Raw genomic sequence first — 68,124 nt, forward strand, 5'->3', positions numbered from 1 at the left:
ATGTGCGGTGCTGAGCGCTTGTCACACATTCCGTTGAGATTACTTGGTCTGAGGAACAGAGTCCCCTGCATGGACCAGAGCCTGCTGCGGCTTCCCAAGGCCTCCAACACCTCAGCCATCATTTGCTGCCTTGGGCCCACCATCGCCCTCTGCACAAGGGTCCCTCAGAGTCTGGAGGGGCTTGGCGCCTGCCCCAGCCCCCAGCAAATGGCAGAAGAGTCTCGAGACTCCCCCGACCCTTGTGCCTTGGGACAGCGACGAGGCCATTATAGCTCAGGCCCCACTCAGCTCTTGGGCTTGGGGGTCACGGGACGCTGGTACAGCCGGATGATACCCTCGTCGTGTAGCCGCTTCCAGACTTTTTTCTCCAGTGCAAAGTCATGGTTGATGTAAAAGACAGTTTTCTTCCACGTCTTGTCATAGTAGTGATCAGAGAAGCGCTCGTGGCCCTCAGTGATGAAGCCGTAGGCGCTCACCTGTGTGAAAACGGAGTTGTTGCTGCTTCCCAGGCTTCTTCTCATGGACTCAGAATGCTGTGTGTGTGTGGGGGCTTGGGGGTATGGGCCTTTATCATGGTTCCACCCCTGGGGTCTGGGCGCAGCCCCCCTAGATGTACTTGCACACATGTATGCACCCACACCGGCTCCCCACGCCCCAGATGCATGCCCTGCCCAGCCATCGGCCCGTGCTGAAGAGGCCCAGAACCACCCGGAGCTGTTCCTCCAGGTGTTCCTGCTCCGGGCGCAGAGCCTCACCTGGTCGCAGAGCTGGAGGGCGGTGAGCAGCAGGAGGGCGCCCGTGGTGGGGCGGTATATCCTCCAGCGGGCAGTGCTCAGGGTGTTGGACCTCAGGAACCTGCGAAGCCCCAGGGCCCCACTGTCAGGAAGCTGCGAGGCCGAGAGGGGCCTGGCCCCGCCGCTGCCCACGCTCACTGCTCACCTGTTCTTCATGTAGCGGAGCAAGTCCGGGTGCGGCAGCAGGTACCTGTCCAGCTGCAGGTCTTTTGGGAAAACGTCCCGGGGATTGCGGCTGTGGGCAGGAGTGGATCAGTCAGGAGCGGCCTCCCCTCATCCGGCGGGTGCCCATCCCCTCCGCTCCAGGTGATGCCAAGGCCGGCCCGCCCTATCCGCCCTTCACCACGGCTCACGGAGCTCGGCGGTGGTGGTGGGGGTGGGTACCTGAACCAGAAAAGACTCTTTTTCTTCAGGGGCTCATTCAGGAGAAATGCTTCCAGCCAGTCGAAGTCCCGGGAACCTTCCAGGAAGTGCAGGTAGCGGACGTCCTGAGGACGAGGACAGTGATGCCTCGGGAGAACTGCCCCAGGCCCCTGGGCTGGGCCGCCTGGCCCTGGCTCTGCGCGGCCCCTTGCTCTCCTCGGGCCTCCTCTGCCTCACCTCCCCGCTCTGACCTCTCTGCGCACAGAGCCTGCGTTACACGCGGCCTGCGGCCCGGCGCTCCTCACCTGGCCTGTGCAGGTGGCCGCCCGCCCTCGCTGCTCACCTTCCCCATAGGCACGTGCTTGAAACCCCGGCTGCCCAGGATGAGCAGCGACTGGGTCAGGGAGAAGGCGGTAAAGCCGTAGAAGGACGTCCGCGTGCCCACATCCTGCTCGTAGTCCTTGATGACGGCCCCGCTCAGCCTGCGCAGAGACAGCAGCGGACGGGAGGGTGAGCGCAGGGGCGCTGCGTGGAGGCCGGTGGGGAGGAGGGGACGGTCATATATGACGGTCCTCTGGAGACCCCGGGCACCCCCTCTTCCCAGACGGGGCAGGGACTGCCCCCTGCAGAGCGCTCTAGGGTGGGGGGGCCGCCCCTGCAGGGCCGAGGCGGCGTGGGGCCCACTCACCGGAACACGTAGTCGTGGCTGTCGATCTCCTGGCCCTTGCGCGAGTTGTTGAGGATCCCCCCGTTGCCCACCACGGCACAGGTGGCGCAGCGGGAGCCCCCGGGGCGCAGGCCGGCCAGGAGCAGCTGCTGCTGCGGCACCCGGGGGAAATGCGCCACCACGTCCCGCACCACTGGAACAGAGCGGGGCCCTCAGGAGTCGGCCGCATGCCCCAGGCCCGGGGCCCAGGGAAGCGGCGCCAGAGGCAACCATCTGGTGGCTCTGCCTCCATGCCCGGCCTGACACCCCGCGCTGGGCCACGACTCACCGGAGTAGTTGAGCTCCATGAAGCCAAAGGGCGGTGCGAAGTGCTCCAGGCGGTCCCATTCGCTCTGGTTGAAGCGACTCGAATCCAAAAAGAGGGTGAGGTTGGGCAGGAAGAGGCTCCGGAGCCAGGGGGACCGGGCGGCCTTCACCTTCACCGAGTCAGGGCAGGTCTGCAGGCGGGAGGACAGGTCAGGCAGGGTGAGGCGGGGAAGGGGCTCGGGCGGGCCTCAGAGAGGGGCCTGGCGGCTGGGAAGGCGCCACCTCTGCCACCCCACACAGTGGGCACAGTTAGCACCTGGCAGAGGCTGCTTGCCCTGGAGCAAGGCAGGGGCTGGGCTCGGGCTTTGGGGGGGTGTCCAGGGCAGGGAGGCGCAGTGGGCTGCGACAAGCTCACCGTCTGGAGGCTCCCATTGTCCACGCTGTACTCGTCCTCGAAGTCCCACTCGGGCTGAGACTTGAAGTTGGTGGCCTGCAGTCTCTGGGCCTGCTGCGTGGTGGGGCCCTGGGGCCGGGCGGAGCGCGGGGGCGTCTGGGCCGTCTTCCTGGGCGGAACAGCTGCTGTGCTCACACCTTTCGGTCCCCTCTGTGTTGACCTTGCTCTGGGGGTGGTGGGCACCTGCCGTCCTGGAGTGGGCGTCCCTGCTCGGGTGGTCGCTTTGCCCTGAGGCTTTGCTGACACTGTCCTTGTGGCCGTTGGCCTCTCAGTGAGGCGTCCCCTGCCTTTGGTTGTCCTCGAGTCCAGGCTTGTCCTGTGAGAGACTGTCCCCTGATCTTGACTTCTCGGTGACAGCCTGCTGCCCACGGTCTCCGTCCTCTGCTGACTCCTCGGTGACACCGTCCTCGCTGTGCTGGGTGCCCGGCTCTGCTCCTTGGTGGCCGCCCGGCCGCCCTCTGCCCTCCTGCTCTCTGCAGTGGTGTGGGCTGTGGCCGTAGTAGGCTGTGTGTCCAGCGAGCTGTTTCCTGGTGGAGATGCTCCACGGGCAGGTGTGTCCCTTCCTGTCGTGGCTGCCTGTGGAGTAGACGTCTGCGGGGGCTCGACATGGTGAGGCCTAGGAACAGATCATTTTGGATGGAAGCTGAACATGGTAGAAACTTCAGAAGCATAACTTGTATTTACTCTTTAAAATATTTTATCATTAGTTATTGTTTGTCACTACTAGCGTTCATCCTCGTGCCTCAGGGGGCCTGCAGACCAGTCTCCAGAGCTGGGAGGAGCAGGCCGTGCACTGCCAGTGGGTCTGGAGACTTACCTCTGGCCAGTGAAGAGGCAAAGGGCCCGGGGTGCCAGGACTGGCCGCTGTGGCTGTTCTGGTGAATTCTAAGAATGAGTTTGTGTGATCCCAGTGCTGTCACCTAACAGCTGTGTGGTTCGACTGACCTTTTTATTTTTTCAAATGCAGCGCAGGCATCAAAGATGACCTATTCACAAGGAAACGGGGAGCTGCGTTCCTGTCAGGGCTGTGGCTGCCAAATCTTGATTTTGTAATAACCACCTTAAAGATTTACTGCAAACACTCCCCTGCATTAAATGCCACTTAAAAACAAACTTTCGCCTTTCAGCACTGCTGGGAGAATGTACATCCTCTGCAAATATTTGTCGAGAGATCTAGGATATTTGCACGTCTCATGTTAGGTGCAGAAGGTCACGGATGAGAGGCTCGCTTCCCAGCCTGGGGCAAGAGGCACTCCCGGACGGGCCAGGTGGGCAGTCACCACACTAACACGCGAGGCCGGAGGTGCGAGCTCAGTGGGCACGAAGGAAGGGGCTCCGTCCCCACCCCCACCAACATGGCAGTGAGGAGGGCTTCCCCCGGAGCTTCCCTCCAGAGAGGGTGGGAAGTGAGGAGGATTCAGCTGCGAATCCTGGGGACTAGAGGTTGCTGGAATTGTGGAGTCGACCCCAGATTGGTAGGGTGGGAGTGTGTAGAAGAGGGGGGGTCAGTGGAGGGGGCCAGGAGCCCGTCCCACACAGCAGGGCAGGGCAGGTTTTATTTGCATTCTCTGTCAGATCAATGAGCTTAGACAGTATCTTCCTGTCCAGGCGGAGCTGCTGCATTTCAAGCAGGAGGTGGGGAGGGATTGGGGAGAGCAGGCAGGCCGACTCCGTGGGGGATGCGTTTCCCAGCAGTGGGAGAAGACAGGGCCGGGTGGCTAGTCAAGGCTTTTGGCTGAGGGATATTTATTTTCTTCCTAATTTCACTCTTACATGTGGCCATCAGAAGGATCAGTTTCAGCAAATTAATATCAGGTGTGTCCGCTGCTGTGCTTGTCTTTCTAGCTGGACTTCAAGGTGGGGTCTCTGTTTATATAGGTGTTTTTTTCGGGGGTGGGCTTCTGGGAATTTTGGGAAAAAGAATCTTCCTCTCTAGGGACCTCGCCGTCACTCAGGTGGGTTGCCAGGTGTCCTCTACTCCTGTGTTACCTGGCGTCCTGCCTCATCTCGGTTGCTCTTGTTCCAAGTTCCCTTGGTTTCTACCGTCTTCTGCAAAGCCATCTGGGTCAGGCTTACTGAGGCCACGTGAGGAGGAGAAAGAGCTCAGTGAGGATGAGGTGCTTCTGCAGATTAGCTGTTGGCCTCCCTGACCCTCAGTTTTTCTTCTCTGGAAAGTGGCCCGCCGCGTTGTGCAGCAGCGGACACGCGTCTGCAGCGCCGGCGCGGAACACACTCAGCTCTCCCTCCTCTGAGGGGCCCCTTCTCGGTCCCTCTTGATTTATGTGGGCAAGGTGGAGATCTGCTCGGCCTGGCCTCGGCCTCTCGTTGCTGCTTTGATTTCAACCCAGTCATTGTTATTCATTCTTTTACGCAGCAAATATTTACAAGCACCTCTTCTGGACACCCTGTTCGTTACTGGGTGCTCAGCCATGAACCTAACCAGATACGACGCTCCCCTGCCGTGGGGCCCAAGACATATCATCCCACACATAAATGCCAGCTTCTAACTAGGAGATGTGCTGGGAGCCGGAGGCCAGAGGAGTTCCCCACCCCCAGCTCAACTCTTAGATTATAAACTTCAAGAAGGAAGAAACTACTTTCTGCAGCCCGGACCACTGAGCTTATCACGGTGCCACTTTTCGTGGGGCTCGAGAACATTCTGGCCATAAGGAAATGGATTTAAACAAAAGTGGCGTTGAGGGCCTTCCCGGGGGCGCAGCGGTTGAGCGCTGGGTTGCGAAGCTGCCCAAAGCCTCTGAAGCGCCGGTTCAATCCCCGGCTGCTCCCCGGCCACCGGAGGAGGGTCCCACATGGCGCGCAGACCTCTCCTGCCGCCCGCTGCTCCCCTCAGCAGTGTACTTCGGTCCTTCTGCCTGCTCTGCTCCCCGCTCTGGCTCTGGTGAATTCTCTCACCCTCCTGCGCTCCTGACTGTACCCAGTGCATGTATAAACAAACAAACAAATAAATAAATCTTAAAAAAAAAAAAAAGTGGCGTTGAATTTGGGATAGGTTTGTATGGAGAACATCCCACGGAGCAAATGTTTATTGTGGGCCTTCCCTTGCATGGTGCCCTGTGTCCCAGGACTACAGTTCTGAACAAGGCACAGGCCGCGGGCCACAGAAGTCATTGTTGTTAAAGGCAGGGGACAAAGGAGACCTTTCATCCCTGCCTCCCGAGCTGGGGTTTCATCATCCTGGGACTCACCACGTTTCCTGCCTTGCTTCCGGTGTCTGGGAGGAGCCTCTGTGCTGACCTTGACACTGAGCAAGGACTCAGATTCTCTGAGGGTTCTAGCAAAAGGCTGGCCGTGGGGTCCTTGCTTCATGGGGTCCTTCCCTCTTGGAACACACACATTTTGAACTGGCCTTAGGTAGCAAACGCCTCTGCCTTTGTTGTATGACTCAGTAGAGTAAATTGAATGTGAGAGGTTTAGGGCCGGAAAGGAGTGATTGGGTCCTGGGCTGCAAGAACACCTCTCAATGCAGAGTGGAAAACCCGAGTTAGTCCAGAACGTCCTCCTGGCTGAGCTGTGTGTCACCTTTGTTTAGTAGAAACGCTGAGTGCCGCGTGGGGGTGAGACTCGCTTTTCTTCTCTTTAATCTGAGGATTGAGCTTAAACTCCAGGCGTGTGCGTGCACACCCCTGGGGAAAGCAAAACTTAAGTGTTTACTGTTTAGGAAGCAGCTCTCGCCACCCAGCTGTAACTCTTAGATTCCTCTCCACCTCAAGAGGCCTGTGGCATTTTCCCTGCCAAACTGCCAGGACCGTAACACTGCCAGGACTAGGGAGATGTTGAGACGGAGTGGTCTTTCACATCACCCACCTCAAACCTCAGCGTGGGCCTGGCCCCCGCTGTCTGGGCCAAGTCAGCTCTGATGTGATCCGGCCCCACAGCCTGCCTAGGGCGCGAGCGGTGCCCTGCCCTGCCCGCTGCTCCGCGCCACACATCCGCCGCTCGGGGTGACCGGAAGTCACAGCCCAGGTGGTGACAAAGTGGCATGAGTAAGTTTCAGGTCCATTCCCTATAATTAGCTACACCTGTGGCCGCTGGGGACATGCGTGCGTACACAGGCCTCTGCTTAAGCTCCCGCCAGTGAGCGAACTCTCAGATGCGTGCCAGCCTCCGTGCCCTGCCTGCGTCTCATCCAGGTGCCGTGACCCACACCCGGGGCAGACTGGGTGGGGGCGGGAGTACTTTTATCTATTAAGGGCCTCTGATTCAGAGGTACAGACAATCAATCCTGGGTCCCAGCCAAGCAAAAAGCAATTTAATGTCATCATTCTAATCTATTTGGGAGGTAAAATATAAAAGGCAGCACTTTAGAAACTAAATTGGCAGGAAGCCTATCGCTTTACTCAATAAATGAAACAAGTGAAAATTATCTGGCGTCCTCTTCTCTGTAAAATCTTAAATACACGTTACTAAGGGAAACCTGGAAACAGAAAAGGGGCAGAAGGTCCAAAGTCCTTTACTCCAGCTTCGGGCCTCTGTCGGCGGGAGAGCTCTGTTCGCTGGAATTCAGCACAAGAAATAACACGGGGAGCCGTGAGTGGACAGCATGCTGGGAGGGTTGTTCCAACTGAAATGTGGCAATGAACCCCTAATCAAAGGTCAATACAAGCAGGAGGAGCGGAAGACTCTTATCAAGGAGACGTGAAGAGCTCAAAAGCTCCCTTTGATTCCCTCAATAGCTCTGGCCTCCACTGCCCTGTGGTAAGGACTCTGGAAGCATGTCTAGGCGAGGTGTGCCTCCCGGGGGAGTGCTGGTCACGCATGGGGAGCAGCCGCGGGAGTGGGGGAGCAAGCTGGGCCAGTCTCCCGAAAGGTGACAGGAGGGACAGCATTCTGGGGTATTGTGGGTGTCACGATCTGTGACTTGACCTCTTTTGAACTCCACGGCTGTTGTAAGGGTCAGGACTGGTCACGGTGCAGGTTTTCTGATCCCGGCTTCTGCTTCTTTGCTTCTCTCATCGGCTTCTTTCTCAGCTTCTGCTGGCGTCCCCGTGACGCCACCCTTAAAAGCCCAGTCTTAGCTTAGCTGAATCCCATCTACTTATGCCCACACCCTATTCCAGGTGCCCGCCATCAGGCATGCATTCAGGACCGCAAGGATCCATCATCTATCCTGGTGGCGGGAGGGCAGAAAAGCCTGACATTTTCTTTACCCTACAGCTGTCTTCAAGAGTTCAACTTGAATCCAAGAAGAAACTTCTTGGCACTTGGCAAATGGGCAACAAAGCAAACTGGGTGGCAAGTAGTTGTGTCTCGCCCCTTAATTGGCCGGCCACGCCATCCCGGGCATGTCCCAGAACACTTTGGACCCTGAAGTGTAAATGCTGTATCAGGCTTTTCTGCTCTCCTGCCATTAGCATCTGTGACCGGCACCTGTAGTCTTGCCCGCGCGCCTGTAATGATGGGCACGTGGGCCGGAGTGCGTGTAAGTGCGGACACCTGTGCCCAGGGACGAGGTCCATAAGGGCGGCGTCACTCAGGTGGGAGGACGGAGAGAAGGCAGCGGAGGACCGAGAGAGCTGCCTGCCCTGGCTCAGCCTTACAGGCCTGGAAAAATCTGACGGCTCCAAAATGATCTTTCCATCGTGAGAACTGATGAACCTACCTGGCCTGGGCTGGTTGCAAAACAGGCCCCCGTTTTCTCATCCATTAATGGGAATCTCAATACATGTCTCACAAAACTTGTGAGGATTGTCAAGCCGGTATATAAAAGTGTAGGTTGAGTGAAAAATTATCAGGGTTTTCCGTCCTCCTGCCATTAGCATTAATGAGAGATCCCTGTGGTCCTACATGCATGCCTGATGGCGGCACCTGGAGCAGGGTGTGGGCATGCATAGGTGGGCACACCTGGGCAGAGACTGGGCTTATAAGGGTAGCGTCACGGGGATGCCAGTAGAGCAAAAGAATGAGAGCAGCAGAACAAGAACAGAGCCAGCAAATGAGAAGCAGAGACCATGAGAGAAGGCCAGAGAGCCCAGAAAGAATGAAGATTCACTGGGGGCCGGGAGGCCTGCCAGACTCCCGCCCCCCCACCCTGCCCTGCACCCCTGCCGGCCATCGTATATCTGGGTGCTGCACTACAAATGGTGTAAAAAGTTCCATAAAAGCCTGAAAAGCCACCGAGGGCTCCGGGACTCTGGATCATAGAGATCCTGCTCTGGGCCTTTCTGCCACTACAAAGAGGCACTTTGAAAAATATATGTTCTACAAACACGGGCTGGCCGCGTCAGTCAGGCTTGGTGACACAGTCTCAGCCCCCTGTGGGCTCCTGTGCTCAGAGGGCAGGGACATCCGAACCCCTTTGCTGTGTCTAATGCCCCAACACCTCCCCCTGTACGGTATTTGGGGACGTTGTCTCACTATTACCCCCCTTACCGTGGAAGCACCTGCCCCTCGCCGCCCACCACGGGCCCCAAGCTGGGAACTGCTGCTCTGCGAGGCCTGCCCCAGCTCCTAGCCCTGGAGCAAGGAGACTCGGTGAAATGCATAAAACGTTTTGAAGAAGGACTTTTCTACTTCTCGCCACCACTGTCCCCTCCCTGGGAAGGTTTACTCTGGGCGGGAGAGGAGGTAGAAGAGGGAGAGAAGGGGTCGCTGGGTCCCGAGGAACCCTGCTTCCTGGTAGAGCCCTGAGGCGCTAAAAAAAAAAGACCCTGCTTTCCGGTGATGACCTCCCCACGAGAACATGCCTCTCTCAAAGGATCTCCTTCATCCCTCTCCAGAAGAGGAGAAGAGGAAACACAAGAAGAAGCACCTGGTGCAGAGCCCCAATTCCTATTTCATGGATGTGAAATGCCCAGGATGCTATAAAATCACCACCGTCTTTAGCCACGCACAAACGGTAGTATTGTGTGTTGGCTGCTCCACTGTCCTCTGCCAGCCTACAGGAGGAAAAGCAAGGCTTACAGAAGGATGCTCCTTCAGACGGAAGCAGCACTAAAAGCACCCTGAATCAAGGTGAATGAGAAACCATCCTAATAAACAAGTTTTGGATAAAAAAAAAAAAAAAAAAAAAAGACCCTGAAGGGAAAAGGCTGCAGCAGAACCCAGGAAGAGAGGAAAGTTCTGGCAGCCAGGCGCCATGAAAGAGCCCTGGGGCGGGGGCGGGGCAGGTGCCTCGGGTGGCAGTTGGACAGCGAAGCATCAGGGGCCTCCTGCTAGGCCTTGGCACAGCTTCAGGGCCCTGAGCCTCTGCTGCCTTTCTGGGAATGGGGCAGGGGAGTAGCAATGGCTGAGATTAAGTTTGGCGGGTGAGGGCACAGAGTCATGACTCAGGAGCTTGTAAAAATAGTCGCATTTCTTACACTAAAAGAAAGAAACCGCACGTCTGGTTTATAGCTCACGCTACGTGATCCCCTCCAACACCAAAACAAGCCATAGAATCTTCCAAATTTATCCCAGACTAGAAAAGCTAAGCAGGCGGAGGCACAGAGCTGGGCTGGAGCGACACGCCGGGGCGTCACTGGGAGACTCGGCCAAAGCTTCCCCAGCTCGGCGCGCCTGGGTTGTCTTCAGATGAGCGGGACAGTCCAACAACAGGCTGGAAATCACAGAACTGTCTTTTCACTGCCCCCCTCTGCTCCCCTCCCTTCTCTCCATCCCCAAGTCCAGCCGATCTGACTTATGCTTGTCCTTCCATCTGATCTCACTGCCCCCAGCGCCTCCCTGCCCAGGGCCTCCTCGACTCCGTCCTGGACCATCGTGATGGCGCCTGTCCTGCCCCTTAAAACCACCCTCCCAACACCTACCCTCTAACCTATGAACAGAACACTCTGCATAAAGCACACATTTATTTTACTTCATAAAATAAAGTTCAAGGCCACAACTTCAGTCTTTCAGTTACAGTTGCACCGTGTCCGGGTTCGAATTGCAGCGCGTCAAGGCCGTCCCTGCCCATGAGAAACACACGGTCTGAAGGTTTATGTGGGTTGGTGACGTCACGGTGACGTGACGGGGAGGCAGAGGCCAGGGCGTTGTCAGCCTGTGTCTTGACGGGGAGCAGGGACTCTGGAGCCTGCCTGCATGTGAACGTCAGGGACCAGGTGACACCGGACAAGTGACTACCCTCATCTGGGGAAGGGCTGATGGCGCTGGCGATAATGCGGACGGCACCATCACCCTGGAGCCTTGACGGGCGCCGAGTAACCGCGACTCGCCGAGGCCATCCCTGGGCACGGCGGGCCTGTCAGCTGGCTGACTTCATCCCCAGCCAGATCCTTGATCCTGCGGCTCCCCTGCCTGCACCACTGGTTCCCCACTTGCATCCTCTGCAGCGGAGCCGCTGGCTGACATGTCGCCGGCCTTCAGGCCTCACTGCAATGCTGCGTCTCCACAGCCTCGCCCTGTCGCCCTGGCCCATGCCCCCCGCTGGGGGGACCCTCAGTTTGCTCCGCTGCCCCCACCCCATTGGGGTCCTCACGGCTGTTTCCCACTAGCTCAAGTCTGTCGCTCCAGCTCGGCCCCCTGGGTGGTGGGTGTCCCTGAGTCAGCACCGGGGAGGGTTGGGTGGCCACGGGCTGCCTCCCGACTGGGCGGCTCTGGGCTTAACTTTGAAAGTCTCGTATGCGTCATTCTTGTCAAAGGGCAAAGACACTCATCCTCAGCGAGATGGTGATGACCCGGAGCCATCCGCGGACGCTCGCGGGGCAGAGCCCAGGCTCGGCCATCTGAGACCTCGCAGCTGCGCAGACACCGCTGGCGTAAGCACCCCACAAAGCGGGAGCCCATGGCGGAGGGGGCGCCCATGGGGAGTGGGGGACACTTTACAGCTCCTTTCACTTCTGCCTTTGCGTCTCTCCCCCTCTGCCCGGGCGGCGCTGGGAAGGGAGCTGGGCCTTTCCAGGTGTCTAGTTGCCAAGGCCTCTCTCTCCACCTCTTTCAAAACATCTCCTTTATCGCCCCTTCCTGTCACCATGTCACCGTCTCTGGCCATCCTCTGGCCTTGGTCCCTCCCTCCACGCAGGACGGTCTGCTGGGGAGTCCCCAGCACCCCGCGGGTCAGCCTGGCCACTCTCCTCCTCCCAGGCCACCGGGTTCACTGTTGACGGGCTCATTTTCATACACCACCTCCTCGGAGGCCGCCCGCCTCGGCGCCCGCCGGGCCCGCCCTTCCTAGGCCCGCTGCCCCCTGAGGCCCTTGAGAGGCAAGTGGTCCCACAGCCCAGATGCCGTCCTCCTGCGCTGCCCGCCCTGCTCGCTGCCCCTTCGCCCGCTCCCCCAGCCGGCCCAGGCTCCATCTCCCCCCCAGCTCTGGGCAGCACAGATCCCATCCCCCAGGCCTCGCTCTCCTGCCTCCGCCTCTCAGTCTGCCTGGCCCTCCACACCTCAGGAAGAGTCTCTACCATCAGTCATTTTCAACGATTAAAACTCAGTCTAAACAACTAGCTACGGGGAGATTTAAAACAACAACAAGATTCAGTTTAAGGCAGTTCAGAGGTGCAGATGACCGATGGGATTCAAGCTCTTTGCTCTTCTCCACGGCCCCTGACCCCCTCATCCTGCCCAGGGCCACGGCCCTGCCTAGGGGCAGGGCAGCATGGGGTGGGAGCATGGGGGTGGGAGCACAGGGTGCTGAGGAGGCAGGCGGAGGAGCGGGCGGCAGCCAGCATCAGGCCGGACTCTGCCCCTTTCCCTCCTTTTCAAGGAGGGCACCGCCCACCTCCAGAAGCAGCTAACCCAGAAACAGGCACCGGTGCATCTACCTGCCCCGCCTGCCAGGCTCAGAGGCAGTGTCCAGGAAGGACCGAGGCTCCCCAGCCCCTGCGAGCCCCCTGGCCAGGGGCCTGCTGTCCGCTGAGGTGCCGCCCACAGTCCTCCCTTGTCTTCTTATTCAAGCTGCACTGAGCTGGGTTTTTGTCTCTTGCCGTGAATACAAACCCACCTGCAAGCGTCGTACAAAAATACATTTCAGATGAACCAGTTAAGCTTGAAGAACAAAAGCATAAAACCAGTCGAAAATGCAGAGGACAATCCAGCTAATTTGGGGGGCGACAGACTTTCCTCAAAATCGCACAAAGTCTGGCGGCCACAAGGGAAAGGATCGAAGGACTTTACCTACAAACTACCTGAGGATGACAGACGACACCGAGGACAACACAATGGAAGCAACACACAGAAACAGGAGGCCAGAAGGAGCACCTGAAGTATTGCAGCATAAGTGATTAAAAAGGGTTCGTGTCCCTGATGTCAAGGGAGCTCCCACAGGAAAGAAAAATAATTTTGAAAAAGAGCAAGAGCACGGCCAGGCCATCCGCAGAAAGACACAAATGGTTCATAAACAGGCGGATCCTCACACTCGCCCGGGACCCAGGGCCGGGACTGGTCAGCGGAGTCGGCTATAAAAACACGAATCCTACCCAGTTGTGCCACCCATGGGGCTGGGGGGGGCTCACACCTCTCACAGTTGTGCTGTCTGAGGACCTGGTGGCACCTCTAGACAGCTAATGCGAATGTGTCCTTGTCGGGCAATTCTGCTTCCAGAAATCTCCCTAAGGAAATACTTCAGTGCCCGAAGGTAAGTGAAAAACGAAAGTGACCTATTATGTTGATAAGCTTCAATTGATAAAATACGTCCACCCATCCATCCTATAGAATGTTCTAGAGCTGTGAGAGAGAAGGAGGTAGATTTGTATGGACCAAGGTGGAATGATCTGGAGTTGCTTTACAAATCAGCCCGAGGAGCTGTGTGCGTGTGCCCACGCCCTCCCGCCCCCTCCCTCCCTCCTCTCTGTCCTGAGGGCATGTGTGACGTGGCGTGGCGTGGCGTGGCGTGGCCTGGTGTGGCATGGCGTGGGTAAACAGCACAGGCTATGGAACCAAAATGCCTGGGTTTGAACCCTGACCCTACCACCCAAAAGCAAAATGCATTTGGGTGACCCACTTTAGCAGCCTGTGTCTTGGTTTACTCAGAATCCTAAGATTTAGTGACCTGATAACCAGAAAGCCCTTAGCGTGGTGCCTGACGGTCTGCACTGGTGGGTGCCGCGGACGGGCGGGAGGTGCGGCCTTGGCCACAACAGCCCTCTTCCCCACGGCTCCACTCCCCCGGTCTCGGTCACCCGCAGTCAACCGAGTCTGAAAATACCACGCGCGGTAAGATGCTCTGAGTCCACAGTCTCGACTTGATTACGCTGCTTTGTTACAATTCATGACGTTCTATCTCATTACTAGTGATTGTTCAGCTCTTCCTTTGCCTCATCTATAAATGAATTTTTTTCCTAGGTATGAACAGGGAGAAACATCGACTCTAGAGTCTGGTACTATCTGCGGTTTCGGGGGTCCGTGGCGGGCCGTGGCGTGTATCCCCTGCGGGGGAGGGGGCGACAGTGATGAGATGTACGGGAATGTTCTGAGAGTGGTTACCTCTGAGGGCCAGGCAGAGTTAGGGGCTAACTTTCTTTTTTGGGGGGAACTGACTTCTTGTTTCACCTTTCTGTATTTAAAGAAACTTTATAATAGGGGCCTTCCTGGTGGCGCCGGGGTTAAAGACAGCGCTATCAAGCTATTGGCAGCCACTGCAGCACAAGTTCGATCCCCGGCTGGCCAGGGAGCTACCCACATAGCGCAGCAGACCTCTCCTGTCTCCCCGCTGCTCCCCTCCGCAGTGGATTTCAGTAGATCCGCCTGTTCTGTTCCCCACTCTCTGGTGAATCCTCTCACCCCCAGACCCCTGGCCTGTAACCCATTTCTTGTATGCGTAAATAAACAATAAATCTTAAAAAAAAAACTTTATAAGATCATGCATTACTTTCAAATTTTAAGAATAGCGAAACACAATCATTTAAACAACAAGTCTGGAAGGAAACGAGCTTCTGACTGCTGGAGGTATGGGTATCAGCAAAATGGCTCAGAAGACCCTTTTGAAGGGGCAGCCTGGGCCCTGAAACTGAAGCTGCCTCCCTAAGCGAGGTCTGGGGTCCCCCACAGGCTTCTCAGGGAGGGTGTGATTTTGCAATGAATGAAACACAAGCACTTCTGCAGAGAATGGCTTGCAAGAACTAACCCAAGCTGCCCTTACTGCGAACCCTGGGTCCCAGAGGGGAGCCTGTCTTGGTTTCTAACTGTGCCCCCTGGAGGCCCAGCCCCGAAGTCCTCACACTCCTGCCTCCATTTCCTCACACCCTCACGGTGCCGGGGACCTCAGCACCACTGACTCCCTGCCCCTTGTCTTCCTGCCCATCCTCTTCCCAGGTTCTTGACAACATTCCTAGCCCACCATTGGGGTGCCGCGGCGTGTCAGGATCCCCCAGTTCCCCGGGGAGGGGGCTTCCCCAGTTTACTCTCATCATGAGGAGGGGCTTAAAGGACTCCTACCTGGATGGCTTTGTGTTGGGCTCCTTAATGTAGGAGGACAGGGCGAAGAGGATGAAGAGCAGCACGGCCAGGAGCAGGAGCCGCTGGCCCAGGCGACCGAGTCTCCACAGACAGGCCCTCATGGTGCTGGGTCAGGCCCGGAGGACGCGCCTTCATGCCCCGGCTGAGGTGCAGGAAGCTGGATCCGAGCGCCTCTGGTCCGGCCACTGGGCCTCCTGGCCGAGTGCACACCCTTTGTCTGAGCAGCCACTGGTTACACGGAGGCTACCGGCTGCCAGCGAAAGGAGGAGCCACCTTCGCTGCCGTGGGAAGGCTCATAGGTTGGCGTGGCTTGAAGGAAGAGAAACTCCTGTTGTTCAAACAAGCTCACCTTGCTTTTCTGTGCCTCTGAAGCTAAGATCTGAGTGTGGAAGTTTACGAGAAACACACACACATGATATAGAGCTTCACCTTCCTCAGAGTCCCAGCCCTGGGGGACCCGTGCACAGCGGGGGGTGGGGGTGGGGTGGGGGGCAGGGGTGGGGGCGGGGGGTGGGGACGAGCCTTGCGCGGCCTCTGTGCTCAATGGGAGTTTTATAAGAAAGACCTGGAACCCCGATTAGGTGGGACTCCCTGGCAGTGTATGGATACCGCTGTGCAGCCATGGACTGAACCCCAAGAGCATCTCACTTCCGGGGTATCTGGAGCCGAGGCTGTGCGTGTGGCTGCTGGTGGAGTCCCCGGGAGCTCTGAAGCTGCCCGAGGCCCTGCATCTTTTATTTTCACGTGCTTCTGGCGATGATTAAATTTACTTTTATCCCTAGTATCTCTGGGGTGGGTATTTTTCCAGCCATGATTATTGTTCAAGTTTCCCAGGTGATTCCAGCTGTGATCAAGCTGAGAACAGGCACCGGGGTTGCCACGAAAGTGCCGAGTTCTGATACACCGAGCGCCGCGCAGAACCTGGCTGCAGGGTGTATGCCCTGGGAGCTTCTAGAGAGCTGTGATGTGCTGCCTGCCTACTGGGGCCTCAGACAGGCTGCTCGGCCTCCCTGATTCACCTGTGAGTGGGCAGAGCGGAGAACTCTACCACACGGGCTGTGACAGAGACGCTATGGGCAGCATCTTGGGCGTAGCGGCCCCAACATGCACTGGCCCTCGGGTCGGGCCCTCTCATCTGAAGCCCTGGCTGTGACAGCAGTGACCGCATGTCTGCAGGCAGCGATGGTGGGCACCGTGGGCTGCTCTGTGGGCGCAAAGGCCGTCCTCACAGCCGCACCAGGAGCCGGCACTAGTGTCAACCCTGTCCCCCCTCCCCCCAGCTGGACAACCGGCAGCTGGCCCAGGATCCGGGCTGAGCTACTGGGGGCCAGGCCCAGCGGGCCAGAAGACGTGCGTACCTGTTGCCTGGCGGAAGCCCTGAGAGACCACGGCCTCGATACAGGAGCTCGGGGCCAGCACCAGCGTGGGGGAGGCACAGCTCCGAGAAACATCAGCCTCAGTGCTCACGCTTCCGAAGCTCGGGCCGTCCTCCTTAGTGACCCTGAGGGCTGTTGGTTTTAAAATCGCCGCTCATGCTACATTGCACCTGCGGGTGTTCTCAAGCCGTTGAGTGGGGTAAGGAGGCTCCTCGGAGAGGGGCACTTGAGGACTCTGGTGTGGGGCTCATGGCACAGAGCATGTGCGTCTCTGCAGGCACAGCCTCCGATCCCACACCCCGTGTCCTTGGCCTTCGTCCAGGGCGTGTGCCAGTAACTGCCTAAACCACCTTCCCAGGGAGGTGAAAATCTGAAAAAGGTAGGAGCTGATTTCTGAGCAGCCGAGAGTAATGCAGAAGGCGCTGGGCTTCCTTGGCCCACCCCACACTGCAAGGCCTGGCGTGGAGCGAGGCCAAACCCCTCTGGGCACCGATTCAGCCTCTTCTCGGAGCACGCCGGGCTGCAGCGCTTCTACACCCACCCCATACACCTGCGAGCAGACCTGTGTCAAGTCATAACCCTGCCTTACCTGACCCTTTGCCCCACATTACCCTGCGCCCTGGTATCTGCGTTGCCAGGCAAAAGAGGTGTGTGCAGGAGGCGCCTCGGCCCGCAGCACTGATTTCACTAAGTGGATGTCCCTTTCAGCTCACCCTGGGTTTTGAGGAAACTGCGGGCCCTCCGTGTTCTCTCTCGATGAGTCCGGAGTTCATGGAATGCCCGGGGCAGCCGAGCTCACCGCCCCGCCCCGCCCCCTGCCCCGCTGTGCCTCTCACAACCCCCCTCTCCCCGTGGGGATGGCTGGCTTGGGAGCCCCGAGGCCAGCCTGTAGGGGTGCAGGGACACAGAGTTCCAGTTTCCTGGTTCGCAGCTGGCTGCCCGAGTCCTGCTGTCCTTCTGCCCCGGCAGGAGGTGAGATCCGGAGAAAGATAGGTGTGAGTGGAGACGGCCTTTCGGGACTTTTCCCAGTACCCCAGTCCTCGCGCCTGGTAAGCTCTACTTTGCGCTCCTGCTTTGAGCTTGAACTTTTGACTTTAGTCTTCCTCGTCCACCAGCCGGCAGGGTGCGTGCAGATAGTAGCCGTGAGAAGATAATTTTCAGCAAAGGGTCAAATCAAGCCTCTTATATGGCCAAGAAACGTGAACATGTCTTCCAGATTTTATTCTGCCCATGATGCAGAATGGAACGCGGCCGGTGCCAGAGGCGAGCGCGGGCACAGACAGTGCGGTGACAGGGCGAGGGCGGCCCCTCCCCAGGAAGGGGAAACCACAGACAGGCTAGAATTTGCATCTCTCGGAAAACTGAGCCATACAGAGTTTCCCTCTAGACGACACGCGCTCTCCCGCTGCAGCAGAGTGTTCGGGAGTGAGTGTGCCCGGGAGTCCCTCCAGGACTGGGTGCTGGGAAAGGATCAGCGGTGACTGAGGGAGCGCTGGGTTGAAGAGCAAGAGGCCCGACTTCTGAATAGCTTGTCGGAGAGGGTGGGCAACAGCACCACTGCCTCCACCCGGCTTGTCTTCTGATTCTATGTTCTCTGAACTGTTTTTTTGAACAGCCTGGTTGAGATGCAGTTTGTGTGCTGTGTAGTCTCCCCACTCAAGTGTGAAGTCATGGGACTTTAGCATATTACAGAGTCGCGCGACTATCGCCACAATCTAATTTTATAACATTTTCTTCCTGTCTAACAGAAACCTTATGCCCAGTGTTAGCCATGTCCTCTCTGAGCGACCTTCCTTCCCCCCAGCCGGAGGCCACCACTGACCCACATCCTCTCTCTAGATTTGCCTGTTCTGGACATGTCAATGCAGCCACATGGTATGTGGTCATTGGTCTCTATCGCTTAGCTTTCAAGATGTCGCAGTTGTCAGCGGTTCGTTCCTTGTTCGTGGCTGAATACTATTCCATTGCACGGAATAGTATTTTTTGTTTGTTTGTTTTTCACTCATTGACTCATTGACTCATTTTGTTTTTTCACTCATTGACTCACAGACATTTGGGTTGCTTCCACTTTTGGGCTATTATGAATAATGCTGCTGCGAACATTCACACATAAGTTTTTGTGGGATAGATGTTCATGTTTCTCTAGGAGAAATAATTACTGGAGGATAATTACTGGGTGCTAATGTCAACTCTAAGCCTTTGAGGAACTGCCAAACTCTTTTCCAAAGTGGTGGCACCTTCTTTCCTTTCCCAGCAGCCATGCCTGAGAACATCACTTTCCCCATGGTTGCCCAAAATTCACATTCTTTTATTGTAACCATTCTAGTGTGTGTGAATTGGTATGTCAGGCCTTTGATTTGTGCTTCCCCGATGACCCGTGATGTTCGAATCTCCATATATTTATTAGTCATTCCCATGTGGTCTCTGGAGAAATGACTAGTTAAGTCCTTTGGCCATATTTTAATTAGTTTATTTATCTTATTATTAAGTTATATATCTTATTATTGAGTTTATATATCCTGGTGAGACACGCAAATATTTTCTCCGGGTTTGTGGGTGTCGTTCCCCTCCGTGTTGTCCTCTGCAGCATAAAGTTCTGAATTGTGGTGGAGTCAGTTTATCAACCTCATCACCCACTTGTGCTTTTGCCATTGCCTCTGAGAATTGTTGCCTTCGCTGAGGTTGAAGTTTTACTCCGGAGTTTTCTCCTAAGGCTTTCATAGTTTTAACTCCTGCACTTCGATTTATGACTCTCTTTGAGTTCGTTTTTGTTTATGGCATGAGAAAGGGCTTCAAATTTGTGATGTTGCCTCACAAGTGTTGTACAGGTGCCCCTTGTAGAAAAGAGCATCTTTTCCATTGACTTGTCTTGGCCCTTGTGTCAAACAGCAACAGGCCATAAATCTTAGGGTTGACTTCTCAGTCTTATTCCATTGGTGTATCTGCCTGTCCTACGCCAGGACACGTTGTCTTGTTTCCTGCGACTTTGCAGGAAGTTGGGAAGTGTGAGTACTCCAGCTCTGTTCTTCTAGTTCAGATTGTGCTGGATATTTTGGGTTCTTTTTTTGTTTTTTTTAACTATTTCCTTTATATTTGTGAATATATTTCCTTACATTTCCATATGAGCAGTTTAGAGTGTGCTCAGGCCTGTTTTGTCCAGTGTATCTTAAATGTTGTATTCTTTCTAATGTTACCATAAGTGGAATTGCTTTCTGAGTTTCGTTTTGGGAATGATCGCTGTAAGTGGAAAGAAATACAATTGATTTTTCTATTTTGACCTTGTATCCTGCCACCCAGTTGAGGTCTAATAGTTTTTTTAGTGAATTCCTTGGGATTTCCCAGATACTAGGTCATGTCCTCTGAGGACAGAGATAGCTGTACTTCTTCACTTCTGATCTGGGTGACTTTTCTATCTCTCTTTCTTTTTCTTGTGTAAGTCCTTTAGCGAGAACCTCCAGGACCATCTTGGACACAGTGTGAGAACAGACACCCTTGTCGTAGCCCCAGTCTTAGCCTTTCACTTAGTGGAATGTCAGCTGCAATCTTCACAGATGCTGTTACCAGGGTGACGGGGGCTGTTCTATTCCTATTTGTTAAGTGTTTTCATCATGACAGTTTTTCTTTTAAACCATAAAGGTGTTTTACCATTTTTCCAATATTGGACTAGTCAAGTGATTTTTCTGTATCTATTGAGATGATCATATATATTTTTTATCCTTTGTATTCTAGTCATATGGCATTTTACATTAATTTTTACATGCTAAACATCTTTGCATACCTGGGATAATTCCATGTTGCTGGATTATCTTCCTAGTATTTTGTTGAAGATCTTTGTTCTAATATTCTTTTTTTAAGAAAATGATTCATTTTTATTTATTTATGCATACAAGAGCTGGGGTGTAGGCCAGAGTTGTGGCGGGTGAGAGGATTCACCAGAAACAGAGTGGGGAACAGAACAGGCAGATCTACTGAAATCCACTGCTGAGGGGAGCAGTGGGCAAGACAGGAAAGGTCTGCTGCACCATGTGGGTAGCTCCCTGGCCGGGGATCGAACTCAGGCCTTAGTGATCAAAGCGGTGAGACTTAACCCCGCAGCCACTAAGGAGACCCTTTCCCTTAGTTTTTATCGAAGCCTATTTTGTCTGATGTTACGAGAGCCACTCTAGCTCTTGCATGGCTGCTATCTGCAAGGTAGAACCTTTCCCTCTGTCACTTTCAACCTGCTTGGATCTTGAGCGTAATGTGTGACTCCTGTAGACAGCATATAGTAGGACATAAAGTTTTTTCTTTTTTCCTGGGACTAGTGTGTCTATACACACACACACACACACACACACACTAGTATATATATATATATATATATATATATACTAGTGTGTGTATATATATATATATATATCTTAAGACCTTAGGTTGTAACAAGGCTGTTTTTTCTCTAGTCGTATAATCTCTGTCTTTTGATTGAATAATTTAACCCATTCACGTTTATTTTATTTTTAAAATTAATTCTTTTATTGAGGTAACTTGGTTCACAACACTGTATATGATTTAGGGGAAGAGACTCAGTTGTTATTTGATGTTTTGATTAAAAAAAAAGTAAGGACATAACAATATCTACCTCCCAAGTATGTAGTGAGGTTTTATGTAATGATGTCTATGGGGTGATGTTGACTTTTTTCTTTACCAGGGTGTGGGTGGGGTGGGGGAGAGAGTAAAATTATGTTGAACAGTTGCAAATGTTCCACTCTATGTACTGTATCTGGGTTTTAAAACATCAAAATACTCAGACTGAAATAGAGATTCAGGTGCCAGTGGAAGCAACTGATCTCCAGCAGTCTCCTTCCTGTTCTAATAAATAGGAGTAAAGAGGACGCTGAGCCTTAGAACCCATGTGAGTTACCCACTCAGCAGTTACCCAGCTGCAGCTATCTCACTGCAACGTTGCAGCCAGGCAGGCAACGCAGCTTTGCATCCCAGGAGCCCTCAGCTCTTTGTTCCCCAAGCAGCTTGAGCGCTTCCCCAGTGGGCTCCCTGCCCACCAACCCCCTCTATGGACCTGCTCCAGAAAGCCAGAGAGCCTTCTCCTGGGCCCATGCACATATCTGTGAGGCCCGCTTCATATTCCAAACGTAAAGGCAGCCCCGCCGATTCCTCTCCCAGGGAGACTGAGAACAGACATTTTTACAGGTTTGGAAAGTGGGGCAGCCTTCAAAATGACTGATCCCACTGCCAGTGACTCCTCTGTACGAGGACTTTTCCAGATTAGCAGACAAGGCCCTTTTGGTGGGCCTGCTTCTGTGGGTTCACAGAAACTGAGTTACTGTGGGTTGCAAAGAATTAGCAGGTCATTGGAAAAGACATCCCTTCACCCAGACTGCGGCTTGCACGCTTGGGTTCTTGGTCGATGAGCTTTGGTGAAGGATCATTTTGGCTACTGGAAAAACAGCTTATTTTAAATTTCTGGTTGCCAGATCCACCACATGTGAGGTCTGTGGATGGCCCTTGTCTGCAGAATGACGAGGAGGGGGGGCTTTGGGGGGTGGGGGGAAGCAGCGGGGTGGGGCAGGAAGGAATGTGGTTTGGGGCTCAGGGCGCCTTCCTACCAGAAGTGAGGGAGGGAGCCCAGAGAGTGGTTTTGACACGCAGCCTGTGCTCACAGCTCGCTCCTTCCCTTCCTGGTTTCTCAGAAATGCCCCCTGCCCAGCAGCGGCCGCCCCACGCACCCCTCTCCACTCCTCTGGAGGTTTACTTGGAGTCCAGCCATGTGGAGGAAAGTGTCCTAATGCTCTGTAAAGACGCATCAGCTTCTGAGATGTAGCCGTGCTCACCTTCCCAGAACCCTCGAGAGTGAGTGCAGCCTCGCCTCAAAAACATAGTTCTAAGGCTTCTTTATTGTGTTTGAGTTTTACACTGAAAAATTTAAAAAATGGTGTGTTTAAAATTAGTCATTGTGCATGCCTAGGATTTGCAGTTAGTGCTGTCAGAAAATGGAAGGGTTTCATTCTGCCTCGAGGAACAGTTTCTTAATTTAGCCCCTCTGGCTGTTTCCTCAAGTCCAAGTACCAAGAGAAAAGCAACTATCACCAAGATAAAGCATCTCCCCCAGCCCTGCTGAGCCTGCCAGAGGGCCCTGCTGCTGCCCCCCCCCCCACCGGGCCTCCCAGTGGGCCCCCTGGCCCTTGGTTTACTAAGGGGGCACAGAGGAGAACCCTGTGTCTCCCAGCTCCTAGACCCCACCCCACCCTCCCTCTCAAAAGGGAAACTTCCTGAAAGATAGGTGTAAGGGACAGGAATGGACACGGTGCAGGTTTTCTGATCCAGCAGACCAGACCGGGTAAAGGAGGAGTCCTGGAGTCCTCAGTGGCTTTTGCAGGCTTTTATTGGGGTTTACCAGGCACAAGGCAGGCAGGGGTGCTGGGGGGCCGGGAGGCTGGCAGGTCTCCCAGCCTCCAGCAAGTCCTCACTCTATCTGGACTCTCTGGTGTTCTCTGGTGCCCTTGTTCTCGTGGTTCTTCTGCTTCTCTGTTTCTCTCTGCTCTGCTCCTCTGCTTCTTTCTTGGCTTCTGCTGGCGTCCCTGCGATGCCGCCCCTAAAAGGCCCAGGCTCAGCCCAGGTGAATCCCATCTACGCATGCCCACACCCTACTCCAGGTGCCCGCCACCAGGCATGGGTTCAGGACCGCAGAGTTCCATCATCTATCCTGATGGCGGGAGGGCAGAAAAGCCTGATACTTTTTACCTTACCCTACAATAGGCAAGACCTGACTTTCTCACCTCTGGGGGCTCAGCACCCACATCGGGAATCTCAAGTTGCTGTGTTAAATACAGCCTTTGGGTACTTGGAGGCCCCAAGCTAATGTGGTGGGTAGTAAGGGGGGGAGGGGAGATCAGTTTCATTCAAAACACCTGTTGAAGTTAGGCCTAACAAGGTGGGGCCAGCTTGACGGCAGATTTTGCTTGCGCTACATCCAGCACCCCACCCTCACCCCCGACTGTTTCGAGGACCTCCAGCCGGTTTTCAGGTTTCAACACTAGAGGCAGGGAAGGAAATGGCACAGCAGCCTGCCTTTGTATAGAACATTCTATGCATTCAAAAATGGCCTCTTGGCCTCTGACTTCCAGCCTGGCAGAGAATGGCATGTGGCCGTCCCCTTCACTCCCTGCCCAGAGCAGGAGCAGCTTAGGGAGAAACGAGACTCAGTGCCCTTGCCCATAGGTACTGGTTGGCAGGGAGAGAGCTCTGCCACAGGCCGGTGCTGGGGTTGAGGCTGAAGGGTCATGCAGCCTGAGGCCAGCTCATTTTCCTAGTTCCTCAGTGTAGGGTAAGGAAAAATGTCAGGCTTTTCTGCCCTCCCGCCATCAGGATAGATGATGGATCCTCGCGGTCCTGAATGCATGCCTGATGGCGGGCACCTGGAGCAGGGTGTGGGCCCAGGTAGATGGGATTCACCTGGGCTGAGACTGGGCTTTTAAGGGCGGTGTCATGGGGATGGCAGTAGCAGCAGAAGCCGAAAGAGAAGAAGCCCGAAGCAGAAGCAGAGAACGCCAGAGAGCCCAGATAGAGTGAAGATTTGCTGGGGCCTGGGAGGCCTGCCAGCCTCCCAGCCCCCCAGCACCCCTGCCTGCCATGTGCCTGGTGAACCCAATAAAAAACCTGCAAAAACCACTGAGGACTCTGACTCCTCCTTTACCTGGTCTGCTGGATCCTAGAAAACCTGCCCTGTGTCCTTCCTGTCCTACACTCAGAATTAGTGTGATCCTTTAGAGGGTGGTGGGCCTGGTGGTAAAGTGCACCCCACACCTGCACAGTCTCTGCCCCTCCCCCTCCCTCAACACAACCAGGCCATAAACACGGGCTGCGGTGCCCAACCCTCCCCCTGCAGGCAACTGCCACCCAAGGGCGGGCAGGGGGACAAGGATCTACTCCCTGCCCTCGCCTCCCGTGCCCTAGAGTCCCCAGTCTGAGGAAGAGGGGAGCTGAGACTTCTGGGAAGGCCTGGAAGCTGAGGGCCTGCGGAGGATGCCCTGGGCCGGCTCTGGCTGCCGGGTGTTCCTGGTCGGATGCTTGTTTGCATAAAGCCCAGTCACTGCACCTGGGGTGGGGAGGCGCTCTAGGGAGGTGCTCCCCGGCTTGGGGGCGGATGCGGGGGGAGGAAGGTGTCTTGGGAAGTCCCTCAAGGACGCGGGGTGTTGAATTTGCTGTGGTTTTGTTTTAAGTCTGTCTTGACGTGTGAAGCTGGCATGTCTTTGCATGTCTGGAAATTCATGTTGCCCCGTCAGATGGATGTCACCTTTCGCATTTAACCATGTGCTCGATACAGTGGGATTTACAACTTGCCAGTTTTCTTTTCAGTTTTCATGTTTCCCAATTCTTCGTTTCTCTGTTCCTCCTTGAAGACAGCCTTGCATGTTAAGCGGATATTTTCTGACACACCATTTTAATTCCTTCAATGCTTCTAAACTGTTTTATGCGTACTATTCTCCTAGTGGTTGCCACAGGGCTTAAAATTACTCCAGAGCTCACTATACACATCCTAACTCATCACCACCGATGGCCTGAAGATACGCACTAACTTCGTCCCAGTGAGAAAGAAAAACTCCTCCAAGAAGTCCCTCTCCTTCCTCTTTTTGTGATATTCTTTCACGTTTATGTCTGCATGTGTTACACACTCAACAATACATGGTTATAACGATTGCTTTATATAGCCTTATGGATTTTATTTATTTTTTTCTACTACAAATTAATTAAAGTCCTACACACTTTAAAGAAGCAGTTTCTGTTGTCCAAGTGTGTTTCCCTGTGTCAGTCACACCCTCCTTTTTCTTTGCATGTCTTGAAATTCATGTCGCAAACCAGACACTTCCAATAATGTATTAGAGCAACACCAACTGCTGAATTCTCCCTGCCCGCGGGGCCTTGCTTGCTGTTGTGACTGTTGTCAGCTGGGGTATTTCTTTCTTTCTTCCTTTTGTCATGTTAACAGAGAAAATGGTTTCAGTAGAAGCTGGGAAGTGGGTGGGAGGGGAAACATTGGTTATAACCCTGGTGTCCACAGCGCTGGGGGTAGTAAGGCTCCTGTCTTCACTGCGGAAATCCATCGATCGGGGCCATTGTCACCTGACTCACCTCTAAACTGTTACCTTGCAGCCTGTCATTTCTGTTTCTGTTACCTCGCAGCCCTCCACCCTTGCTCCGCTGGAGGGTAAGAATCAGCAGCTTCAGGTGGTCCTGATAATCCTGCTCGGCGCTGGCTACCTGCTGGGAAACGTTATTATAGCTTCAAAATTCGCAACAGCTTCAGAAGGGTCATCCAGAAGTTCCCAGGGCTTGGAGGTGGCTGTGCCAGTTAATGTTTAGCTGTCCAGGTCTCGCTCAGGCACCGGGTCAGCGGCCAGCTGTTGGGCCGGCTTTATTTGCTTAATTCCTAACTCAGTTCTAGGAAGCCGGTTTCCTTTGTGTGCGCCTCCTGGCTTGTCTGCTCCCTTTTCTCTTTTTAACTTTTTTCTTTTACCTTTTAACCTGGTCAGCACAAGCCCCTTATTGCTCAAAGGCAATGCTCGAGCCCTTAGCCAGCTAGATTTTAACTCTACTACTCGGTATGTGTGTGACGGGGAGGCTACAGCTTTGCCCCATATTCGTCCGGGGGCCATTGGGTTCGAATGCCCCCTTCTGAGGGTGTTCGCAGGCTTCCAGCCCACCAGGGGTGAGTGCTTTTATATTTAAGTCTGACTCCTTAGGCATCGACTGGGTCAGAGAGGTCAGAGAAGTCCTGCTCAGGTCCCCCGAGCCAGTGAGGCTTCCGCCCTTAGCTGTGGGCTCTGCATGGGGGTGGGGGGTGGGGGGATGCCCCCAAGCACCCTGCACCCTGCTCTGGCTGCTTCTGTGGGGGTGCAGCCCAGCACAGGACACACTCTGGACCCCAAGAGGGGGTCATCTGGCAGGGTCCTCCTGGCAGATGACAAGGGGGAGGTAGACGCTTTCTCTGACAGGTCTACTGTTTTGCCTGCTGCGCGGCCGTGGCAGCACTGCCATCCCCAGTGATGGTCCAAAGTGTTTATGCTTGGGCAGCACCCACAGCAGGAACTTCTCCACACTTTGTTTGAAATGTGGTCATTGCCTTCAGGTTGAGCTGAAGAACTTTCTATCTAGCCTTCTGTCTTAGCAGCCTGCTTCTCCTGCCTCGGGGCTGGGCCAGGGGCTGTGACTGGGCTGAACTGGAATGACCCCTGCTTTCCAGAGGTCAGAGGTCAGGATGTGGCAACCGCTGGTCTCTGAGCTCTTCCTGCCTGGCACGGTGCCCATGATCAAGCTGGGCCTGAGGGATGGGGCCCACGGTGTGCCGGCTCTGCTGTGTCTGCGGCAGAGTGCCACCCCACGAGTGGAGCATGGACAGGCAAGACCCCATCTTCCAGGCCAATCCCGCATGGAATAGCTCTTCCCAACACGGAGTTGGCAGAGACGAGACACTGGTGACGCCCCTCTTGCGGGGTGAGGCTCCCTTGGATGGGGTGCAGGGTTGGGGGGGGGCAGAGGAAACCCCTGTTTTCTTGGCCACAGTTGCCTGCGTAGAAAGACCGAAGCAGGTTGAGACTCAGGCTGTCTGAGCCACACACACTATTCCTCCCGAGATCCCACAGACTTTCTAGAATCAATGGTTCTCTATTTGCTGTGTGGTCTTAGGACAATTTCAGTGATTGCTTCAACAAAATAAAGATAGATAATTCTCACCAGCTACGCTGCTGTTTCAGTGGGGAGAGAGCCCACACAGTCACTGCAGGAACCCCACGCCCCCACTGCACTGGGGGCTCTTGCAGGAGCATCCAGGGAGGCCCACGGGCCACACGTCTTAACGCTGAATGTTGTGAATTAAATTTTAAGTCAAATTATTTACATATAAATGAAGCTCTCCATTTTATTTGGAAAATGTAGTTTAATCTTATAGAGTATTTTTATAAAAATGAAACTAGCGGCTGCCTTGGTGCTCAGTGCCCGCTAGTTGGAGAGCACACCCCCTGCAGGTGGCTGTCTGGGGCGCAGGGCCCACGAGTGACCACCACCAGCCATTCCTCAGCCCTCACGTATCACTGCAGCCCCGCCAATGGGGAGCCCCTCCGGGTTCTGGAACGGGGAGCAGAAAACACTCAGCACAGCGGGGACGGCGTCGTGTGTACAGGAGTGGGCTGCGTTTCAGGCCCTGGGATGCGGGGGCTGAGCTGACCCTGACGGTTGCTCCTTCTGGGCTGCGCATCTCCTGCCCCTGGGCTCTCCGTGCTCCCCACGCTTTGCAGCGGTGCTTGTCCCGGAAGAACCCACAGACCTTCACAGCGTCCAGATGCCGCTGCCTCTGGTTCGGAAGACACAGGGCAAGGGACGTGCCTGTCCTCCTCCGGGGCCCGAGCAGGGTCAGTCCTACCGCGCTGGCCGGGCTGTGCCGCAGGGCGCGGGTCTGGGCGCGGGTCTTGACTCCACGAGGGGCCGCCAGCCGGGGCCAGGGAAGGGCCTGTTCTCCACTCCCTTTGGCCAACTTTTCCTTTTTCCCAAGGCCACAATATAATATCAATTCTTAGAAGTTTTTCAGAGACACAAAGGTAAAAATAATGCTGTTTGGTATAAAGAAATAAAGAGAGATTTGATCCACCTCTTTGGTGTTGGCCGAGGGAGCTGCCCTGCCCTGAGCGCCTTCCCGGGGAGGCATGTCTGCCCTCCCTTGGCTCTTTCCAAAGAGCCAAGACAGAAGCAACGTGTTCGATCCTTCCGGAAAGAGCCAAGGGAGGGAAGACATGCCTCCCCCCAGCACGGGAAGGTGCACGGAAACGCCGGTGACGGTTCCCCTCCAGCCAGAAGTCACAGCGGGTGGAGCTGCTCTGGCCCCTGGCGCGACGGCGAGGGCCGCAGAGGGAAGGGCTCGCTGTGGTGTTCAAGGCAGCTTTGCGGGAGACTTCCCAGGGTGGCAGGAGACTTCCCAGGGTGGCAGGAGACTTCCCAGGGTGGCAGGAGACCTGACTTTAATCGGACCTCCCCAGCTCCAGGCCCCGTGGGAGCCGCAGACGGCGCCATGAGCAGCGCAGGACAAGAGCGGACCTCGGGGAAGTTACCTGCGGGCGCGGGCAAGGCGAGAACCAGCTCGGTGGGTGGCAACTGTGAGGACACAAGAAGGGGCCGCCCATGGCCTGCCCCCCTGGGAGCGACCGGGTGAGAGGAGGAAACACGAAGCACATCATGAGAAATAGATGGGCAGCATCTGGGCTGAGCCGGGGAACAAGAAATTCAAGGTCCTGCGTCAGGGGTGTGCTGAGACTTTTGAAAACGAATACACAGGCCAGTGTGACTGGATCTGAGCAAACACCGGGCAGGAGGCTGGAGGGGCGGATGGTGTTGGGGAGATTAAGAGTAAAATCTCCTCTGACCCAGAAAACCTTTCCACAAAGATAGAAGAAAACAATGTTATTGTTGAATAAGCAGCTCGCCAGGAGCCGAGCGCATCAGAGCAATCCACCCAGCTTGCAAGACCAGAAAGAAGTCTCGCCTTTTCACATGTCCAAGAGGATACGCCTCATCACAGAGATGTCCCCAAGATAAACAGTGAGAATCCTCAGGAGACCGGCCTGGCAAGACCTGTCACGGAGCACAGCGTGCGCCCCGCTCTGTCTCTGGTGAATCCTCTCACCCTCCCGCACATCTGACCTGTACCCCAGCTCTTGTATAAATAAATAAATTAAAAAAAAAATCAAAGGAAAATAAATGAAGGCTCCAGTGATTCCACAGAACCTGGGACTGGGGGCCTCATCTCCCAGATGACAGGGGGTAAGATGCTCCCCGAGTCTTCGAGGAAAACAGTCGGTACCTGAAAGAGGTAGAAAGAGTCACACATTTCAGGGAGACAGAGAAAGAAATTGCACCAGTTTTCAAAGCAAATGCTCTGACACGGGAGAAGAGGGAGTGATCTTGTGAGTTTTCTCTTCTTTCTTTTTTTTTTTTTTAAAGATTTATTTATTTATGGGCCTCCCCGCTGGCGCAGCGGTTTAGCGCTGGGTTGCGAAGCTGTCCGCAGCCTCTGCAGCGCCGGTTCGATCCCCGGCTGCTCCCCGGCCATTGGGCGAGGGTGCCACATGGCGCGCAGACCTCTCCTGCCGCCCGCTGCTCCCCTCAGCAGTGTCCTTCGGTCCTTCTGCCTGCTCTGCTCCCCGCTCTGGCTCTGGTGAATTCTCTCACCCTCCCGCGCTTCTGACTGTACCCAGTGCTTGTATAAATAAATAATCTTTAAAAAAAAATAGTAAAAAAAAAAAAAAGATTTATTTATTTATGCATATAAGAGCTGGGGTGCAGGCCAGAGGCGCGGGAGGTGAGAGGATTCACCAGAGACAGAGTGGGGAACAGAACAGGCAGATTGACCGAAGTACACTGCTGAGGGGAGCAGCGGGCGGCAGGAGAGGTCTGCGCGCCATGTGGGACCCTCGCCTGGTGGCTGGGAATCGAACCGGTGCTGCAGAGGCTGCAAGCAGCTTCGCAGCCCAGCGCTCAACCGCTGCGCCACCAGGGAGGCCCTAGCTTCTTATTTCTTGACTTGTATTTGCCCTCAGCCTGGAAGGCAGAGTGTGTGGGCCTTGTGAGTCTCTGTGAGGAGCGGTGGTTTATTCCCAGTGTGGCGAGAGGCCTTGACGGGAGCTGGGCTGGAGAGGGTGAAAGACTCCCTCTGGCTGACAAGTGGAGACTCAACCCCCCGGCTTGCACCCCACACTCAGCTTCTTCCGGCCAGGCGGGGGCTGTGGGGGTTGTGCCAGGCCCCAAGCCTGACCAGGATCTGGGCGCTGGCAAGCGGGAGAAAAGTCGGGGAGGCAGGAGCAGGTCCAAAAAGTCTTTATTGCTGCAACAACAGGCAGGTACACAGCGCGGGCAGTGGCAGCAAATCACAGGGAGACTCCATCTGCCCTTTCGATCCTGTTCAAGGACTAAGCCGTGCAGGGCAACTGCGCGCTCAGTGCTACACAAGGGACCCATTTTCGTGCATGTGGGGTACTAAGATCACAGGCTCGCTGCTGAGTCTTCTGAGTGTCCAGCAGGCAAGAAAGAGCCTGGGTTACTCCAGGTTCCTCGAGAGAAGTTGAGGACGGTGCTGGTTTCCTTTAGCAGTTGGCACCAGTAGCAGACAGCTTTGCCCTGGAGGTAAAGGAACAACTTGCTTCCCTGTGTTGCTGGAGCCCAAGTCTCTGCAGGAGGAGGGTCCATCTTTATTCCACCTTTCTCTAGGACAACCCGTCTCAGACATTTTCAGCTTCTTCTTTTTTTAAAAAAAAATTGATTTATTTATGCATACAAGAGCTGGGGTACAGATCAGAGGTGCAGGGTGGGATGAGAGGAGTCACCAGAGACAGAGTGGGGACCAGAACAGGCAGAGTGACCGAAGTACACTGCTGAGGGGAGCAGCAGGCGAGTCAGGAGAGGTCTGCTGCGCCATCCCTGGCCCGGGATTGAACTCGTGCTGCAGAGGCTTCATAGTGCTGTGTTTAACACCTTGTGCCACCAGGGAGGCCCTTCAACTTCTTGATAGAAGGTGGAAGTAGAACTCGGAAAGACAAATTCTCAGGAGCAATTTTTTGGTGTCAATAAAAATCTCCTTCACTATTGAATGCTCTCCCCAAGTACAGTGTTTTCCAGTAACGGTGAAAATATGTGCTATTGTCTTGGAGTCAAAACTGGCCCCCAAACCGGTGGTCCCCACCGCAGGCGGTTGGTAAGATGCAGCTGGCTTCTCGGTGACGTCGGCAAGGGAGAAGGCAAAGAGGAAATTGAGTCTGAAGCTTCAGAAAATTGGAATTTATTGAGAATTAGAGCTGAAGGACAGGCCTACCCAGGCACGCCACTCTGCATGTGGATTATTTTGAGCTGAAATTAGTCAAAGCCCTGCGGCTTCATGAAAAACTCTCACTACTCCCTGATTACCTAGAAGAAGAGAAATTGGGGGTCTTACCCAGAATTATGGTTGATATCAGAAATAACCTTTCTATCTGAAAACCCATCTATATGGCAGGGCAAACTTCTAATTAGGGCATCTGCTGCTCTCGGGAGACTCACCCTTTCCTCACGCATGAGTTCATGTCTTCCATCCTTGAAGCCTCGGCCTCTACCCCATACCTTAGCCCAGGGTGTCGACCCCCATTTTGCTTCACTGTCTTTGGAGTTCCCATGTGTTCTAGACTCCCCAATCACGCATAATTGAATTATTTTCTCCTATGAATCTGTCTGATGTAATTTGATTATTTGACCAGCCAGAGAAGAATCTAGAAGGGGTAGAGGAAGGGTCCCCTCCTCCTGCACAGAGGTTTAGTTTAAGGCTGGCTTTCCGCAAGAGGGCCGGGTCACGACTGGGTAAGAATCATTCTCCAGTCCTCCAGAATTTTTGGGAAAAGTGAGTGGAAGATTTTGAGGCCAACCATTCAAAGACTCTTAGGGCTCAAACTGTTGCTGTTTTTCACAGAAGTTCTGGGAATGGACACCCAGAGCGTTGCCTGTGCAGGAGCTGCAGGGAAGGGGAGAGGAAGGCTAGTGCTAGAGCAGATGTGGCGGAGCAGAGCCCATCAAGGTGGACTGTCAGCTGCGAGGCGAGTCTTCGCTGGTGCCGGCTCCTGACACGCAGGCTGGCGGGAAGCCTGTCCCGCGCCCTGTCGGGACACTCTCGGGACACAGGTCCAACTCCCTGGACGCACCGCATGTGGGTGGCAACTTTGCTCAAATCCTCTTTAATTATAAGCTCGCAGCTCACCCTGCTCTTCAGCAATGCCCCTGCATGATTTTGGTTTCCTCACCCTGAGGGTTAAGCATGTGGCCCTCAAGAGCTTCCCGAAGCCTTGACCCTGGGGACCCCCACTCAGGTGTTCGCTCTGGGGCCCGCCCCGCCCTGCCCAGGCCCTCCCCTGTCCCAGGGGAATGACTGTTCTTTTTTTTTTTTTTTGCTCTTGATTTTAAACGAAAGCATTACTATTATAAAAACTTTTTCTCCCCAGAAGAAGCAGAAAAAACATAGCATGTGCTCAAACTAAAAAGAAAATAATAACGGCCTGGGATTTTTAAATACACTATGTGTTTGCACCCTAGGATGGAGACAGGCAGGCTTTCCAGTAGAATGTTCTGAACAAAAGTCTATGGAGAGAAGCAAGCTGAGTGCGTGGGGCTGCCCTTCTGCTGGTGGTGTGGAATCCTAACTGGACTCAGACGTTGATAGTATTCTGGTTTTCTCTCTGCCTCCCAGGCCAGCAGCCAATTCTTAACTGTCGCGTTCAGCCCGCCTACCTGGGTTCAATACTGTTTGGGTTTGTCACTGTTGCTCTGTTTTTTATTGTTTGTTTTTAGAGAACTTCCTTATCTCCACACATTAGTCTGTTTAGAAACAAAGTTAACTGGGCCTTTTGTCTGGAAGATTTGCTTTTAAGCTTTAGCATGGCCTTCACTCCCAGGATTGCATGTTTAATTCTTTACAGGGAAACCTTTTACCACCTAATCTTCTAACTGCCTTCAATAAAGGCAACTGCAATTAGATGGCGAGCAGGGCCTTCAGGAATAGAAGTCCTTTGGCCCTTTACAGTTCTCTCCTCGGGGAAGCTGCTTTTCTTTTCTGCAGCAAAGGTCCCCCAGGTCGGGAGTGGGTGCTGAGAGAGCAGGTGCCCCACCCAGAGCGGCTGCTTCATCTGCCTCTACCCCTCGTTGCCTCGCACCGGCCTCCACTTAGCGGCATAACTGGGCAAACGCTCATTAATGGTGTGACAATAGTTTCCATGGCAAGACTGTTCTAAGTACTTCCATAGGTTGTCTCATCCTTCATAGCAGCCCAATGAAGTTGGTAATTAAAAATCTTCACTTTACAGGGCCTCCCTGGTGGCTCAGGGGTTAAATTCTCAGTGCTATCAAACTATCGCCAGCCAACTGTGTCCTGAGTTCAATCCCTGGCCAGGGAGTGACCCCCCAGGGTGCAGCAGACCGCACCTGTCTTCCTGCTGCTCCCCTCAGCAGTGTGTCCCCCACTCTGTCTCTGGTGAATCCTCGCACCTCTGGCCTGCACCCCAGCTCTTGTATGCACAAATAAAAATAAATCTAAAGAAACCCCTTCATTTTACAGATGAAGAGAGCGAGGCACAGGGGGCAGCTGGCCCTCAGGGGAGGTGAGCGTGGGGGGGGCTCCTGGCTCCTGACACCACCCGTGACAGCCCATGGACCACACACGCTCCGCAGCCCCAGCTGGGTGGGCCAGTGTCCACAATGCCCACGGGACGCCTCCCACTGCAGGCGACAATGTCCAGGGCATCCCTGCTGCCCCCAGATTTCACACATGCAAGTTCAGAAGCCATTAGAGGCGGGAGACCCCAGTGGGCCTAACTCTTTACAGACAAGTCACTTGCGGGGCTTGGCCGCATTTACCAGGCGGTGTTTCGGCTTATCCTGTTCAGATCCTGAGGGAAGCTCTCGTGTCAAATAGGGCCCCTAAAGCTTCTGGAGTCCACTGGGCTGTTTTGGGAAACTAAAGTAAGTTAAGCTGCTCTGCACCCCAAGTAAAACAGACCTCTTTGTCCTCAGTACCCTTCCAAGAGTTCATCAATAATATTTATCATGTCTTGCTTCCTGCTCCGCTGGACAGTGGGCCCTTTGAGCTCAGACGGTAACTCGCCCGAGCGGCGTCCCCAGCACGACTGCTGTTTAGCGAGGGAGGCAAATCAGGTCGATGAAAAAGAACAAACCAAACACCAGGTCAGAGCAGATATTTATTTTTCTCCCCCGATGCCAAGATTAGGGGTGAGTAAAGAACCCCTCATCCCGGAAGCGGGCTCGGGAGGGAATGAGCGAAGCTTCAGCCGGGTCTTCACACTGGCCCCTAACGGAGGAGGCCCTGCAGCGACACGGCTGCCCGTGCCCCTGGTTCCAGGCGGGCTTCGCGTTGCAGGGACAGGTCACGGCATAGCTGTGCCGGTGACAAGGCTTTACGCGAGGGGGATGTCCGCAGGAGAGAAGCCCCTTCCCGCGCCCCTTCCGAACCACGTCCAAATATCGCCATAGTTTTATTCACATTTGGGTTTTTACTGAACTTTTCCTAAGCTTCAGATTCCAAAATGAGACCTGCAGACAGACTTGCGTTCTCAGAACGGGAAACGTGGCTTTCTCTGAGGGGCCTCACAGCCCAACAGGGGCGAGGATCTTGAACAAGTGAGAAGGAACGAGAAGGGGCCCTGGTTTGGGGCGGGTGAAAATCGATTCTTTGTCACACAGGCCAAGACACTGCGTGGGAACTACGGGCTGAGGCAAGAGGTGCCAAGCGGCTGCGCGTGGGAGAGGCTGACAGGATCGCCTGTGCGAGGGCCGTCCCTTCCTGCCGGCTGAGTGGCAGCTACTGCAGGCCGGCTCGGTGCTGCCCTCAGCCTGGGTTTTCTTGGGGCAGGAGCTCTCGAAAGAACTTGACCTACATTTCCTAGCGTTTGGGGTGCATACATATGAACCTAAATGGCTAAGACTGGCCCGTGTTTCCGGTCCAGAGACTTCTGAACACAGTACACCTGCTGGAGTGGCCCAGGCCATGGGGTCTGGACACAGGTGGGCTTAGGAACGAGGATGGGGGTGGCCCCGGCCAGTCTCCCGCGAACCTTGGAAGATACAGGGAAGTCCCGGCACTTTTTGAGTTTCCACAGGAAGAAGCGCCAAGGTCAAAGGAGGGTGGGACCCAAGGCCTGGGACACAAGGCCTCGGACCCAGCAGAGGGGCTCCCCTGCTCGTGGGGCTGCAGAGACCATCCTGTCCTTCCAGGGGTCGGGGGGCGGGGGGAGAAGGTCTCGCCTTTCACCAGAGACCAGCGCAGCAGATACGACTAAACCTGCCAGGCCTGGGGACCTCCCTGCCTCCGACACACGGCTAGTTAGAGGCCAGCTCTCTGCCCTCCCTGCCCGGATCTCCATCCCCCTGCGCCACGCACACGCCTGCCCTGACTCTGGGCCGTGACTGCTCCGTGGTGGTCTGGGTTTGCTGTGCTGGGGTGGGGGGGGGGTCCCCTTATGTAAACATGAGGGGAAAGAACAGAAACAGGAATCCCAATCAGCACTTCCCTGAGAGCCGCAGGCCGCCCCAGTCCTGACTACAGAAGATCAATAATGTTAGGTAAAGAGACACAAATAGATCTCCTAAGCCATAAAATAGAATAACATCAATCACAAAAACATGAGTAGGAAGACAGATTATGCTGGATGAACTGTGTGCACACGCAGGTCAAAGTCTGCCTTGCCCCTCGACTTTCCCTGTCAGGAGAGCTGTTTCCACGCTCCCCCCACCTCCATGAAGGGTCCCAAGATCAGCCCACGCCAGGTCTCCCCAGCCCCCACTCAGGTCTCCTCCCACCAGCAGCTGTCCCGGGATTTGGTTCTTCTCTTTAAATGTCTCCCCCTCTGAAAAAATCCAGTGGCCTTTGGAGACATGGGCTATGAGACCGGGAACAGGACACAGAGAAACCGGGTGCTTCTGTTATTCCAGAAAAGCAAGGAAGCGATCAAAGACCAACCACGGTAGAAGCTGACAGAATCTGCTCCATCACTGGCCTGCACTCCTCAAAATGTCGAGGTTCTGACAGACAGAGGCTGAGCGAGGAGCTGTGGGTTAAGGAGACCGCAGAGAGAACGCCTCGTCATGCTCACCCTGGGGCTGATCCGGGCATCGAATTTTTTTTTTTTTTAATAAAAGATATTGTCAGGACACTGGAAAATTACGAATAAGGTCATGGATTAAATCCTGTAATTGTACCAATTTAAATTTTCTGATATTGGTCATTGTTCATCATTAGGTAAGAGCATGTCCTTGTTCTTAGGAAATACGTACTGTTGGGCCTCCCTGGAGGCCTAGGGGTGAAGTCTCACGCTATCACCGTGACAGCCTGAGTTCAATCCCTGGCCAGGGAGCTGGCCACACGGCGCAGCAGACCTCTCCTGTCTCCCCGCGGCTCCCCTCCGCAGTGGATTTCAGTCAGTCTGCCTGTTCTGCTCCCCACTCTGTCTCTGGTGAATCCTCTCACCCCCGCACCTCTGGCCTGCACCCCAGTTCTTCTACACAACAAAAACAAAACCAGCCTGTGATACTAATGAGTAAAGGAACAGCACATGTGCAATTTGCTTAAATGGTTGAAAAATGATCTAGATACATGAGGGAAAACAATTAAGCACATGGTCAAATGCTAACAATCCCTGGACGAAGGGCAGAGGTCTGTTTCCTGTCCTCGTGCCTGCTCTGTAAGCCTATTCTTTCAAAATAAACTCAAACAAAATTACCAAAGGGGAGAGAAAAGTTCACAGAGGCCAGTGTAAATGTTCCCTTTTCAATATAAGTGATATTTTAGGGGAAGTACAAACTGATAAGGGAAAGTTCTTTATCAGATTCCAGTTAATAAGTACAGGAAGAATAGATTTAGAAAACACCTTTTTTTTAGCAAACCCTCAGGCAACAGCAGCCAGCAAGTGAGAGAGCCTCAGGGTGGACCTGAAGGTAGGGGGGGATCAGGCTGACCTCACCCGGCCAGCGCTGGCCCCCCGGAGTGTGGCGCCACGGAGGAGGCGAATCGTGACTCTCCCAGTGAGTCGTGACCAAGAACAGAGCGTCAAGGACTGCTGGGCCTTCGGATTTAACTACCAGTTCATGCCAATAAAGGGAGCAGAGTCGGAAGCTCTACCTCAGTGCGTCAGCAACCAGAGCCAGGGGTGGAATATTCCACCAGACATAGGAATGACCTGATTTCTCTATCAGATCAGTCCCTTAAGAAAACTAAGAAGGAGGGAAAATTGTTAGTAATGAAAGAGACTTAGAGGCTCGGGGACTAATTGTGACATGGGACCCTCCTCCGGATTCCGAGTAGGACAAACAAGCTAACTCAGACCATCAGAAACTAGATATTAGGAAATTAGTCACTTAGTTAAAAGGGACAGTGGCACGGGACTGTGAGTTTGTTCAAATGCTCTTATTAATTAAAGAAGCAATATTAATGTATTTATAGGTGAGATGACATAATGCCTGGGTTTGACTTTAAAAGGCTGCCGAGGGGTGAGAGAGAGGAAATGAACTGAGATTGGCAAAACATGGGTAATTGTTGAAGCTGAGTAATGAGCACGGTGGGTTTTATTATGTGATTTCCTCTACCTCTGTGTGTGTTAGAAAATTTCCAATGAAAGCCTTTATATCCATTCCTAGAATCTATTACCAAATCCTCTAACTTGTTCATGTGAAACGATGAAGAAAATAAAAGACCCAGGCCTCCCCGGTGACACAGTGGTTGAGGACTGGGTTGCGAAGCTGCCCACGACCTCTGCAGCGCCGGTTCGATCCCCAGCTGCTCCCCAGCCACCGGAGGAGGGTCCCACATGGTGCTCAGACCCTTCCTGCTGCCCGCTGCTCCCCTCAGCAGTGTAATTTGGTCCTTCTGCCTGTTCTGCTCCCCGCTCTGGCTCTGGTGAATTCTCTCACCCTCTCGCGCTTCTGACTGTACCCAGTGCTTGTATAAATAAATAAATAAATAAATAAATCTTTAAAAAAAAAAAAAGAAAATAAAAGACCCATCATAAAAATCTGGAAACGTGCCAAACCTTAGTGTTCCTGAATCTGGCCACCTGTCGTTGGGTGTGTGCGGTCCGTCTCCCCCAAGGGGCCACATAGGCTTTGCTCAATTGGCCCTGTGTCGTCTCTTGGTACCTGGCTGGGGAACCGGCCATTCACGGCCCTGTGAGCCTTGAGGCCTGTCCCCATGACTTAGAGAAGGCAGTGTTTGGGGGTGAAGCTTCATTCTCACCTGAGTGCTTCCCCTTCCCTTATCAAAGATGACATCATCACATCCTAAGCATCTGCCCTTTTCCTAATCAAAAAACCCCCAAGGCTGCCTTCCCTTTTGTGCCCCAGTAGAATGGAGTTTGGATGTCTCACCCAGTTGTAGGCTTATCAGTAAACGCTCCTCTCTGAGAACTAACTTTACTCCAGCTTTACCCAGTCAGGATGAGGTCACCCCCTCTGTGTGTCTCATGTGGAGTCTCCCTCTCCCTACCCTGGACACCCCAGGTTCCAGAATGCAGGATAAATCTTTGGATCCATTATTCTTCAGAATTTACAACCACGGGAATTCTCCGTATGTTTGTCATAAGTTGATTGTTTTTCCCTCTGCTGGCTCCGCAGCCCAGAAGCACTCACAGGGAGAGGTGGTGGTTTCCTGCGCCTGCAGCTCCTATGTTTATTTTTATTTATTTAAAGATTTATTTGTTGGGGCCTCCCTGGTGGCACAAGGGGTTAAGCGTCAGCACTGTGAAGCTATCTGCAACTACTGTAGCACGAGTTCAATCCTCAGCCAGGGAGGTGACCCACAAGCAGTCATGGACCTCTCCTGTCTCCCTGCTGCTCCCCTCAGCAGTGGATTTCAATCTGCCCTGTTCTGCTCCCCACTCTGTCTCTGGGGAGTCCTCTCACCCTCCCTGTACCTCTGGCCTACACCCCAGGTCTTGTATGCATAAATAAATAAATCTTTAAAAAAATATTTGTTTGCTTATGCATAGAAGAACTGGGGTATAGGCCAGAGGTGTGGGGGGGGGGCGGTAAGAGGGTTCCCCAGAGACAGAATGGGGAGTAAAACAGACAGATCCACTGAAATACACTGCTGAGGGGTGCAGCGGGCAAGACAGAAGGCGTCTGCTGCGCCCTGTGGGGCAGCTCCCTGGTCGGGGATCAAACTCAGGCTGTGGCGGTGATAGCTTGAGACTTCACCTCTAGGCCACCAGGGAGGTCCCCAGCTCGTGTGTTTAGATTACACACACACACACACACACACACACACACACACACAGCTCATCCCACCGTGTGAACACAGGCTCCGTCTCCAAAATTAGAACCAACAACAGAACTCGTTTACAGTTTAAAACCCCACAGGCATCTCCAAATCACTTCCACAGTTTAGAGACCCACAAATTAAGTTTGCTGCACAAACCGAGTCTCTGCATCATGGGGCTTATACAATTAAAATTATGCCCCCAAAGTGCAGCTTAGATGGCATTGTTTCAGATACCAGCTCTGTCCTTTCCTCCCACCAGCCAAGGCTTTGGGAAATATCACCGCTGAGTCCCTCAAGGTCTCCGCCTGCCGGTCTGGGGTCTGCCTTGACTCCACGCCCCCATCCCCACCTCCTTGCCTGAGATGAGTTGATGAGCAAACTGCTGGCAAGTTCCAGGCCCGCGCTGTCATGGAAAGCAAACTAATTTGATGAGCATTCACACCCAGATTGCAGGCAGATAAAATCCCCATGCTGCCATAAAGCTCCAGATCTCACCTGCTTCTCCTTCAGCTGATTGGTCTCGCTGGGCCACGCCTCTGCACCTGCTAGAGACCAGTTACACAAACAAGCGATGAGACACGGGCCCTTCTAACCTTTGCCTAGGACATGCATCTCTAGCCCCAGCCGGCCTCCTCCCACGCGGTGAAGGTGGCCGTCTGTGTGTGCGGGCGCGTCTGACAGTAATTCAGTAACGAAGGCGCCGAGACCGTCATGTCCCAGTGACGAGCTGTGACTCAGTCGTTGTGACCAGAGAGAGCGGGGAGGGTGTGCCAGTCCCCGACGCGGCTCTCCCCTCCCGAGGCTGAGTCCTTTGCTCTCCCGCTAGCCCAGAACCTGGGAGAAGCCAAGAGAGAACGCAGGAGTCTTGGTCTACATTAGCAGCAGGTGAGCTTCGCGCTCACCTGTAAGACCAAGACCCCCCAAGGAACCCGCCACAAGCCCGATGGGCCGCCCAGGGCAGCCCCCAGCATTGTCCTCAGGCCATAGCTGGGAAATTTCACTCCCACTGAAGCTGGCCCGGTGACCGCGGGCGGCGTGACTGGAGCTGCCAGGCTTTCCCCCGCCTCCCCGGGGCGGCCACTGGGGCGGAGGGGCGGGCTGGGGCTCGCGCGCCTGTGGCTGTGGACACCGGGGCCCAGACAGCACGCGTGCGCGTGTGGAAATGCCCACACCTGCGCCCAGAGACGCGGGGATGAGGGGCCAAGGGCAGCGGCCAACCAGTGGGAGGACCACGGAGCCGAGGCCGTGAGGGGACACGAGCCGAGAACACGGGAGAGTGGCCGGGGCGTGGAGACTCGAGGGGCGCTGGGAGGCTCTGGGGGCTGCCTGCTGCCCAGCCCCCCGCCTGGATCCCTGAGAGCATTAAAGGCCGACTGAGGCCTCCAAGACTCAGCCCGAATCGACAGTGACCTGCCCTGTGCGCACTGGCTCTGGAACGTGCTCATGTCCGCCCTGAGGACGTTTCAGGTGGTCACGTCAGAGGTGGCGGTGGCTGGGTCCCGGGGGGCTCAGCTCGCAGGTGGAAGACCTCACCTCCTCTTCGTGCTCCCTGGGGTGACGTTGAGCATCTCCCTGAGCATCTTCCTGAAGGCCCAGCACGGAGGGCCCCAGAAACCAGAGTTCACACCCCACCCTGGTCTCCACGCCAGGCCAGCCCCTTCCCTGGGGAGATGGTGACCAAACCCCCAAGTCACATTAGAAGAGTGTTACTCATTTTGCTGGGTCACGCAAGGCCGTTGCAGGTTCTGGCTTCTTGTAGAAGATGTTCACAAGAAAGGGAGACGGGTGGCGTCCAGACAGGCTTTATTAGACCCGCGCACAGGGCGGCAGGCCCGGAAAGGAAGATTTCTGGGCTGACTCTCCCAGGGAAGCTGGGGAAGTTTCTAAGGGGTCTACTTGCCAGGGCAGGGTAGCAGGGAGCTGCGTCACAGCATGTTATAGGTTCTACTGGGACTTGCAAAGAAGAGCGACGTTTCTCCTTATGCCCCACATCTCACTAGCATCACAGCCTCCTCCCAGGGCTGGGTGAGCTGGCACCCAGTGAGACACCTGTCACGCTTGGTCAAGGCCTTGGCTAACTGCACGTGGTGGGGAGGGTGGGGGGCCTCGGTTGTCCCTTCCAGGATTTGGCACAGCTATTCGTAGAACAACCGTTTTGGCCGAGATATACGGGTACATTTTGTTAGGATATGGCGCGGGACGGAGCACCGTATGTCAAGATTTATTAGTTTGGTGGGTGTGTCCAGGTTGTTAGGATAAAACATTAAATAATCCCTGCAACATACTCCATCTGTTTACAGCAGGATGCGAGGTAACTCCCAACTTATTGAACAAGATGTGACACAGCGTTTTTTTTTTAAAGATTTATTTATTTACTTATGCATACAAGAACTGGGGTGCAGGCCAGAGGTGCGGGGAGTGAGAGGATTCACCAGAGACAGAGTGGGGAGCAGAACAGGTGGATTGACTGAAATACACTGCTGAGGGGAGCAGCAGGGAGACGGGAGAGGTCTGCTGCGCCGTGTGGGTAGCTCCCTGGCCGGGGATTGGACTCATACTGCAGAGGCTGCGGATTGCTTCATGGTGCTGTGCCAGCAGGGAGGCCCAGATGTGGTACAGCTTCTTCCTGCCTGCTTGCAGCGTAACGAGTGCAGGCTATTTCAGATGCACTGTCTACTGGCTCTGAGGGTGAATGACGAGAGCTTGGGCCGCTACACAAGCAGCGGGGACCACAGCGCGAGGGCGGACCGCAGCCCTCCACACAGAAAAGTGCACGGGACCTTAAGCGCACCACAAAAAGATATGGCAATTCTGTGTCATAGCTTTCCTTGTTGTTGCTGAATACTGCTCCCTCACATGGACAGGTGATGAGTCACAGGTGATGAGTCTTTTATTTATCCACCATCAATGGACCCACCCTTTTAGCTCTGGCGGATAATGCTGCTGTGAACATTAGTGTAGACATTTTTCCATGGACTTTTTTTCCCCAGCTCTACTGGACATGATCGACACAGAACATCGCGTGAGTTTAAGGTGTACAGGTGTTCGATACACACACATTTCGAAATGCTGACCCCCCACAGCTTAGCCAATAGCGCCATTGCCTCACTTAGGTACCATTTCGTCTTGTGCTCAGCATGGACTTATGTTTTCCTTCCTCTTGGGGATATACCTAGAGGTAGGATGGCTGAGCCGTATGTCCATTCTCTGTTGAATCTTTGGAGGAAGCGCCGGTGTTTTCTAAAGCAGCCGCACCGCTTCCCATTCCCATCAAGGGCGGGTGGGCGCGGGCGCCAGCTCGCCCTCATCAGCTCTCGCCCTCGTCAGCTTTCATCATGTCTGTGATCTTGCCCACCCTAGGGGCCGTGAACGGCGTCCTTGGCTCCAGTGTTTGCGGAGAAGAGCTTTTCATGTGCTTATTGGCCATTTGTGTCTTCTTTGCAGAGATGTCTATTCAGATCCTTGGCTCGGTTTTAAAATTGGGTTATCTTTGGTATTTTTCGAGTCTTGTTTTCTTCTTCTGTGAAAGGAGAATGTTGCGTGCTCCTTCCGAGCTGCGACGATGAATGAGCCCCGTGCTCTGCTCTCGGCGTATGCTCTGGAAAATTAGCGAGCCTTCATCTCGTCTCGCCTGGAACGTGGACCCCGAGGCGAGTTCATCCCCGTGACAGCAGCGGCGCAGCGGGGACGTGAGGACGGGCCCCGTCATGTCTGAAAGCGCGAATATGCCGATTCACACACTCAATGCCCATTGAGTCCGTGGGCCTCGCCTCTTCCTCCCATTCCTTTCATCGAACCTTTTCTTTCTGGAACAATTTTCTTCATTTTATTTCCCGCGCCAGCTGCCTCCTTTCCTAAGACGTAACCGGTTCTCAAGTGAATAGGACAAAACCTGGAAGGCGCTGAGTGGCTGGCAGCTTGTCACATAACATGGTCCCTTTTGGGAAAGCGCAAAAGTAATGAAAACACAGGGACAGGAGGTTCAGAGACAAAGCAACAGCCCTGACTGCAGACGACAGTTATTTAGCATCGTTCAGTGGCTCCTGATGGCCCAGCCTGGTCTGAGGCATGCGCCCCCATGGTGGGGGATCCAGACCCCCCTGAGACCCAAAGAGGTGGGTGGGGCCGCCAGTGGCTGGCCTGGGTGGGGCATGGAAACCATGGGGGGCTCGGTGACCACGTGCCACTGGTGACCCCAGCAAGGCACTGGGCAAGATCAGGGAGGGCAGGTGTGACTCATCTCGCCTTGCACCCTCTTGGAAGGCGGCCCAGTTCCAAAGACACCGAGTGAGAAAGTGGGTGCAGCTGCCCATTGCAAGGGGTTGGGCTTTGTCTTAGGCGTGGAGAGAATGGCAGGTGAAAGGGGGGTTTGTGCTCCCTGGCTGGAGGCCGAAGCTTGGAGCCCAGGACTGGTCTCATGGTGGCTGGGGCTGGGGGACAGCTGGGGGCAGCTGGAGCTGGGCGCTGCAGGGCTGGGGGCGCCGGAGCTGGGGGCTGGGGGGCAGCCGGGGCTGGGAGCTGGGGGTGACCGGGGCTGGGGGCCAGCCAGGGCTGGGGGCTGGGGGGCAGCCGGGGCTGGGGGCACCGGGACTGGGGGTGACCAGGGCTGGGGGCCAGCCAGGGCTGGGGGCCTGGGGGCGCCGGGGCTGGGGCCCGGCCTACGCAGAGCGCAGGGCAGCTCTCCAGGTCGCACCCCGAGGCGGATCTCAGGGCTGCAGCACAGGCCCGGTGGCGGCAGGGAGTCGCCCACCGAACCCCGAGGGGAGAGGCAGCCCGTCGCCCCCGCCGCTGCCAACGCGAAGGCGCGAAGCGGGAAGCCGCAGCTCGCGCTCCTTATTGGACAAAAGCCTTGTCAATCACCAAGGAAACGCTCCGCCCACCCGGGACTGCTCGCCTCAGGGAGGGGCGGGGCGGGGCTGAGGCGAGACCCAATGGCAACTGAAAACACCGCCTTCGTGGAAGATTGGCAGGTGCTCGACCAATCAGGCGCCGCGCGGGAACCCTCTGGTCCTCATGTGCTGCAGGCCGCGCGGGCGGCGGGCCCTGCGTGGGCTGTTTTGGGGTGAACGCGGCGGCCGGGGCTGCGGCAGGCCTCTTTTTTTTCACCGCTAGCTTGGCTTTCCCTGAGCCTCCCTGAGTCTTTTCCTGAAGCTGCCCGGGCTCTCAGGCTCCTGAGCCCAAGTCACCCCCCGCGACCAGGGTCCCTGCCGGGGATGACACCCCCGCGCCCCAAGTTGGGGGACGTGCGCTGGCCGGGGAATTAAGGCCAGGAGTGAAAGGCTGGCGGGCTGTGGGGGACGGAGAGACGGGAACGGGAGGTTTGCAGGGGAAGCAGGCAGGGGCCGTGCACAGGTGAGTGGGCGCCCCGGCTTCTCCCGCGGGGACTTGCAGGTGTGGTCGTCGCTGGTGGAACCCTGGCCTGGCAGACTCGCCCCGCTGTGAGGGGGGTGCAGAAGAAGCGGCTCTCCTCTGCTGGGGTGGGGTGTGACCGGGTGGAGCCCCGGCTGGGGTGGGCACGCAGTCTCTGAGGAAACTGTCTTCGGTGTTTCTTTACTTGGGCTCAGAAATTCCCTTTTGGGCGCCCACCCTGAAGAGCCCCTTTCGCAGACAGCACACACGCTGCACCCCGTCTTGTTCACGCGGTGCTATTTAAACTCGCAAAAGGTTGGAAACGAGGCAGGCGTGCCCCCCGAGGGCCGGCTGAGCATCTGTGGCGCAGCCACGGGGGGTCAGAGGCGGGAGCCTGGCCGGGTCCTGTGCAGCGACCTCCAGAGACCTCAGGCACCGGCTCCCACTTTGGCAAGAAGAAACGCTGGAAGGACAGGACTAAAACAAGGGGCAAGGCTTCGGTGGGGATCACGGCAGAGGCGCTGGAGGAAGCCTTCAAGGGGGAAAGACTAAAAATAAGTGAAGAATAACAACAGTGAACAAAAATCTGTTGCCATGGGACCTTGCCAAGCTTGCCCGTTGCTCTGGGGCCCAGGACTAGGCCCGGAAGGCCAGGCATGCTTGGCCGTGAGTTATTTATGATGAAGGTCATGTAGACTGAGCTAAGGATTTCTCCAGGGCGATCCCCTTCTCTCCCAAGGAAACGGCTTCTTCCTGCTCGAGGGTAATGTAGCCTCCTGTAGGGTAAAGAAAATGTCAGGCTTTTCTGCCCTCCCGCCATCAGGATAGATGATGGATCCTTGCGGTCCTGAACGCATGCCTGATGGCGGCACCTGGAGTAGGGTGTGGGCATGCGTAGATGGGATTCACCTGGGCTGAGACTGGGCTTTTAAGGGCGGCGTCACGGGGACGCCAGCAGAAGCCAATAAAGAAGCCGAGAAGCAGCAGAAGGAACGGAAGAGCAGAGAAGCAGAGACAAGGCTGGAGAGCCCAGATTGAGTGAAGACTTGCTGGGGGCTGGGAGGCCTGCCAGCCCCCCAGACCCCCAGCACCCCTGCCTGCCATGTACCTGGTAAATCCCAATAAAAGACCTGCAAAAGCCACTGCGGACTCTGACTCCTCCTTTACCTGGTCTGCATGGGATCCTAGAAAACCTGCCCTGTGTCCGTTCCCGACCTTACACCTCCCCTCGGACACTAAGGAGAGGCAGAGGCAGGGGGGGCGGACGAGGGGCTGCGTGCATGACTTGGGCCCCACCTGCAGACGCGCGTGGTCTGGGAGAGGCAGAGCCTCTTGCTGCTGCTCGTGCCGGCTCTCCGCGGACCCCGCCGTGCTCACACTCCGCCTTTCTTCCAGGCCTGGCCAGCTGCCCAGGAGATAAATGTGGGCTTTGTCAGACGCTGAGCACAGGCAGGGCCTTTGGGCAAATATATTTTCTTACAGTCATGTTGGGAAGAACACAAGCACTTCGGAGTGATCTGTTCTGAGAACAGTTCACATTTCAGGTTTAAAAAGCTGGTGACAAACGCAAATCATCCAAAGAGGGGCGCCCCCCTCCCCAATTCAGGCTTAGCTTACATGTCTTTCTTCGGGAAAAGGCGATGACTTTCGGGACAGGAAGCGAGGCCCCAGGTGATGGTGGTTACAGGGAGACTCTGCGGGAAGGAGGCCTGGAGAGGGTTCCAGCTGGCACTTTGGTAAATAGCAACGAGCTGTGTGGTCGGGGCTGCTAACCTGCTCCCGGGGTGAGGCGTGTGCCACGGCTGACCAGCCCGTAGGGCCCCGCGGGGGAGGCAGGGGAGGTGTTGAGGCTGTCTCTCATTGCCGGGCAGATTCTGAGCCCCTCCAACTCTGTCAACCCCAGACCCAGGACGCCCCCAGGTGGGATTCCGTGGCCCTGGGTGCAGTGGGCTGGGACCCTGGTTGCGGCTTTTCACAGCTGCCCGCGGCGGTCTTCCCGCTGTGTGCTCACTCCCTTCAGCCGCTGCCGTCTCCCCCATGGGGACCCCGAGGACCCCTAATGCTTGTTAGTGACCCTCCTGGCTGGACTTTCCTCCCCCTCTGCACTGCGGACAAGCAGGGGGCCCGTTGCTGTCGGCCTGTGGGGTGGGCTGTTAGCTGATGGCTGCGTGTTCAGCTCTGGCCACAGACGCCAGGAAACCTCCACGAACCAGCCCTGGGGCTGCAGGCACGTTTTTTCCAGAGACTCCATGATCTTCCTCACCCGGTATCTGCTGGGCCCTGTGGGGCCAGCCTGAAATAGATTTTGTTTTAAGAGGACTCTTCTGGCTACAATGGAGGGGATCCCAGTGAAGCAGATGAGGTGGCAGGAAGGGTATAAACAAATCGGGCTTGGGTGGCACCAGCCTGCAGTAGCACCGGAGCAGCAGAACCTCCAGCCCGGAGCATCAAGACTCCGGCTCTTCAGACACTGGCACCCAAGTCTCCACCAGGTGACAGAGCAATTCTGGGGTTGACTAGGGCCCATCCCTCCCACCTTCGTCAGAGCCCCACGAGGTCCAGTTACCTGTGCTCAGGTGGCTGTGTGTTGGGGGACACAGCCCCAAGCAGCTCCCACCCTCGGTGGCCCCACCTCCGGGCTAGTAATGGGTTGGGGCGTGGGCACATGGCATGTTCTGGCCACCTGGGGCCCACAGGGAGGCAGGGAGAGGACACCTGGTCCAATTCCCTCGCTCCTAGAGACACAAGCAAGAGATGGCCCTTCTGCTTCTGGATGTGACACCCGGACTCCATCTTGCAACCACAGGGAAGGGGGTCTGCAAGGACTGCCCGCAGTGCGAGGAAGGAGGAGCTAAGAGAGCAGCATCCTGGGCCCGGCCCGGCTGTGGCGGCCCTGCAGCTGTTCTGCCGCTGGACTCCACACGAGGCCAGGCCTGCTCGGGCGTGAGCTGTGGAGCTGGAGCTCTCAGTCCATCTGTAGTCGGGGATCGTAGCTGATGCAAGGATATGAAACGTCCTTCAGTGAACTTTCCCCATAGCCCTGAAAATTCTGCCTCGCGTGTCACCCCTGTTGGGGATAATCAGAGGACAACTCCGAACCCAGAAGGGAATAAAGTCGGCAGCAGGGCACGAGAGAGATGGCCTCCTGCTGCCAGGCGCTGGGCACGGGGAGGTAAGGCCCCACGAGGAGCCCCTGGGAAAGGGAAAAAACGGGTTTAATGACATCAACAGCTTTTAAAAGCAGTGACAAAAAAGACAGAAATAATTTAAAAAGAGAAAAAAGCACTGACGTTTAGCTCGGACGGACACAGAGGGCAGCCCCTCCCGGGCAGCCCGAAAAGCAGAAGCAAAGATGGTACCACGGCAGCGGGTTAGATGTGTCTGTGTGTTGGGGGGTTGGGGGGGGGCTGCCGGAACTTTCCAGCCAGCGAGAGCCCAGGAGAGGCATGAGCAGATCTCCCACCCAGGCGGCCTCACTGGTGCACAAAATGCCACTGTGCCTTTTACTTTACTGTGTTGTTTTATTTCAGCAAATAAAAAATATCACTAAGGGCGTTCGTAGGTTCCCGCGTGAGCGTTCCCTCGCTGGGCTGGCCGAGAGAGGTCTGCCCGGGGCTGTCCAGGGTTGTCCGGGACTGGTCACCAGGTCACCAGCCCTGAAACCTGTCGGCGACCCATGTGTCCCCAACATGGTTCGGTGAGGTCACTTTGGCATTTCGCTGAATGCTGTCCAGGGAGGACCCCTGGAACCCATGCCCGACAACTCCCACCCGCAGTGGCTAGTTCCAGCTGCGTCCTAACCCCCGCAGAGGGGCCTCACCCGTGAGGTTAGGGTCTCATGAGGCGCACCCGGAGGCTCCTAACTCCCCATCCCATTGTTTTCTTTTCATGTGGGGGGAGGTCAGAGTGGAGTTTGGCTTTTGGCTGAAGGAATGCTCAGTAGTTACAGAAGCTTCCAGAAACTCCATGAGGGCGGAATGAGAGTGTGTGTTATTAGACTGGACATGTAGCTGGGACCTGACACTTCCACAAGGCCCCCCTGAATCCTTCCAGCTCTGTGTTGGGGGCTGAGCCTTCAAGTCCGCCTGAGCCATGTCCTGAGCCAGCTGTGGGGCACCTGCGGTCACCTTTGTGGCACCTGGCCTGAGAACTTCCTGTCAAAAGGTATAGAAATTGCGAGAACCGAGCATATCTGTGTATAATAATCCCCATTTACATCTACGCACACGAGATAAAGGAAGCCTAGGAAACAGGGGGGCACGGCCCCAGCCGGTGGGGGCGAGGTGGGGCACGGCCCGGGCTACATGTCGTACAGCCTCAGCTGCTCCTGCACGTCGCCGTCCGACATCTCCCCGAACGTCTCCTTGTTGTCCTTCATCAGCTTGAAGATGGCGGCCAGCTGCTCCTTTTGCACTCTGTCGAGAAGAAAGGATAAAGAGGAAAAAGCGGCTCCCGTCCCAGGCGGGCGCCATGAGCCCTGGAGCCGGGCGCTCTGGTTGGGCCCCTGCTTGCTCTGGAAAGAAACCAAACCCCTCACTACGCAGCAGCTGGCTGGGCCTGAAAATGCCCCCCAGGGTCCTGAGTGTTGGGTTTACCCTGGAGATGTGGAGTGACGTTGTCACCCAGGCCTCTAGAGCCTCACACCCTCCCCCCGCCTCCTTCAGTGCCGAGATGCTGCCCACCGCACCAGGGAAGCAGAGGGCCACCGAGAGGCTGGCGCCCACGAAGAATCCGCAGAACCAGCCTTTGACTGGGGACGAGCCAAAAGCATAGAAGGATGCCTGGTTGGCTGGGAAATGGGCGCACGCAGATGTGCACCCCAGGGGCAAAGGTGGGGTTCCACTGCCTAGAGGAAGAGACGCTTTTTTCTGACTTGCACAGAGACCTTGTGGTCAGCAGGGCCTGGTCAGCCAGGCGGGAGCTCGGCTTGTGCCCCCTGACCTGGGTGGGGCAGCCGGACCCGGGCGAGGCAGCCGGACGTGGGTGAGTTCTGTTAGCTGCCATCCGAACCCCACGCAGCAACGCCCAGGAGTATAAACACGACAGGGTGGGGTGACATTGGCTGCACTAAGCAGGGAAGGGGTGGCGCTTGTTTGTTCCTCTCCAGTGTGGGGTGCTGCTCAGCATGGCCCGGTGCCGAGGGCTGGCACCTGCACCCCGCTCAGTTCCTCCCTCCACGCCACCCACGGGCTTGGCACTGGCCCCTTCAGGGGACCTAAACCAGACCCCTGGGTTGCTCCCTGCAGCCAGGGGGATGGTCGCTGTGCGGCTCAGCAAAGCGCCCCCTGCGGAGGGCACATGCCGCCCAGCCCGGGAGGGCGCCCAGCCTCTCCCAGTCCTGCTGACCCCTGCCCGCCCATCCTGCACACAGCTGCCTCTCAGAGCAGTAGGCTCCTGCCTGGTCACCCCGGAAAGTGACCTCTACAGTCCATGTGCGTCCAGAGAGCAAGCACCTGTGACCAGCGCCTGGACCTGCAGCCTGAGAAGTGCTGTGGGCGGGAGGGGAGGGCTGGGCCCCTGCGAGATGCGCCAGCAGCGCCCCGGTGTGCCTTGGGGGTGGGCACTCGCCTCCTTCAAGAGGGTGGGCCTGGCTTGTGCTCCCCTGGGGGCAGAGGCATCCAGACCAGAGAAAGAACGCCCATCTGAGTGCGTTCCAAGAGATGACGTTTAAAAATAAAAACAAAGCATAACTGAAAAATCACAGAGTCATGGAGATCACCTACGCAGCGTTTATTGGACCAAACCAAGGCTGAACACGCAGATCCAGGCCTGGCGAGACGCGGGGCCGTGCCCAAGGCACATTCGGGAAGTTTCCAGAGAAACCTCGGGAATGAACCTGGAGGGGTCGCCCCTCACTGTCGGGAAGACGGGCCTGGACCAGGGCCCCGCTGGGGGCTGGGGGCCGTGCCTCGTGGGAGCGTCCATCGCCCTCCCCCCGCCCCGCGTCTGCGTGGCCTGTTCTCAGCGCCTGAACCAGAGGAAAAGGTCCCCGGGAAATGAGCCGCCCGGGGGCTGATGCCGGGCATTTCCTGGCCTCCCAGTAAATGGAAAACGTTCTCTATAAATGTACTGCTCAAAAAATGTTTCAGGAACACTAAGAACCAGAGGTTGTGGGTAGAAATCTCGTCAAGTATAAAATCCCAAGAAGCTAATCCGGGGCGGAGTGGACGGCGGGGCAGATTCGAGCCCATCCCTGACCCCGGCGGAAGGCCCGGCCGGGCAGGCCCTCGGCGGACACTCTTATTATTGCTTCTCCTAAGTGAAGGCGCAGGGTGGGCCGGGCTGGCGAGGACGGCTCGAGGCCTCCTAGTGATGAGGCTCCCCTACATGAAAACTCTGGGTGACAGAAGCTGCCGCCGGCACTGGGCCCAGTGGTCAGCGGGCGCCTCTCGCCCCACAGCCCAGGCAGCCACGGAGGAGGGACGTGGCCCCCGGGCAGGAGGGCGGCGGCGCCCTGGCCAGTCGGGAGCACGGGGGCCGCCTCTTCGTCCTTCGACCTGTCTTTTGTGGTTGCTTCAGTGAAGGAAGGGGCCGGAGGCTGGGCTGGAACTGGTTGGGAAACGACTGCGTGCCAGCCTTGATGGCATCTACGCTGTGAAGGGTGTGTGGGGAACAAGGTGAGTGATAAGAAAAAGTCTGGGGTGAGCGCAACCCCGAAAACCCCCCAGCTTAGCACCCAGAGGGACAGCCCAGGGCATCCCCAGAGGCCCAGCCGGGGGCTGCTGGCGGGGCTGGGTCCCAGCGGGTCTACGGGCGAGATGCACCCCGGAGCCAGCTGGGCTCCTCTGGGCGCTGCGCTTTGTCTCTCAAGCTTTAAAGATGCCAAAAGGAAAAGCCTCCAGGAGGAAGCTAAGGCTAGCGCCATATTCTTCGGTTCTGTAAAGAGAAATAGGGAGAAAAGAGAATTGATGTCACTCGCGCCATCTTCCGTGCTGGGGGGACGGGGGCGAGGAAGGAGCATGTTTGGCGTTGCAGAAGCCGGGCTGGGCCCCGGGGCCTGGGCAGGGCAGTGGCTCTCACGGCAGCAGGACAGTCTCTCCACGGGCCTCCCACCGCCCGGTCAGGGGGTCAGGCAGAGGGCAGCCTGGTGCTCCCGGTCCCGGGCAGTGAGGCTGCGCTGGGGATGTCCCCCCACTGGGTGATTTCCTATTCTGCAGGCTGGGATTTGCCCCTGGGGGTCACTGGCCCCGAGGGTGGGGAGCCCATCACTGCCAAGCACCCACGGGAGTGCCCTCTGCCGGGCCCAGGCCGGGGAAGGCAGGCATCTGGCGCGCTTCTCTGGCGCCCTCTTCCGGATGTCAGGGTCAGCGCACCTTCTGGAAAACCACACCGGCCCTCCCGCAGGCCCCGGTCCAGTCTCCTCTTACCCTCGCCCATGATGCCGTGTGGACACCTTCTACCTAGTCATGTCCACGTCCAGAAAGGCCAGCCCCGAGCTGCGGACCTTCAGAGGAGTGGGTGCTGGGGCCCTGGGGCCTCAGTGGTCAGAGTGGGCCTGGTCGACCACCTGTGTTCCCTCTTCTCTGGACCAGAAGGTGGGAAGAACGGGGGGGCAGGCAGAGAGGGGTGGACGAACTACTTTTTCTTTTTCCTGCCCGACGAGAAGCCATCTGAGCTCGCCGCCTCACTAGCTCCAGGGGCCCGGGGACAGCCCGTGGCAGGGAGCACAATCACCAGCCTGCAAGCCCACCGCCCCAGCCGCACCCTGAGCCAGAGGCGGCACCTCCCAGAGAAGCTGCGACAGAAGCCAAGGGCGCCCAGCCAGGCCCAGGCTACGCTGAGGACACGTGCTCCGGCTGCAGCCCAAGGGGAGCCCCCGGAGCCACCCCAGAGCCGGGTCTTCCCTAAGCAGCAGCGAGCGGCCTCTGGGTTTACAGACCTCAGCACTTTCTGTGCCTCGGGCAGGAGCCTGACCTGGGAGCACCGGGAGGAAGCAGCTGGGCCTCGTACTTTCTGTCCTGCCGTCCTGCAAACGTGACTATGGCCTTTGAGGACAGTGTTTCCCTAAAGATCTAGATTCCAGACACTGGTACGTGGGCCAAGTTAATACATCTGCGGTCGGGAATTCACAGCGTTTATCGAACTAGCTGGCACCTGACCGGGCCCCAGCGTCAGGACAGGCAGAGACGGTCGGAACGTCTCAGTTGTTGCTGGTGGTTTTAGCGAATGGACGATGACATACGTGTCCTTTCCCCACGACTCTGGGCATTATTGGGTGTCAGCTGCCCTGTCCCTGGGGAACTATCATGCCGTCGATGAAAGGACAAAGCCAAGCAGCCTCTGCAACCCCAAGCATCACCACGCAGGGACAGGAGGGGCCACGCAGGGGGCGGGCACCGCGTGGGCAGCACATGCAGGGGCGGGAGGCGTGAGATGACACAGGCAGGCATGCGGGATGGCCGCGGGGAGCATGCAGGGTGTGGGGGGGTGATGGAAATGGACATGGACTCCAGCGCCACCCGGTGACGACCACGTCCTCAGCGGGGCCACACTGGCGACCACTGCAGCTGGCAGACGAGGAGGCGAGGACACCCCCTTCTCCCCAAGGGCAGTGCTTGGGCACAGTCTGGACCTCACAGCAAAGTGTGAATGGGGGATCTAGACACCCCAAAGATCCAGTAGGGAGAGGCCCCCTGGGCAATGCAGAGTCTACTGCTTTAAGTTGAACAGAGAAGGGACATCCCCTCCTGGCTCTAGGGACACAGGCGGTCGACCCTGGCCCCAGCTGGTCCCCAGGCCTCCTGCCCCAATGGCGCTGCCCCTGAGAACTTGCCCCTGAGCTCAGAGTAAGCAGGTCTGGCACCTCTGTCCACGGCACCTCGGCGGGCTAGGCCTCCAGCCCTCTCCCCTCTAATGTGGGGGCTGTGAACTTTAAGACAGGAATAACTCAGGCCTGTGGGACAGACGGTGTCCATTGCAACTACTTGGTCGCTGCTGCAGATCACAGAAACAACAAGAGCCCTTCCCCAGCCTCCTGGATGCAGAGAAGCAGGGGCGGTGGCCACTGCTGGGCTGCCACTGCTGTCCCGCTTGTAGGTCCCAGTTTGGGAGCTCAGGGTTTCTGCCCTGCCTCGCCCGTGAGCTGCGACGGGTTCTGCCTGGGCCCCGAGTGCTGGAGCCGGAGCGGCTGGGTGGGATGGAGCAGCTGGGTGGGTTATGGAGGTGGTGATGGGGGCGGGACGCAGACCGTGTCAGTGTGCTGTGGACGCCCACAGACGGGAGGGGGAAGCGCCACTAGTCTAAGACACCAATCTCCTTACCAAAAGGATTTGCAAGAATATTTGTGACTCGGGACCTAAGGAACTTGCTACAGGGAGGTGAGGTCAGAGGTCAGCTCAATCCTGAAATACAAAGGCAGCGTCATGGGCACCAGCTCCGGGGCGCCTGTCCCACACAGGGTCTTCCTCCCAGCTGTGCTGTGATCCCACCGCCTCTCCCTCCACCCCGGGTGGATAAGGCCCTGGCGGGGCTTGGAGCACATGCGGCCAGGAGGGGCCAGGAGGGGCCACGGGGTCAGGTGCAGCCTGGCGAGAGGCAGTGAGTGGGCGTGAGTGCTGCATCCACAGTAACAGGCTCCGCCCTCCCTGACTCTACACTTCCAGAAAGGTCCTGTGGCTTCCAGAATGGAGTGGGCACTGGGGTCCGGCTGCTTTGCTGGAGCAGGCCTCCACGGGCCGACGGGTGGAGAGGAGGTGCCAAGGGAAGCCCACAGGTATTCGGTGGGGTGCAGCGTGGACAGGGGTGCAGGGAGTAGCCTGATTCTAGAGAAGCTGCGCAGCCGTGACTCCCCGAGCCCCGGAGCAAAGCGGACAGAAGTGGACAGTGCGGGGGGCGAGGGCAGCTGTGTGAGAAGGGGCCTGCCCTGGGGGGCTGCATTTGTTGGGAGCGCGGCCGGGTCTGCTCCAGGTCTTCCCGGTGTCCTGCACTTTTTCCTTTAGGTGTGGGAGTGGCAAGGGCCGGGGTGAGGTTGGGTGGGGTACGGCAAGAAATGGGGCCCCCATGCCAGCCGGGCCCAGGGAGACTGTCTCCAGGGACTTGTGCCACAGGATGGGAAAGACGCCCCCAAGGGAAACAGGTGTGGGAGGCTCAGCCTGGCTCCTACACGACCATGAGGGGTTGGCCTGAGGGCCTGGAAGCAGGACGGGGTTGGGGGGGGGGTGCCTACCTCTGCTCCTCCTCCAATTCCTCCTGGCTCATCATCTTCCTGTACTGGCTCCCCCGCAGCTTCCCGGGGCTGTATCTGAAGGAGAAGGCCTCTCCCCCTGCGGGAGGGAGACTGGATCAGGGGGGCCAGAGGCTTGGGTGCTGGGAGCCTCTCCCCAAACTCAGAGTCCCTTCCCTTTATTAGTTTCAAAAGAAACATCGTGGCCAGAGGCCCCCTGTAGGGTAAAAAAATTATCACGCTTTCCCGCCCTCCCGCCGTGAGCACTCAGGCGGGATCCCTGCAGGCCTGCGTGGCGCCTGAGCATGGGGCCGGGCCTGGGGAGTGTGCACGCCTGAGCCTGCAGGCCAGGGCTGTAAAGACGGCTCCGGGAGGACACCAGAGAGAGCCCAGAGAAAGAGTAAAGAATCCTGGGGGGCTGGGGAGTCGGCTGCCTGCCTGCCTCCCAGCCGGCCCCCCCAGCCTGGCCTGGGCCTGCCTCCCCGCCTGTGTACCTGGTTCCCTGAGAGCATTAAAGCGTGAAAAGTCCACTGAGGGCTCCGGACCCGGAGCTCGTCTGCCTGAGTCGAGAGAGAACCAGCCCTGGGCCCGCTGGCACTGGAGCAGGGTACGCGGGCACGGGCCTTCCTCCCCTCCACCTGGCCCTCCTCCCACACCCCTTCCCTTAAGTCCTGCATCAACGGGGGGACAGAAAGGGGGACACAATGAAAATGGGACGGCCCCCTCGACGCACAGCCCCACGCCCAGACCACAGTGCCCACCCTGTTCTGAGCGGAGCCTTTCCTGGGTGCCCATCTAGAAAGCCAGGCTGCTTTCCCTGCCTCTGAGGCTGAGGCCCAGGGCCGCGGGGGCAGGAGCTGCAGGTGGAGGGGCTCATCTCTGGGAAGCAGGTTGCATTGGGGCGTCAGGGACCCCGCCAAGCTCCTGGGGACCTGTGCAGCAGCGTGAAGGCAGGTGCTGGGCACAGAAGCCAGAGGAGCACCCTGGGGGAGGCTGGGCTGTGCGTCTGGGGGATGGCCCTTCATTCCCCCCAGAGGCAGAGAGGACAGGCCGGGGACAGAGGCGCAGTGGCCTGTCTTATCTAATTTTCTCGACTTCTTTCCCAGTTCTGCCCTAGACTGTCCACCCCTCTGTCACTCAGACACCCCACGCCTGGCCCCAGGAGGCCGCGCCACGTGCCTGCCCGGCTGATGTGGGCTCCAGGGGAGGAGAGGGCCTCAGCCGCTCAGCTTCAGGGTCTCTGGGCCACAGGAAGGAGATTCGGGATGCTACTCCGGAACCCAACGAGTTGGGGGTGTGTTTGTGGGGATGGGGGTGGGAAGCTGGCTGGGTCCCTGCCCTGCTCTCCCCAGCCAAAGCCCAGCTGCCTCCTGAGGAAGCTGTCACTGGCTCCCATTCACTCAGCAAACATTCAGCGAGCGCGCGAAGTGTTGGGCCGAGCTGCGAATAAATCACACGGCTGTGGCGCAAGCAGAGCTAAGTAACTGGGGCACAGACCCGGCCCAGGAGAAAGGGCCGAGCGGGGGCGGGGCTGCGGGAAGTTTGACAGGCCCGCGAGGCAGTGAGGCTGGGGGCGAGGAGCAAAGGGACCGGAGGACAAGGGGGGCGGGAGGGCCCCGTTGCCATGGAAGCTGGGGCTAGGGGCAGAGACAGTGAGTCCCCCTCCCCCTTCACTGGAGCCCCCAGCTCCCAGCAGCCCCGTCTGGAGTCAGGCGCCTGCGGCACAGGGTTCGGCTGAGTCTGGGGGTCTGGATGCTCTGAGGAAATCGGGGCTGCTGCCTCCCCGGAGGGGTTGGGGGCCCCATCCTGGGTTCCCAGACCAGGACAGCCTCAGCACACACTGGCTCCTGGGCCTCAAAGAGGCATCAGGCAAAGGACACCCCTGAACCCCAGAGCTGGGGACATGTAGGCATATTTAGAAAAAGGGAACATGGCGCCTCCGGGCAGCTGGGCCGCCCCAGATTTCCCTACGGGCCGGGTTTGATGAGCCTGGTGTTTCCAAGCCCGAGCGAACAGCGGCTGGAACCACTTGCACTGAGGCTCACGGGCTGGGCCGGGCGCTCAGCCAAGGCCAATTGTGCTGGCCTGGGGGTCCGCACCGCGGGGAGGGGCCTCCGCTTCCAGGAAAGGCCTCTCCGCGGCTCTAATCGATTTGCCTCAGCCCAGTGGCGGAGGGGCTCGGGCAGCTCACGTGTTCTGACAGCTGGGGGCACACTCTCCTCCCTGGAGGCAGCTGGGGGTGGGGCTGTGCAGGGGCGGCCATCAGAGAAGGGGGGGCCAGGGAAAAGGCATGGGAGGGTGGGGGTGGGGCTCGGCAGCGTGCGCTCCAGGCCTGCCTCCCACTCCTTGGGCAGCTGACAGCATCCTGCACCCAGCACACCTGCGGGCATCTCTGGCCACTTGGCAGGGGCAGCACCAGGGCCACAGTCCCTGCAGCTCAGAGGGAGAGCGAGGGGCCTCCCGGAAGGGTTGGTGTCCAGGCGTCCGGGCCTGCCCCCGCCCGTGCCCCTACACCCACCCTCCCTGCTCTGCGGGCAGCCTGGCCCGGGCACTCACAGCCCCAGGCCGTTGCTGCATCCCCGCAGGCCTCGCTCCGCCGTGCCCGCCAGCAGGCCACTCGGTCACAGCTACAGTCTTGCTCTTTAGAAGTTATGAAATATTTCAAGCGTACAGGAGAGCACAGCGAGGAACAGTGCTCCGTGTACTCGCCATATAGATTTAACAAATGTTGACATTTGCTATTTTTGCTTCAGTTTTTTTTTAAAGAAATGAAACATGAAGCTGCAGCCGGAGTCTCCCCTGCGCGGTCCCGCCTGTCATCTGGGGCGCCCAGGGCCGACACCCGGCTCCCACCCAAGGCGCAGCGGGTCGCTCCCTTTCTCTCTTCCCGCCCCCCGAGTCTGGGGGTCTGCAGCCAGGAGCCGCCGAGTCAGCTGCAGAGCTCAGGCATCAGCGCCTCTCCTGGGGCCTTTATCCTGCAGTGCACGGGGCAGCAGCTGTGAGCAGCTCGGTCTCCGTAAACAGGCCGGAGACACGGAGGGAAACATGGAAAGCACAGTGCGGTGGGTGGCGGGGGGGTGCCGGGGCCTTGGCAGTGGGGTGCCCAGGGCGTTTGCTGTCCTCGCAAGAGTGCCTGCCTGGGTTTACGGAGACCCAAAGCTCCACAGAGGCAGACCCAGCCCTCTCCCCACTTGTCAGCCTCCAGCCCCTCCCTGGTCTGTGTGCCCTCTGGGACCGGGGCACCCCGCCTCCAGGGCTGTGATGCCAGTCTACTCACCGTCCTCTTCCGTGGGCCCTGCTGGAGGTAGGCCCTGCCCTCCGGCCAGCTCTGGCTCCTCTTCCTGCAAGACAGGGAAGGAGGTCAGGCGGGCACACGGGCAGGGCTGGCACGAGACCACGCACAGCCCTGGGTGTCAACCCCAGGGGTCCTGGCCCTTGCTGTGACGGCCTCTCTCCAGACTTGATGGCACCAGCACTGCCTGGAAAAGCCGGCTTGGGTCCGCGAGGGTGTCCAGGCACCTGAGCCCACTCAGCCAGCATGACAGACCTCGCGGGGGCTCAGAAGAGGAAATACCCGCTTTGGCGCTGCAACCCCACCGCCAGGGGTCTGTTCCAGATGGGAAAATCAGTGGTCTGTTGGGTTTTCATAAAGAGGCTGTGTGTGGCTGAAAACAGGACAAACTGACAATGACTAGACGTCTGCAGAAGCGAGCGCTCTCTACTGTGTGTGCGGGAGCCGGCGGGTTAACGCCGCAGTGACAGGCCCCACGCAGCTCCGGTCCTGGGGGACAGCGCACGAGGGTGGGGGCAAAGGGACTAACAAGAGGCGGCACTGGGAGGCGCAGTCTTCACCTGGGTCAGTGGCGAATGGCAGCAAAGGCAGAGAAAAGGCTTCTGGAAGGGGCCTCCCCTGGTGGCGCAGCGGTTGAGCCCTGGGCTGCGAAGCTGCCCACAGACTCTGCAGTGCCGGTTCGATCCCCGGCCACCGGCGAGGGTCCCACGTGGTGCAACAGACCTCTCCTGCCGTGCCTGCTGCTCCCCTCAGCAGTGTATTTCAGTCAGTCTGCCTGTTCTGCTCCCCGCTCTGGCTCTGATGAATCCTCTCACCCTCCCATGCTTCTGAGTGTACACAGTGCTTGTGTAAATAAATAAATAAATCTTTAAAAAAGAAAAGAAAAGGCTTCTGGAAGGACACGGAAGTGTGGGCAGCGGCTACCTCGGGGAGGGGAGCTGGGGGGCTGCCTTTCATCTCCCATTTCAGCATAATTTGGAGTTTCTGGAAATAGACAGGTACTTCTCTTGATATGTTCTAAAAGGCTATCCAGGGGCCCTGGGACAGCGAGAGGGACTCTGCCCGCCTCCCCTTTACCTTTGGAAGAAAGAATGAGCGGGACGGCGGGAGGAGGGAGGAGAGAGAACCGAGCATCAGCCTGTTCTGGGCTGGACCCCAAAATAAGCCCATTGAGACCAGACACCAGGCCAATTCTCCTGTTACGGGCAAAGCACAGATGGAGAGAAAACCCCCAAGCCGGCGCGCCCCCTTTCTCCAGAACCTCCTGGGCCAGGACCCAGGGGCCGCCGCCGGCTGGCCCCGCAGAGGCTGGGAGAATCAGGAGTTTGCACTTTTCAAGTCTGGTGCTTTGCCCACGGCTGGGACTCCCGGGGTGGCTGTGAAAGCAATTTCGAGGCAGCTACTGGTGTCTAACACACCGTGTAGCCGAAGTCTTAGCGTGGGTTTGAACTTTAATAATTTCAAAAGCAGAAAGTCTACAAATTTACTTATCTGAAAGGTTAGTTATTTACATTTTAAATATGTGGACGCTTCTGATTCCAATTCACCTGACGGCCGTTCTAGCTCATCTTCGAACCTTGCAAAGGCAGGTCAGGCCGATGGCCAGGGACTGGGGGGCCTGTGCGAGTCCAGCCTTTGGGTCTTTCCAGGATCTGATGCAACCAGGACAGTTGGGACATGACCTGAAGGGAGGTGGCCAGTCTCAGAGGTGCCCTGGGGAGAAGACGCGTATCCCCAACTCTCAGCTGGTCCAGAAGCAAAGAATTGAAATGAAAAAAACCCAGCATTCAAATGTCAAGAAACTAAGCGTAACAGGAATTTAAATAAGTAAATATCCAACTGATGTGTTTTGTGGGTTTGTAGCATTTACACTTCTTAGGTTACGAAAACTTCAAATTGCACCAAGACTTTGGGGGCAACCCCAGACCCCAGAATTAAATTGAAGATAAACAGTGCATTGTGTGTACAGCAGCGCTCGCTTTATAAACGCCCTGGCCTGGCTCTGCACCTTGTTATTTGGGGATGCAAGTTCAAGTACCTTCTGACTGTGAACGTAACGAAGTTTAAGACACGGAAGGGCCACTGGCTGTTTCCTGCCTACAGAAACCTCGCTCTTGAGAAGACGCGGGGTGAGAACAGCCGGCCAGTGTCCACCACCCCCCGCCCAGGTGCTGTCATGGCCCCCGCACACTGGACCTGGAGTCCCGGAGCTGCTTGGGGTCCCCGGGGGAGAGGCCCTGGCTGTGGCTGCCCCGAGGCCATCCCACTGCACCCTAAATTCGAGCAACTGAACTCTGGCTTCTGCGTGAGCTGACGCGCGAGGCTACTGTCACCGGCAGCCCGAGTCCTGGCGGCGAGAACTCTTAGAGGGGCCCGGAGGCAAGGCGGGACGTGCGGGGGCTAAAGGGCTCTGGCGTCTGCACGTGTTTGTCGCATGACCACATGAAGGACCGGCCGCAGCTGGCCCGAGGCATGCATGTGCGCCCCACTCTCAAGCTGGCACCCCCGTGGCGCAAGCAGGATGATGCCTGGAGCTCAGGAGGCTCTGCAGACCCCAGGAGAGGCCGCGGCTGCAGGGTCCGTGGCCAACCTCGCAAAGAGCCGCCCCCGCTGCTCTCCTGTCCACGCCGGGCCCTGAGAGGCTGCACAGTCCCCGTGTGTAGGGGGCTGGTTTCGTGCCCCAAGACCCTAGTCCTGCGCGCCTCAGACGGTCACTGTCTGGAGAGGGTGTTTACAAAAGCAATGATGTTGAGATGAGGTTGTCAGGCGGGTCCTCCCCAGCCCGACCGCGGTCCCTCTCCGGGGGCCCTGCACACACGCTGAGCAGAGGCCGGCGGGACACAGCGAGAGGCAGCGTCTGCCAGGGGGAGAGAGGCCGGGAGACGCTGCCCGCCCGCCTTCGGCCTTTCAGTTCTGGAGAAAACCTTTTCTGCTTTTCGGGCCGCCCAGAGCGTGGGCCTTCGTCCGGGCAGCCGAGCGAGGAGAGCCTGAGCAGCTGCCCTCACAGGGGCTGGTGTCGCCGCGGCCGGGCCCCGTGATGTCCAGTCCGGCCGACCCGCGTCTCCCCACCCCAGTACTGGACAGACGCCAAGTCTTAGCTGCGTGCGGCCTGGGAGGCTTTTCTGATTCGGCTTTTTCCTCCACCCCTGTGGGAGGGGGTGCTCCGGGGAGACCCAGCCTGGGGCAGAGGGCCGGGACAACGCTCCTGGCAGGAGCCCACAGCCCGCTGGACCGTCTGCGGCAGTTCAGGGCCACCTTCAACGTGTGCCTGCCGGCTTTACTTGGCCCTCGGTACCCCCAAATATCTCCCGGGGGGGGACCTCTGGGGCCTGAACAGTGCCAGGAGCCCCAGAGCCAGAGAGCACCAAGAGGCGAGGGGGCGGTGGCAGTGGGGATGGGCAGGTGGCTGTGGGGCTGGGAGGGGTGCAGAGGGGGGCTGGGGGCACATTCCCCTTTGTGGTGCCCCGGCTGGTGTGGCCTGGAGGCACAGTGATGGGGAGGCTGCGCAGGGAGGGGAGCAGCTGGAGGCAGAGACAGAGGGGGGCTGTTGGGGAGGGGAAGGCAGAGACAGAGAGAAGGACGCGGCAGGGAGAGGGATCACACAGTCTGTCTGTCTGTCTGCCAGGGAGCTGGTTCTGCCCTGGCGTCCTGCTAACTGCACTGCTGGGACGCGTGATCGGCCACCAGGGCCACCTCCTCCTGCGACGGTACCTGCCCTCCTGGTTGATCTGGCATGATCTTGGCAGAACTGCAGCTCCACCGGGTAGGCCCGAGGGACGCCCATCCCTCCCTCCCTGCAGCTGCAACAGCGATAACAGGCAGCTCTGGAATGGGCTGCCCTTCCCCCAGAAGAGATGGGGAGGCCAGGGAGGTGCCTGGCTGCCTCCTGGCTCCCCCTGCGGGCCTGAGAGGCTCCCACTCCTTCCAGAGGCTTCCATCAGGCAGCCAGGTGGAGCAGAGTTTGCCTTCAGAGGGGCGTGCGGACGGCAGCCATGGCCACAGCGTCTGGGGCTGGCAGGGGCAGGTGGAAGAGGGGCAGTTGCTCTCCTCTGCTGGCCCACCCAAGCCCGCGGGACCTGTGCTTTCTCCTCCCCTCAGGACCAGAGCCCTGGAGCCGCAGCTCCAAGGAGGGGAGGAGGGGGCTGCCCCCCACCTGCGTCCCGCCCCCCCACCCCAGGGCAGCTCTGCTCTTGCACTGTCCCCAGATGCCAAGTAAGGCCGAGGCGGGTACACGTATCCTCTGCTTTAAAACCTGTTAGAAGTGTTAGGGGGAAAGGCTGTCCTAAAGCTCATTCCATGCAGGCTTCGTGGACTCCACCCCCACCCCAGGCCAAAGCCACAGACACTGGGAACTCCAAATCCCATCCCCACCCAAGGGAAGGTGGCTGGGACCTGAGGGTGGGGTTCAGCAGCCAGGTGGGTATAAAGCCAGACATGTGGGCTTTGTGGGGGGGTCCCCCATTTTGGCTCCCCGCCAGCTCGCAGCCTCCGGCCAGCTCTGAGAGTGACTTTGGGTTTCCAGGTCGTCGGATCGGGTAGGACGCATTAAAGACTTTATTTCCCTATTTTCTCCCTGAGTTGTCCATTTTCCTTATTTCCTTTTCCCTTGTAAATAAACCTTTTATGAACCTTTTGTGTGTCCTGCAGTGGAGTATTCATAAGTCCCTTGTAAGCGCGCGGGTGAGGACCCACAGCCAGGAACCCGTTCAATATCGGGGCTGCCCTGTAACAGAAGGACCCAGAAGTGACCTCAGTGCCGCGTGTAGGGCCTGGATCGAGAAGTCGTGGTCTGTCCCAACCAACAGGCCCCACTCGGCACAGGAAAGACCAAAGGCGCCGTCCCCGGCCACACGGGGGGAATTAGGTGCAGGAAAGCAAGTCGGAATGACCAGGACACGACGGACCTTTGCACAGAGACGCCGGCCACGGCGCACGCTGACCGAGCCAGCAGGCGTGAACAAACGCTGCGAGCACGCTGGGGTCGAGGCCGAAGAAACGGGGTGGGCTGGAGGGGTGGAGGCGGTGGTGGGGAAATAACATCGCCAAAGTAGAAACACAAAACCACAAGACCCCAAACTCATAGAAAGCCGCTGCGCTCACGCGGCTTCTGCCCAGTACGCGGCGAAACTTTGCTGACTCCGAGGCTGGCCAGACGCAGCAGCAGCGGAGCAGTCGCCTCCTGGGCTGCCTGCGCCCAGCTCTGGAGTGGGCAGGGACAGCGAGGCCCTGGCTCACGCCTGGGGCAGGACCACGAGTCAACCTCGCGTTTCTTTCCGTTCTGCCGCTGCTGCGACGCAGCCGCTCCACAACCGGTGCTGCCGGCGCCGGAACGCGGGGGTGCAGGCGCGACCCTGCTCCCTGGGCTGACGCACGGCGGCTGACAATGCACAGGGAAATCAAGGGTGACCTCACGCTGTCTGAGTGCCACGAAGAAACCAGACTTGGGGGGCGCCCACGGCCACGAACCCGTGAAGGACCCTCAGACTTGGAAGGTCAGGAGGAAAGATGCCGTGACGAGCCTGTGCGGAGGGTCTGCCGGGGGCAGCTCGGCCAGGAGGCGAGCCAGGGGGCCACTGAGGGCTGTGGGGAGCACTGGCAGTTGCTGGTGCCAAGTCCGGACAGTAAAACCTTCCACCGCCTGAGGCGCCCTCAGGCCGCCGCCCGGGCTGGAGCCCCGGGGCCGATCAGATCTCCAGCGCTGCCGGGATGGGTTTGGTTTTCAACGGAAGCCACTGGCGGGCCGCGAGCAGGAGGCCATGGCAGCAGTTCCCAAGATCCCGCCGGTGGCCGGGTGTGGCGCGGGCGGGCAGCAGGGAGACAGGTGGGACGTTCCGGAAGAGCCCGGACAAGCCAGGCCTCCAGCGGAAGCCGGAGCGGGGAGCGGCCAGCACCTGGATTCCGGGCGCCGGGATGCGGGACGCAGTGAGTGCGGCCGGCGGCCCGGCCTGGGCTTTTGGTAGGGTGGCTCAAGAGGGAGACGGAGACCGCTCGCCAGGCGCGTGGATCTGAGGGCCTCCTGAGGGGCCCAGGTGGTCAAGGGGAAGTGCCTGGCGGGTGCTGGGCATCTGAGGAGGCGTGCAGGGGTTGGGGGGCCGTGCGCCTGGGCCTCACGGGCTACTGACCGCGGGTGGGGGCTCAGTCGGGTCCCTGGCAGCAGCCGCGGCAGGCGGGCTCCAGCAAGAAGGCTGCCCTGATACTGGGAACAAGGAGCGAAGGGAGACGGCGGGTCGCCGCGGACCCCAGAAGCCGGGGAGGGGGAGCAGAGGCTTAGCACAGCCCAGGCCGGGGCAGCGGGCAGCCGGCTCATCCGCTCCGGGGCGCAGGCACCGCCGGGCCACACTGGCTCTGGCTTGGCCGATGGGGCGAGCCCCAGTCAGCCCTTCAGAGGGACAGCGCTTGGCTCTGTCCCTGCAGAGAGGATTCGAGGACATCAAAGCTTCCTCGAACACCCCAGCGCACAAGCTGCGCCCCACCCAGCTGCTCCCCGGCCACGGAGTGGGGGAGGATGGGAAGAGAACTCAGGTGTGGACAAGATCAGGTCTACGGGGGTTGAAGAAAAGGAAACGGCCGGCTGGGTCTGCCCTGCCACACGCTGGGCCCCGGTTCTGAGTGATCCGGCCTCTGGGTCCGTCCCGCGTGCCCTGCCCTCGCCAGCCCCTTGCCACAGCGTCCTCGGCAAGTCGCAGAGCCCGGCCTTCCCGGCGGGATCTCGGAGCCAGCAAGGCCAGCGCCTTCTTCCCCACCAGCCAGACCGTCGAGGGGCCAGCCTGGCCCCGCGTTCCGTTCTCTGGGCTGCTTTGCTCTGACCTCGTGTTGGAGAAACTTCAAACCCTTGGACAAAGGGGGCGAACGACCCAATAAACCCCCTTCACGGAGCGGCAGCAGCTGTTCATGCTCTGCCAGATTTGCTCTTGCCTCCTCTCTACACACACACACACACCACCCCACACCCCCCACCCCATACACACACACACACACCCGTGCACACACCACACCCCACGTGCCACACGCCCCATGCACACTCCACACAGCCCCCCCCCACACCCCACAACACACACTCCACAACCCACATGCCACACACACACACACACACACACGTACGTGCACACACACGCCGCGACTTGACGGGGAGGATGAGAACATGCCGAGACATCTCCAGACGCGCCGGGCTCTTCCTCAAAGCAAGGACACTTTCTACCCAACAGCCCCGTCCCGGCGGGAGACAGAGCAACGCACGCAGCCAGTGACGCCTTTGGAAACAGGCCCTGCGAGCCCCAAACATGCCTCAGCGCCCACCCCTCCCGGGGCCAGGCTCCAGCCACGGACCCAACTAGCCTTTGTGCCGAGGCTCCGGCTTCCTTCGGTCCGGAAGACTCTCCTCTGCCTGCTGGGGCCTGGTGACGCCGGCCGGTGTCCCGACTGCGCTTAGAGCCGGGACCCTGGCGCCGCCTGCTCTAAGGCCGCAGCTGCGTGGGCGCCTCGACCCTTGGCCGCCGCGGCCGTCTGGTGTCCTGCGGGGCCGCCTTGCTGGCGCCAGCCCCCCCATGAGGACCTGCGGACCTAGGACCCAGCCTGCGCCCCGCGCTGGGGCTGCCTCCTGGCCTTCCAGGCGACAGGCTCTGTTCTTGGCCCCTGATGGCCCATAATTCTTTCGGGGGAGGCCGGTGGGAAGCCTGTCGGGCGTCCCTGGCTGTCCACACCCGCTCTCATCCCTAGGAGAGAAATGAAAAGCGGTTCTAATAATATAACCCTGCCTTCTGCTCTGCCGCCCGCCCGGGCCCGGTGGGTGCCTCCCCCCCATTTCTCAGGCCCTCGGGGCCCCCTTCACCCGCTAGATTCCCCGGCACAGAGTGACCCCAGCTGCAGGGAGGGCTGCTTCCCGGCTCCGGGTCCTTCTCAATAATCAGCTTTGTGAGCCGGAGCAGCAGCTGCGGCCTCCCAGGGAAGGAGGGAGCCGCTAATGGGAGAGGAGGGGCGGGAAGGTGAGCCCGGCGCCCTCCCTGCTCTCTGGGGGCCGCGCTCAGCAGCTGGGCAGCCTGCCCGCCCGCGCCCGCTGCCCCCCTGCGCTGCCCCAGGGTCCGGGAGCCTGAGTCGTCTCCCCAGCCTCCTTCCCACCTGCCCCCCAGCACGGGCAGCGCGAGAAGCAGAGAAAGCCCTGGACCCGCTCGCGGGAAGGCCCCAGCCCATCGAGACACTCTCCTCACGGCTTCCTCGGGGGTGATGCCACCTGGCAAGGGGGGTGTGCATGGCAGTGGGGCCGCGGATAGAGGTGTGCGCCCCCCACGCCTGTCCCCAGGTTACCTTGGGCCCCCACCCGTCCAGAGAGGCCCCGGGACTGGAACCCAGACGGGAAGGGCCAGAGCCATGCGGGGGAACCAGAGCACACGCGGGTCTCGAGTCTGTGGGGGGCCTCCTGGGAAGGGGGCGCACAGTCTCAAGGCAGCCGCCGGGCAGCTGGCCTGTGCGGGGCGCCGAGCGGTGCCTGGCCCATGAACCAAGCGGCTGCCTTGGCCTTCGACGGCCGCTGGCCCTCCCGGGACACGCATTCTTCAGGCCAGAGACAGACGAGCCGCGCTCCGTACACCGCAGCACTGACCCCGCTCTCACGCACGTCCCATCGCAGGGAGGGCTGGAGAAAGTTCTCTTCAGAGTGCTGTGACCCCCAGGCTGGAGAAGTGATGGGCTCCAGCGAGGGCTGATGGAGAGCGAGGGGCGGTGTGGAAACAGCCCCGGCGCCTCTCCTCTTCCCAAGGGGCCGAGTGTGGGCAGCAGCCCCAGATGCGGGAGCAGCCCTGCCTGATCAGCACGCAGACCCCGGCCCCCTTCAACCCGCGTGGGGGAGCGAGAAGGCGGCCCCCGTGCTCCCCGGGACGCACACGCCAGGCCCGGCGGGCTGGGCAGAAGCCACTCCAATGACACAATTAGTCACCCACTCGTCAAGCTCAGCGCCTGCCCGGAGGGGGCTGGCACGCACTCAGCAGAGAGCAGGGCCGCTGCCCGGCCCCAGCGTTTGTCCATTGTGCCCGCAAGGACGCGTGGGCACCCCAGGACCTTGCTCCCGGCTTCTACCTCCCCGCAGCCCCCCAAGAAAAGGGGCTGGGGAGTAGGAACAGGACAGTGGGGGCAGCTGGCCTGGCTGGCCTGGGCAGGCCAAGGATGCTGAAGTCCTGGACTGCGGCCTCCCCGCGGGCGGGGGCGGTTTCCATGCAGAGAGGCCCTGGGAGGAGCCTGGGGGTTGGGTGCCGGGGCGCTCAGGCCCCTCCGTAGGGCCAGGAGCCAGACAGCAGTGAGAGCCGGCGGGGGCTCGGGGTGGAGGTTTGGGGCGCTCCGCTAGGAGCCACGTTCGGGGTGCTCGGGGCCAGGTTTGGGGTGCCCCGCTGAGAGCGAGGCCAGGTTATCCACAGCCCCGGGAGTCGTGCCAAGCCCAGAGCAGTCTGCAAACGACAATGGCGATCGCGGGGCCTTCTGCCAGCCTCACCCCTGGGCTTCCCGAGCGGTGACATCACTGCCTGGCCTCCGGATGTCAGACGATCCAGAAACGGCCACGTCCCCCGCCCCCTTGAGCAATATTGTTACTATCAAGGCAACTCTCCGCAGGCCCGGAGGGGGCCGCGCGCACGTGGTCGGGGCGCGGGGGGCGCGGCGAGCAGGACGCCCCAGCACAACTCGGCCGGGGTGTCCGGCGACACTTTGGGGGGCGGGGGGCGAGTTGGCTCCACCACCGCCCTTCCTGCGGGCGCGGCGCGGCGGGGCCGGCTCCTGCGCGGGGCGCGGGCCGGGGGCGCGGGGCGCGGGCCGGGGCGCGGGGGGCGGGTGCGTACCTGCCTGGCCTCGGGGGGCGCCTGCTCCTCCGCCTCGGCCTCCGGCGGCCCCGCGGGCTCTCCCGGCCCTGCGGGCGCGGCCGCGGGCTCCGGGGCGCCGGGGCCGGGCGGCGCGGGGGCCCCGCCGGGGGCCGGGGCGCGGGCTCCGGGGACGCGCCGGCGGGGCCGGGGCTCGCGGCCGGCGCGCGCCGCACCAGCAGCCAGGCGAGCAGCAGCGCCAGCGCGGTGGCCAGCGCGGGCAGCGCCGCCAGCAGCTCGGCGGGCGCCTCCATCGCGCCGCGGCCGCCCGAGTGCCGGCCGCCGGGGACCCCGCGGGAGCCCGCCGCGCCCCGCCCCGGCCCGCCCCGGGGCGGAGCCCCCCGCGCGCCCCGCC

The 68,124-nt window shown here is 58.0% G+C and overlaps 3 protein-coding genes across 5 annotated transcripts; 1 reads left to right on the plus strand and 2 right to left on the minus strand.

Annotated features, from left to right (window-relative positions):
• Positions 1–218: 218 nt before the first annotated feature.
• ST6GALNAC1 (ST6 N-acetylgalactosaminide alpha-2,6-sialyltransferase 1) lies at positions 219–15,033 on the minus strand. The gene is made up of 10 exons (XM_037492565.2): positions 14,912–15,033; positions 10,593–10,606; positions 2,546–3,111; positions 2,153–2,321; positions 1,846–2,017; positions 1,501–1,639; positions 1,179–1,282; positions 940–1,029; positions 756–855; positions 219–476 (listed from the first exon to the last, which is right to left on the minus strand). The coding sequence occupies exons 1-10, from the start codon at positions 15,031–15,033 to the stop codon at positions 285–287; spliced, it is 1,668 nt and encodes a 555-aa protein (XP_037348462.1). The 3' UTR covers positions 219–284.
• On the plus strand, positions 9,270–9,576 carry LOC119230972 (40S ribosomal protein S27-like). The gene has a single exon (XM_037492566.2). The coding sequence runs from the start codon at positions 9,285–9,287 to the stop codon at positions 9,537–9,539; it is 255 nt and encodes an 84-aa protein (XP_037348463.1). The 5' UTR covers positions 9,270–9,284; the 3' UTR covers positions 9,540–9,576.
• A 32,925-nt stretch (positions 15,034–47,958) lies between the features above and the next one.
• On the minus strand, positions 47,959–61,955 carry MXRA7 (matrix remodeling associated 7). Of its 3 annotated transcripts, none has more exons than XM_054689035.1 (4): positions 61,642–61,719; positions 57,916–57,979; positions 54,642–54,738; positions 47,959–48,891 (listed from the first exon to the last, which is right to left on the minus strand). In XM_054689035.1, exons 1-4 carry the CDS (start codon positions 61,663–61,665, stop codon positions 48,777–48,779), a joined length of 300 nt encoding a protein of 99 aa, XP_054545010.1. In that variant the 5' UTR covers positions 61,666–61,719; the 3' UTR covers positions 47,959–48,776. The 3 variants fall into 3 exon arrangements, with proteins under 3 accessions (XP_054545010.1, XP_054545009.1, XP_054545011.1); XM_054689034.1 differs by lacking the exon at positions 47,959–48,891 and adding an exon at positions 49,792–51,068 and having other exon boundaries at positions 61,642–61,955; XM_054689036.1 differs by lacking the exon at positions 47,959–48,891 and adding an exon at positions 49,793–51,352 and having other exon boundaries at positions 61,642–61,728.
• Between the last annotated feature and the right edge of the window lie 6,169 nt (positions 61,956–68,124).

This window comes from Talpa occidentalis, unplaced genomic scaffold (assembly GCF_014898055.3).
Source record: "Talpa occidentalis isolate TD23 unplaced genomic scaffold, MPIMG_talOcc4v2.1 talOcc4.7, whole genome shotgun sequence".
Lineage (NCBI taxonomy): Eukaryota > Metazoa > Chordata > Mammalia > Eulipotyphla > Talpidae > Talpa > Talpa occidentalis.

Excerpts from the sequence above, each read along its gene's own strand:
- ST6GALNAC1 (XM_037492565.2), bottom strand. The coding sequence starts at position 15,033 with ATGAGGGCCTGTCTGTGGAGACTCGGTCGCCTGGGCCAGCGGCTCCTG. Across the intron at positions 2,018-2,152 it reads CATGGAGCTCAACTACTCCG|TGGTGCGGGACGTGGTGGCG; the intron begins GTGAGTCGTGGC and ends GCTCTGTTCCAG. Across the intron at positions 1,640-1,845 it reads AGCCACGACTACGTGTTCCG|GCTGAGCGGGGCCGTCATCA; the intron begins GTGAGTGGGCCC and ends GTCTCTGCGCAG.
- LOC119230972 (XM_037492566.2), top strand. The coding sequence starts at position 9,285 with ATGCCTCTCTCAAAGGATCTCCTTCATCCCTCTCCAGAAGAGGAGAAG.
- MXRA7 (XM_054689034.1), bottom strand. The coding sequence starts at position 61,665 with ATGCCAGATCAACCAGGAGGGCAG. Across the intron at positions 54,739-57,915 it reads AGGGCCCACGGAAGAGGACG|GGGGAGAGGCCTTCTCCTTC; the intron begins GTGAGTAGACTG and ends TCCCTCCCGCAG. Across the intron at positions 51,069-54,641 it reads GAATTGGAGGAGGAGCAGAG|CGTAGATGCCATCAAGGCTG; the intron begins GTAGGCACCCCC and ends CACCCTTCACAG.